Below are 72089 nucleotides of genomic sequence, written 5' to 3'. Positions count from 1 at the left end.
TCTAGCCGCTTTATCCTTCTACAGGGTCGCAGGCAAGCTGGAGCCTATCCCAGCTGACTACGGGCGAAAGGCGGGGTACACCCTGGACAAGTCGCCAGGTCATCACAGGGCTGACACATAGACACAGACAACCATTCACACTCACATTCACACCTACGGTCAATTTAGAGTCACCAGTTAACCTAACCTGCATGTCTTTGGACTGTGGGGGAAACCGGAGCACCCGGAGGAAACCCACGCGGACACGGGGAGAACATGCAAACTCCGCACAGAAAGGCCCTCGCCGGCCCCGGGGCTCGAACCCAGGACCTTCTTGCTGTGAGGCGACAGCGCTAACCACTACACCACCGTGCCGCCCTAGAACGGTTATGTCTAGCGCTATTAGTAAGTAGATCTGAGCGCTGAATATTGCGCACACGCTCTAAGCAATTGTCCAACAAGTGGCCCGCATATCCCCTGTCGCGGAATCTTTCGCACAGTTCCCCTGCTTGTTGCTCAAATACTGCCTCGTTGTTACAAATCCTGCGCACTCTCAACAGTTGACTATAAGGTAAACTACGTTTAAGAGAAGGTGGATGGTAACTCTGATAATGTAAAAAGGTGTTGCGATCAGTATCTTTACGATATATTTCAGTATGCAAGACATTGTCAACCTTTTTCACCAAAACATCCAAAAATGGCATGACATTTTGATCATAACTCAACGTAAACTTGATCGAGGAAAGTCGAGTATTCACATAGTCATTAAACGCCAAAAGTTCCTCTTTTGAACCTGTCCACAAAAAGAACAAATCATCTATAAATCTATAAAACACCTTCAGATGTTGTTTGAATGGATTATCATTATAGATGAAATCATGCTCAAATTTTCCCATGAATAAATTTGCATAATTGGGTGCCATGGGAGAACCCATTGCAGTGCCCTGAATTTGCAGAAAAAAACTATTTTGGAACATAAAATAATTCTTTTTAAGGACCTCGTTGGCTAAGGACAATAAAAAGTCTGCATAAGGCACCCGATTGATCTGTAAATAATACTCCAGAGCAGTCAACCCTGCATCATGTGGAATATTTGTGTATAAGCTCGTCACATCCATAGAACATAACAAATCAGTTGCATTCACTTCTCCTATACATGACAATTTCACAAGAAAGTCAGTTGTATCTTTAAGGAAGGATGGTAAGTTATGTACTAGGTCTTTTATGTGGTGGTCCACAAATTTAGATAAAGGCTCAGTAAGAGATTGATTTCCAGAAACTATAGGACGGCCAGGTGGATCATTTAATGGGGTGTGGTAATGGGTGTGGGTATTTAAAAGTGTTTTTGTGGTTACATTGTTGCACACTGAGGAAGGCACACGCCGAAACGCGTTTGTGCAATAAAAGGACGTTATATGCAAGGTGCGGCCTTTTTCTTTGGAAATTGAGTTGCACATTTGGGTCAGCACCCTTACATTAGGAATTATTTAAGAGTGAAGCCTGCTCCAAGTAGAAAAAATACTTTGATAATTAACTGAGCAGAGATCCTCCAAAGATGTCCTATGAAGAAGTTGAACGCCTGACAGATGCAAGGGCGAGTACCTTTGCCTACACCGCAGAGGACTCTGAACAAATTTTATTCCCTGCACTGACGATGGAAATGCACGTTGATAGCTGGGAAACACAGTATAATCAATTAGAAAGTCTACAAAAAAAAAAAAGAGACGAGAGCATTGCTTCACGGAAGCGTACTTTCCCAATATTGGAGAAACAAGCGTATACCTAGAGGACTACGCATCATGAAAGAACCCACTTTGGGCCGAGATGATTCTGAATTCTGTAAAAAATGGTGTGAGATTCTTAATAGGTGTTCCCTTGATTTGATGTTGTTGGTGATTGATAGCCAAAATAAGAAACTTGTCAGTGTCAAACAAGAGATTACCGACTTGGAGTCTGAGCTTAAGGCAAAATACTCTTCAGCACAATTTAAGGAACTTTTACAGAAATGTGATGAGCAGATCAATATATACAAGACGGAAATGCAACAAAAGAAGATGGAGAAATATCGACGAGACACAATGGACTATCGCAACGACAATGTCTATCCATGGCTACGGGAAAACCGTGGCTTTGGAGGGAGGTCGAGACAATCCAGACAAAGACAACGGAATACCGTAAGCAGTGCCTCGTCTGGAGACTGGAGCACTGACACCGAAAGGTCTACAGCCAGGCGTTTTTTACGCTCCACCATGCTCGTTCCAGGGTCCTCTCTGGCGGCTCCGGAAGACAACATAAGACGCGGAGGGGAAAGAAAAAGAGGCAGAGGAGCGCAGAAATAAAAGATAGCGTCATCAACGTTTCAAGTAAAAAGCTAAGTCAAGACCAACTTTTAGTTTTATCTAAAGGCCTGTCTTTTGTTCCTGTGAAGAAAAATGATCCCTTTGTGACTAAAGTTGAGATGTTCAAGTTTTTTAGATCTATCTGCCTTAGGGCGTTTTATGTGAAAGGAACTGCAATGCAGTATAACCAACAAATGCCTGTTACATCTGATCAACATACAGCCGTAATCAAAAAGACTACCTTCAAACCTAAAAGCACTTTTCTCCCTCCCATAAATAACTCTTCAGTTGAAACGTTCTGCCGGCTGGTAGAGCAAGATGTCTTCTCTTGTTTAAGGACTGGGGAATATTCCCTAAGACCCAATCTTACGAACTCGGAGAAAGATGCATTACACACATTAATGACTGATGAGGACATAGTGATTAAGCCCGCAGACAAGGGGGGCTCCATTGTTATACAGGATAAAAGTACTTATGTTAAAGAAATTGAGAGACAGCTTGGGGATGTTAACTTTTATATGCGTCTACACAGTGACCCTACAGTAAGGTTCAATGAAGATATAAAAAAGGTTCTTAAGAGGGCATTGTCTGATTCAATTATTGACGAGAATACATATAAGTATTTCGTCTCGTCTCGTCTCGACCAATAGTCGAACCTCGGATCCAGGAGGAACAATGCGGTTTTCGTCCTGGTCGCGGAACACTGGACCAGCTCTATACCCTTCATAGGGTGCTCGAGGGTTCATGGGAGTTTGCCCAACCAGTCCACATGTGCTTTGTGGATCTGGAGAAGGCATTCGACCGTGTCCCCCGTAGTATTCTGTGGGGGGTGCTTCGGGAGTATGGGGTTCGGGGCTCTTTGCTAAGGGCTGTCCGGTCCCTGTACGAACGGAGCAGGAGTCTGGTTCGCATTGCCGGCAGTAAGTCAGACCTGTTCCCAGTGCATGTTGGACTCCGGCAGGGCTGCCCTTTGTCACCGGTTCTGTTCATAATTTTTATGGACAGAATTTCTAGGCACAGCCAGGGGCCAGAAGGAATCCTGTTTGGGAACCACAGGATTTCATCTCTACTTTTTGCGGATGATGTTGTCCTGTTGGCTTCTTCAAACCAGGACCTTCAGCATGCACTGGGGCGGTTTGCAGTCGAGTGTGAAGCGGCTGGGATGAGAATCAGCACCTCCAAGTCCGAGGCCATGGTTCTCGACCGGAAAAGGGTGGCTTGCCCTCTCCAGGTTGGTGGAGAAGTTCTGCCTCAAGTGGAGGAGTTTAAGTATCTCGGGATCTTGTTCACGAGTGAGGGAAGGATGGAGCGTGAGATCGACAGGCGGATCGGTGCAGCCTCCGCAGTGATGCAGTCGCTTTACCGGTCCGTTGTGGTGAAGAAGGAGCTGAGCCAAAAGGCGAAGCTCTCAATTTACCGGTCGATCTACGTTCCGACTCTCACCTATGGTCATGAGCTTTGGGTAATGACCGAAAGGACAAGATCGCGGATACAAGCGGCCGAAATGAGTTTCCTTCGCAGGGTGGCTGGGCGCTCCCTTAGAGATAGGGTGAGAAGCACAGTCACTCGGGAGGAGCTCGGAGTAGAGCCGCTGCTGCTCCACATCGAGAGGAATCAACTGAGGTGGCTCGGGCATCTTTTTCGGATGCCTCCTGGACGCCTCCCTGGGGAGGTGTTCCAGGCATGTCCCCCCGGGAAGAGGCCCCGGGGAAGACCCAGGACACGCTGAAGGGACTATGTCTCTCGGCTGGCCTGGGAACGCCTCGGTGTTATTCCCGAGGAGCTGGCCGAGGTGTCTGGGGAAAGGGAAGTTTGGGCTTCCCTGCTTAGACTGCTGCCTCCGCGACCCGGTCCCGGATAAAGCGGAAGAAGACGAGATATAAGTATTTGTTACAGGCTAACCCCGTTAGGCCAGTTTTTTACACTCTACCAAAAATCCATAAAAGGTTAAATGATCCACCTGGCCGTCCTATAGTTTCTGGAAATCAATCTCTTACTGAGCCTTTATCTAAATTTGTGGACCACCACATAAAAGACCTAGTACATAACTTACCATCCTTCCTTAAAGATACAACTGACTTTCTTGTGAAATTGTCATGTATAGGAGAAGTGAATGCAACTGATTTGTTATGTTCTATGGATGTGACGAGCTTATACACAAATATTCCACATGATGCAGGGTTGACTGCTCTGGAGTATTATTTACAGATCAATCGGGTGCCTTATGCAGACTTTTTATTGTCCTTAGCCAACGAGGTCCTTAAAAAGAATTATTTTATGTTCCAAAATAGTTTTTTTCTGCAAATTCAGGGCACTGCAATGGGTTCTCCCATGGCACCCAATTATGCAAATTTATTCATGGGAAAATTTGAGCATGATTTCATCTATAATGATAATCCATTCAAACAACATCTGAAGGTGTTTTATAGATTTATAGATGATTTGTTCTTTTTGTGGACAGGTTCAAAAGAGGAACTTTTGGCGTTTAATGACTATGTGAATACTCGACTTTCCTCGATCAAGTTTACGTTGAGTTATGATCAAAATGTCATGCCATTTTTGGATGTTTTGGTGAAAAAGGTTGACAATGTCTTGCATACTGAAATATATCGTAAAGATACTGATCGCAACACCTTTTTACATTATCAGAGTTACCATCCACCTTCTCTTAAACGTAGTTTACCTTATAGTCAACTGTTGAGAGTGCGCAGGATTTGTAACAACGAGGCAGTATTTGAGCAACAAGCAGGGGAACTGTGCGAAAGATTCCGCGACAGGGGATATGCGGGCCACTTGTTGGACAATTGCTTAGAGCGTGTGCGCAATATTCAGCGCTCAGATCTACTTACTAATATCGCTAGACATAACCGTTCTAACATTATTCCTCCTGTCACTCTAGTATCCACATATGGTCACATCTCAAATGATTTGAAAACTATTGTACAACGGCATTGGCATATTCTGCAGAGTGACCCAAATATTGGTAATTCTTTTCAGGATCTACCACGCAGTTGTTACAAAAGAGCGCCAAGTCTGCGTGATAAACCAGTGCGGTCGCACTTCCCTGCATTCACTCAACCGTTTTTATCTTTTCCTCCACGTGTTTCACAAGGTAATTTCAAATGTTTTAACTGTGCAGCATGTAACTTTATGCTTACAGAAAAAGAATTCACGCACTCCAAAACAGGAAAAACGTACAAAGTCAAGGGAAGAATTACTTGTTTGTCTACCTTTGTCGTTTATCTTTTGACTTGTCCTTGTGGAATACTTTATGTGGGTAAAACGAAGAGACAGTTAAAAACGAGAATTTTTGAACATAAATGCTCAATAAGAAAAACGATGAAAAATCATCTGTGGCAAGGCATTTCCAGTCTGCTGGCCATGACGCTAGTATGTTGAAATTTATCGGACTAGAGATGGTTTACAGGTCTCCACGAGGGGGAAATGGAGAGAACCATCTCTTACAGCGAGAGGCGTGGTATATTTTTAATTTGAATACGTGTATACCGAATGGGATGAATGAAGAGCTATCCCTGACTTGTTTTTTATGAAGGTAATAATGTACTGATGGCTATACTGCATTGCATAATTGTAAATATGCACATAATGTCTGTAATGTTTTGTGAATGTATTTTTCCAATCGAAGGATTATTTTGACACATGGTCTAAATACTTCATTGTCATTGGTTTGTTGTAATGGGGTGTGGTAATGGGTGTGGGTATTTAAAAGTGTTTTTGTGGTTACATTGTTGCACACTGAGGAAGGCACATGCCGAAACGCGTTTGTGCAATAAAAGGACATTATATGCAAGGTGCGGCCTTTTTCTTTGGAAATTGAGTTGCACATTTGGGTCAGCACCCTTACATTAGGAATTATTTAAGAGTGAAGCCTGCTCCAAGTAGAAAAAATATAGAGATAGAGGCTTGGCAGTGGAGGTTTGAGTAGCTGTTTTCTGAGCTTAGTCAACAGGCCGGCTCTGCCTGTAGCCTCGCTTTTGCTTCTGCTCCCGGCGCCGCCTCCTTCGCTTTGTTTCCAATAACAATCCACGGAGACCCCGCTGGTCTCGCCATCTCGTCCGGAATATTTTTTTTTTTTCTCGTCCGGAATGTTGTGCATGCGATGGAAATCGCTACAAACCGTCATTTTCTGCTGGAAACCAATGTCCAGTAAGTCCATACGGTTGTAGTGGATATTGAAGTCCGGTACAGACGAACAACACGCAAAAATACACACAAAAAACATAAAAAACGTGCACAGGTAGGGAGAGCTTGTAGCCGCAGCCGTTGTAGTAGAATTGTATATAGTAGGGTTTTCCAGAAGAAAAGGTAGAAGTAAAAGCAGAAGTAGAACCAGAAGTAGAAGGCGGAATATGGCGTTTGACCGACACGATGGCGTCCGTGACAATCTGGATCGGCTGTGACGTCACATGCAAGTGCTCCATATACACACTCAAGCACTATACCAAGAGTTTCATATCTGACTCTTAAAAAAATTTAACCCCACCCACCAATCCCTTATTCTTCGTGCGTGTGTGTAGGTCACGGGCGCAGATAGAGGGTGGGACAGGTGGGATTCGTCCCACCAAGATTTAAATTCACCTCGTTCGGTCCCCCCCCACTTATAGGGAGGAAAAAACGTCTATGCTGTCTTTCTTTGCATAAGGCAAACCTCAGGGAAAAATCAAAAGACTAATTACCATTCGGTTTATTGAGGTGCACAGCAGTACATACATAGTTGCAACAACTCACATAAAACAAAACAAAGACTGATATTCGGTTGGTTGAGCTGCGCAGACTGCACAGGTTGCGAGCTCGAGCTTGGTTGCTATGGTTACCCACAACAAGTTTGACAGGCATATCGGGGACAGCTCCTAGTTCAGGACCCCAACACGGCATGATGAAGGGTGCCAAACTGAAAAGGCAGAAAACAATTGCATCGTTTTTTCAAAAAACAACGACGAGCCAAAAAACAAAGCCGGTGAGGATCTTTAATAAAAACTGATATTCACTTATGAGATACACAACAATATTTTGTATTCGATTCGTATTTAAACATATCGTCACATCACAGTTTACACAGATCAAAAACATTCAGAAGTCGTTTCTGACTTCTGCACTTCTCTTCCAGGAAACCATCAAGATGCTGTTCAAATGACAAGAACAAGAAAAGAAAGATGAATAAGAGGAAGAATTATTAAACACTCCACCCAATGTTGCAAATCTTATCAAATGCTCAGAGATTTGTCATTTTAAATAAAATTCAAATAGAAACTTCAGCGTAAACTGTCAATTTGTTCACTCGAGTGTTCAAACCTTAAGTATTAACTGAGAAGAACAGTAATAACGGATTGTGGTTTATCTGCATGAACGAGGGAACTTTAACGGAGCCACAGAGTGAAAACCTCATTCTGTTCAGGAGATTAAGTTGTAAATGTCCGAGTTCGATAAAGAACAAAGGTCCAGCTGTTCCAGGGGTTTTAACATGAACTGCTCTACTTCAGACAGACACAACCTCACCGACACTGTTTGACTCATTTACTGTTTGTGATTGATGAGGCTTCGGGAATATTCTTCAAATAATGCCTTGACAAATCTGAGAATAACTTCTCCAGTAGATCATGAGCACCCAAGTTTTCTCAGGAACCTGAAACGGTCATAAAAACTGAATCATCTTTAACCTTCAATCTTAGCATGACTGAGTTTGCTGGATAAATTAAATGAACAATTTGAAATGAAATAGCTCGTTATTGTTCAGCTGGTGGAGTATTTTTATAAATATCAAAAATATTCTCAAGTCACTGGTTTCCAAAGTCAGGCCCCAGATGTTGGACAGATGTTAACCAGCATGTAGCTTTTCTATTAGAACGTACAGTATAGAAGGCAGCCCACGGGTCAACATGCTGCAATTTTGACTTTCACCTGACGACAGCAGCAGACTGTGTTCACACATTTCTCTGAAATGCCAAGAGCCTTTTTTCCTGCAAATTAGTTCACTGAATGAGATTTAGTCATGGATACAGACAAAAAGAGTAAACAGTAAGAAGGGGCGTGAATTCTTTCTCGAAAACATCCCTGCTCTCCAGTGAGTGATCACCCTAATCACCAGAGACTAACATCTGTGGGACGTTCTGGAACATCGGGTACATGAGTATGTTCCTGTCCTGAGGAAAGAGTCTAGATTTTGTTGCACATTGGTGATTTGATTTACATGAATGATTTAGTTAAAGGGCGGCACGGTGGTGTAGTGGTTAGCGCTGTCGCCTCACAGCAAGAAGGTCCTGGGTTCGAGCCCAGTGGCCGGTGAGGGCCTTTCTGTGCGGAGTTTGCATGTTCTCCCCGTGTCCGCGTGGGTTTCCTCCGGGTGCTCCGGTTTCCCCCACAGTCCAAAGACATGCAGGTTAGGTTAACTGGTGACTCTAAAGTTGACCGTAGGTGTGAATGTGAGTGTGAATGGTTGTCTGTGTCTATGTGTCAGCCCTGTGATGACCTGGCGACTTGTCCAGGGTGTACCCCGCCTTTCGCCCATAGTCAGCTGGGATAGGCTCCAACTTGCCTGCGACCCTGTAGAAGGATAAAGCGGCTAGAGATAATGAGATGAGATGAGATTTAGTTAAAATGTTGAAACTAGTGTTGGAGTCAAGACCACCTAAACCAAGACCAAGACTTTGTGGGGTTGAGATCAAGTCAAGACCGAGACCAAGGCAGGACAAGACAAAGTCAAGATCAAAACCAGAACCGTGTGTGTGTGAGAGAGAAGGGGGTGGGGGAGGGGTGACAGCCATTAACAGGAATAATATTTTCAGATTAGCAAGGAGTCACATTATTGGTTGCATTTGAAGCAGGAAATTTTCCACCCAATCAAAGTAACAACGTTAACAAATAAAATCAGACAATGTACAGGCAATTTAGTGAAATCCCCACAGTTGTGGTCTTGAAATTAAATCCCCGAGTCCTCTCGGAGACTGAGACAAGACCGAGTAAAAATGCAGTCGATTCCAAGACCTTCAAAGAGTGGTTTGAGACCAGTCTCAAGTACCACAACACTATTTCAGTGAATTTCACCTTAATGTTCTGGTGACCTGTATATTAAATTAATTGGAATCTTTTGGGAATCTAAAGGGGACAATTTTTTGGGCAAGGTTGCCAGCAATAGGCAACCAGGTGAGACAGAGGGCAACAGACGATTGGCAACAACCAGTCAGATGAGAGCAAATCTATTGCCAGGGACACGGACACCGCAAAAGCTGGACACAAACATTTGCTTCGTCTTGGCTTCAGCCTTTATTTCGCTGAAGTAAGTATCACTTCTGGAATAAAACTGAATAGATACTCTGGTTAAAAGATAATTTTGCCATCATTTTAACATTTATAAGTCCGGTTTCCCCCACAGTCCAAAGACATGCAGGTTAGGTTAACTGGTGACTCTAAATTGACCGTAGGTGTGAATGTGAGTGTGAATGGTTGTCTGTGTCTATGTGTCAGCCCTGTGATGACCTGGCGACTTATCCAGGGTGTACCCCGCCTTTCGCCCGTAGTCAGCTGGGATAGGCTCCAGCTTGCCTGCGACCCTGTAGAAGGATAAAGCGGCTAGAGATAATGAGATGAGAAGTCAAAATAACCACATTGTTCTGTTCATAATAAACACTTTAAATCTCTTCAAAATGCTACTAGCCTCAATCACTTAAGCTATAACTAATAACTGACACATACATCATAAACATCATTTAATTCTCATCTCGGCAAAAAAGAAAGAAGAGCATGGAGCAGGAGATGGCTGCTGAGGAGGAAAAGGAGCGGACAGAGCTCCTGAAAGGCTTTCTCTCATCTTTACATCCCGAAGTTGGTACCGTTTCACCCTTGGGTTCCACAAGTAGTCATGCTCTGTACGTGAATTATGTCAGACAATCCCTACTACAACTCAGACACACACACAAATGATAATAATAATTTAAAAGAGACAGAGAGAGCTAACCATCACTTTTAACTTGACCCAAGAGAGCTAACGTTATCCCTACATAGCTAGCAATAACTTTCAGCTAACTATGCTCGCAAAAACCACCACTGGTTAGCTAAATCCCATTCAATCTCTATGGAGCGGTGGGTCGCTAATGGCAGTTTACACTCAGCTGAAAAAAAAAACCCTGATGCCCTAATTACAACCTGAGCACATAAAAAGATTTATTTTTTTCGCAGTGTGGTATCTATCAAATCCTGCGCTCTGACTGGCTGGTGAGCGGGTCTGTATCCTACGGTATGGACCCCAGTTACGGACCCCGGTTACGGACCTCTGGCGACTTGCTCATTCACAACAAACATCGTAGCAATTTTTTGTCAACATTTATCTTTTTTTTTTAAAATAAGATTTATTTATAAGATTATCAAAAATCTTATAAATTTTTGCTAGCATTTCTCAGGAGAATAGCATTAATTTTACAGCATGGATAACGACAGTCTTCACAGCGAAAGTGAGCTTTACTACCCTGAGGAAGAAGAAATAAAAGAAAACATTTCAGGAGAAAGCTAAAAACCTGTAACTTGCTAACGCCGAGCAAAAACATGGCTGAATCCTGAACGACTCCTATTTGTATAAATAGGGGACTACATAGGCAGCAAAATGTAGGGTTTTTTTCCTGCCATGGAAGTGCACTTGTATACCGAGGAGGAAGCAATTTGCATTACAGCCGTGAATGAGGATTCAAAATGGCGGCTCGGCTCGGTTTTCCCTTTCGGGCGCTCTCGTTTTCTGTTAGAATTTGGTAAAGAAAAAAATAAATATATTATTTACCAGCTTAAGGTCGGTCCGTATGGTGAAATACCGTCACCTCGGCCTTGAATACCAACCTCGGCCCAGAGGGCCCCGGTCAGTACTTTCAAGACCTCGGTCACGGTATTTCACCCTACGGACCTCCCAGCTGGTAAATAACATGTATGTATTTGACGAGAAAAATGTTTTTTCATACGATATATATGTTATTTATCAGCTGGGAGGTCTGTATGGTGAAATACTGTGACCTTGGCCTTGAATACCGACCTCGGCCCAGAGGGCCTCGGTCAGTACTTTCAAGACCTCGGTCACGGTATTTCACCATACAGACCTCCCAGCTGGTAAATAACATACATATCTGTTGGTTTTCTAAGCATTTAATGAGATAAATTCACCACTTTGGGTTTACACATAACTTACCAGCATAAAAAAGGTACAAGTTATCTCTCTTTTTCTTCGCACCACTGCCGGAGACGCCACCATCTTGGTTGAAAATTTCAGAAGCTCTCAGGTGGTCATGTGACTTTCTGCTAGCACTCTGATTGGATGATCTTAAAAAGTTGCCCAAAATGATCAAAATCATTCAGATAGAAATGATGTTGCTCAATTTCAATGAGAAAGTGTCGAAGCCCAATTGCCCAGCAACATTGCCCAAACAGTTGCCCCGTGCATCATCACCTTTACAGTGAGACGGAATAGTTTGTAGAAAATAGAACATTATGAAAAGGTGTTCCTGAAAAGTTCTGGGAACTTTAAAACACAACATTATCTAATGATTATCTGACAACTTACAATGAACTTTGATCAAAGTAAATCATTTATTTTCTAAAACTGCAAACTAACCTTCCAGGAATGTTTCTGTAATGTTCTTTCATGGTCTCAAAGCAGGAAGTTAGCCTCAGGTATAGACCATTTGCACATGATGTTACATGTCCCATGACCCTCTCTGATTTAGCTGTGTCCACCATCTTTAAGGAATAACACACGCGTACTGTAGCAACAAGTACCTTAACACGAAATGCCACAAATTTGCGCAGTTATTGGCTGCTCAAACAATTCTGCTCAGACTGGAGTCAGATTGTTTAGTTTACCCACTGTTAAAATGCGAGAAGGACCCCAAATGGAAGATCTAACCCATAGATAACAGAGACAGCGACTTGCAAATCCGAACAAATCGGACACAAAAGAGACCAGCTACAAATATGTGCAGATCATTTCATAAAGGGTAAGTTTATATTTCTACCGTTTATGTGAACCATAGACAAAATATATATAAAGGTGCGACATACTGTAAGTGATATACATGGAAGCGCTACTCCAATTTACAGTGATGCTTGAAAGTTTGTGAACCCTTTAGAATTTTCTATATTTCTGCATAAATATGACCAAAAACATCATCAGATTTTCACACAAGTCCTAAAAGTAGATAAAGAGAACTCAGTTAAACAAATGAGACAAAAATATTATACTTGGTCATTTATTTATTGAGGAAAATGATCCAAAATTACATATCTGTGAGTGGCAAAAGTATGTGAACCTTTTGAACTTGGCCATTTCAAAACATTAACTTTATTCTTCTTTAACCATTCTTTGGTAGAATGACTTGTGTGCTTAGGGTTGTTGTCTTGCTGCATGACCCACCTTCTCTTGAGATTCAGTTCATGGACAGATGTCCTGACATTGTCCTTTAGAATTCACTGGTATAATTCAGAATTCATTGTTCCATCAATGATGGCAAGCTGTCCTGGCCCAGGTGCAGCAAAACAGGCCCAAACCATGATACTGCCACCACCATGTTTCACAGATGGGATAAGGTTCTTATGCTGGAATGCAGTGTTTTCCTTTCTCCAAACATAACACTTCTCATTTAAACCAAAAAGTTCTATTTTGGTCTCATCCATCCACAAAACATTTTTCCAATAGCCTTCTGGCTTGTCCACGTGATCTTTAGCAAACTGCAGACGAGCAGCAATATTCTTTTTGGAGAGCAGTGGCTTTCTCCTTGCAACCCTGCCATGCACACCATTGTTGTTCAGTGTTCTCCTGATGGTGGACTCATGAACATTAACATTAGCCAATGTGAGAGAGGCCTTCAGTTGCTTGGAAGTTACCCTGGGATCCTTTGTGACCTCGCTGACTATTACACGCTTTGCTCTTGGAGTGATCTTTGTTGGTTGACCACTCCTGGGGAGGGTAACAATGGCCTTGAATTTCCTCCATTTGTACACAATCTGTCTGTCTGTGGATTGGTGGAGTCCAAACTCTTTAGAGATGGTTTTGTAACCTTTTCCAGCCTGATGAGCATCAACAGCGTTTTTTTCTGAGGTCCTCAGAAATCTCCTTTGTTCGTACCATGATACACTTCCACAAATGTGTTGTGAAGATCAGACTTTGATAGATCCCTGTTCTTTAAATCAAACAGGGTGCCCATTCACACCTGATTGTCATCCCATTGATTGAAAACACCTGACTCTAATTTCACCTTCAAATTAACTGCTAATCCTAGAGGTTCACATACTTTTGCCACTCACAGATATGGAATATTGGATCATTTTCCTCAATAAATAAATGACCAAGTATAATATTTTTGTCTCATTTGTTTAACTGGGTTCTCTTTATCTACTTTTAGGACTTGTATGAAAATCTGATGATGTCTTAGGCCATATTTATGCAGAAATATAGAAAATTCTAAAGGGTTCACAAACTTTCAAGCACCACTGGATATTGCTGTTACAAATACAGAGCACAAAGCCCCAGTAAAATGTAGGTAGTTGAGCTCGGGGAAATGTTGCCTTAGAAGACGTCAATAATTAGGCGGGGTTTTTTTGTTTATGTTTTGTGTAACATTTGCCCACATCAGGAACTTACTAGATCCTTACAGTAAACTTGCACTAAACTTTTGTATGCTTTCATCTGCTTCCCAGTGACGAAGCCAGTAGTGAACACCAGGTAATTCACGATGTCTGTGTAATTCACACACGACCACATCCGTACATCGTCTTCATACTCTACAACATTGCTGTACGGATCCACCCCGAACATTCTTTTATCTTTTCCCTGTACCTGACCTTGTCACTATTACTCAATTTGTGATATATTTGCGAAAAATTACAGTTCACCAATGTACTTTCCTCAGTCACCGTGGATGCTATCCCGCAAAGATGGCGGACACAACAAAATCAGAGAGCATTATGGGAGATTCGTGATGTAAGTGCAAACGGTTTATTACAACCCAGATTCCAAAAAAGTTGGGACAAAGTACAAATTGTAAATAAAAATGAAATGCAGTGATGTGGAAGTTTCAAAATTCCATATTTTATTCAGAATAGAACATAGATGACATATCAAATCTTTAAACTGAGAAAATGTATCATTTAAAGAGAAAAATTAGGTGATTTTTAAATTTCATGACAACAACACATCTCAAAAAAGTTGGGACAAGGCCATGTTTACCACTGTGAGACATCCCCTTTTCTCTTTACAACAGTCTGTAAACATCTGGGGACTGAGGAGACAAGTTGCTCAAGTTTAGGGATAGGAATGTTAACCCATTCTTGTCTAATGTAGGATTCTAGTTGCTCAACTGTCTTTGGTCTTTTTTGGCGTATCTTCCGTTTTATGATGTGCCAAATGTTTTCTATGGGTGAAAGTTCTGGACTGCAGGCTGGCCAGTTCAGTACCCGGACCCTTCTTCTACGCAGCCATGATGCTGTAATTGATGCAGTATGTGGTTTGGCATTGTCATGTTGGAAAATGCAAGGTCTTCCCTGAAAGAGATGCACGCTTCTGAACTGAACGCTGAGAACAACTTGGGTCGTCCTTCTCCTCTTTAGTCCGAATGACACGGCGTCCCTGATTTCCATAAAGAACTTCAAATTTTGATTCGTCTGACCACAGAACAGGTTTCCACTTTGCCACAGTCCATTTTAAATGAGCCTTGGCCCAGAGAAGACGTCTGCGCTTCTGGATCGTGTTTAGATACGGCTTCTTCTTTGAACTATAGAGTTTTAGCTGGCAACGGCGGATGGCACGGTGAATTGTGTTCACAGATAATGTTCTCTGGAAATATTCCTGAGCCCATTTTGTGATTTCCAATACAGAAGCATGCCTGTATGTGATGCAGTGCCGTCTAAGGGCCCGAAGATCACGGGCACCCAGTATGGTTTTCCAGCCTTGACCCTTACGCACAGAGATTCTTCCAGATTCTCTGAATCTTTTGATGATATTATGCACTGTAGATGATATGTTCAAACTCTTTGCGATTTTACACTGTCGAACTCCTTTCTGATATTGCTCCACTATTTGTCGGCACAGAATTAGGGGGATTGGTGATCCTCTTCCCATCTTTACTTCTGAGAGCCGCTGCCACTCCAAGATGCTCTTTTTATACCCAGTCATGTTAATGACCTATTGCCAATTGACCTAATGAGTTGCAATTTGGTCCTCCAGCTGTTCCTTTTTTGTACCTTTAACTTTTCCAGCCTCTTATTGCCCCTGTCCCAGCTTTTTTGAGATGTGTTGCTGTCATGAAATTTCAAATGAACCAATATTTGTCATGAAATTTCAAAATGTCTCACTTTCGAAATTTGATATGTTGTCTATGTTCTATTGTGAATACAATATCAGTTTTTGAGATTTGTAAATTATTGCATTCCGTTTTTATTTACAATTTGTACTTTGTCCCAACTTTTTTGGAATCGGGGTTGTATTTTGGTAATGACAAACTCACAGGAATATCCTTTTAATGTTTATTTTTAATTAATATAATGTTATTGAAGTTCACCAAAGGTTGTTTTTACTTTTTATTTTACGCTATAGAACATTAAATCAGCAATTAGATGAATCAGAATCCAGAAACCAAGGGTGTTCATCAATGGGTTAATTAAAGTTAATAAAATGTTAACCTGGATAAGAACCTGGAAAAAGCAAAATTGTTGATTCAGAGGTATATTTATTCACTGTCAGCTGAGATCAGCTGTTGTACATATGTTGGTACATCACTTCAAGTCTTGTGTTCTACAGTCCAGCTCATTAACATGGACTACTGTCAGGAATATTACAGTGTACTTCTTCTCATGCACAGTAAATATGTTAACAGTGGAAAAGTAGTCGTTTTTATGAGGCGAGCTTTAACGAGGTTTCAGATCATGTGGCAAATTTCAGATACTGTAGTACACTCCATAGAAACAAAGCCAAGTACACTTAGATTGTCTGATCCCAAAAAAAAAACAACTGCATTTTTAAGACACTTCTAAACCTAATCTTTATTTACTGCATATGTTGTGTATGTGTACAAAATAACCAAAGTAAAAAAACAACTGAGAAAAGAGCAAAAAAATCATTTATAACAAAAGGTCTCAGGACATTATTCTTTTTGTTCAAAATGGGTATTTTTGTAGATTTTCTTCGATTCCTAAAATGTTGAATTCAGTTTTTTTTTTTCAGAAAAAAAATTGTCGCTGTTAAAACTCTTTAGTTATTAATCATTTACTAAACTTGTGTAAAAGTTTATAGGACAAAAATCGGTCAGAAGTTCCAGTAATGCTGGTTTACCCACACACTCCGTCACCTGTAAATGACCATTCACAGAGCTGATTTAGATTTAGCGACGCCCACAATGCTCCATAAAAGGCAAAAAGCAAAGAGCTGAAAACAGCAAAACGACAACTAAACTGTAAAATTATATAAATTTCTAAGACAGAACTGGAAGCTATTTTGATTCATGTACACAGAAAAAAAAAAACACACGGATCAGTAGAGACTACAGCTTGACCACTACAGCATGTAAGCTACTATAAGCTCTATAAAACAACCAAGATGGTGGCGCGCAAGGTTCACATCGCAAGGCTCGGCGTCTTACCATTCCATTTCGCTGGCTTTGTACCTGTACTCTGCACAATGACAACGTTGAATCTAATTTTATCTAATCTAATAAGATTTGTTGTGGATCGCGTCCTTTCAAGTCATTTATTACGGAGTTTCACAAAACGTTCATTACATTCGTAGGTGTAACTGAAATAAATAAGTGATTTAAATTTGAGTTAAACTTGCAGTAACTCCGTGCAAATTTAATAAATTACATATAAATTCAGCAGCTCTCATCAGATTGAAACTGGATATTTATAAATAAATTCATGCATATCCAGCTTCGGCACGGTGGTGTAGTGGTTAGCGTTGTCACCTCACAGCAAGAAGGTTCTGGGTTCGAGCCCAGTGGCCGACAGGAGCCTTTCTGTGTAGAGTTTGCATGTTCTCCCCATGTCTGTGTGGGTTTCCCCGACAGTCCAAAGACATGCAGGTTAGGTTAACTGGTGGCTCTAAATTGACCGTAGGTGTGAATGCGAGTGTGAATGGTTGTCTGTGTCTATGTGTCGGCCCTGTGATGACCTGGCAACTTGTCCAGGGTGTACCTGCCTCTCGCCCATTGTCAGCTGGGATAGGCTCCAGCTTGCCCGCAACCCTGCAGAACAGGATAAGCGGCTACAGATAATGAGATGAGATGAATATTCAGCTTGATAAAACAAGGCCTATAGTCTGTTTCAGGCTAAACACAGGGATACCAGAGAACTTTTAGGAAAGTGGAAGTAACCAGGTGGTAGAGGGGTTTTTTTTCGTTCCCCCCCAGCACTTTTGGAAAGATGTATGAAAACTAGTGCTGTCAAGCGATTAAAATATTTAATCGCGATTAATGTCACGACTGTCATAGTTAACTCGCGATTAATCGCAATTTAATCGCACATTTTTTTTCACATGAAAAACCATTGTAATTCTCTTATCAGCATAAAAAAGTGAATGGGCTTGCTTTGTACCAATTTTTTTTTATTGCAAAGCATAACACGTCTTGACACAGCCACTGCGAAGTGAAACCTAAGCCGAGCACCGGGGCTAGCAAAAGAACTATGAGTGAAGTGATCTACTGCTAGAGTTAGTCTACAACTCTAATCAGAGAGACAGGTTACACAGTGACGGTAGGCTTGACATGCTTGATTATAATATAAAGTACACTATTATATTAACTAAGTTGTTCGTTGATAAATATTGCATTGAATCTGATCTTTACCGTTTCAGCTCACTTAACACATTTTGTACTTTTACACTTTTTGCCTGTTGATGCGTCGCGCTGTCCAATCAGAGGCGGCCAAATTTGCATATTACAGGAAGGATTTCTGGGATAGCATTGAGTTTACAGTTCAGAGGGATCTGGCTTCTTTAGACGCTGTCTTCTTAAAACTGAATTAATATTTTAAAAGAGCCAAATGAGCCAGTCTTTTGAACGGCTCTTTTCAAAGAACGGATCACAAAGATGCGGATCCCATCAAAGAGCCATAAATCCCATCTCTACTAGCGCGCCCTGCCCGCGCTGTGCGGGGCGTGGCATTACAGTCTAGCTGCTATCGGTTTTTCTAAGCAAAGTCTCTGTTCCAAGTTCCTGGCAGTTTCAAAAGCTTATGAAAAACCTACATCATGTCACAGAGCGTTAATCTCGCGATAAAAAAAATTATCGCCGTTAAAATTGAGTCAAGTTAACGCGTTAATAACGCGACATTTTTGACAGCACTAATGAAAACATCATTGTTTCAAAGCTTTTCATTTTTCTCCTCAGACTTTTAGTATGTAAGAAAGTAACATTTATTTATATAGCGCTTTTCACAGACAAGTGTCACAAAGTGCTGAACAGGGAATAAATAAGAGGAAACCTATCATGTTTCCTGGTTTAAATTTGGATCTCTAATATAGTTGTGTGTTTTACTTTTGTTTTTCAATGAAAAATTGCCCTTAGACTTTCATTCTAAGTGAAGTTTTCTGTTCTTTTTTTCCCCAGTATGGGGAAACACTGAAACATATCCTTGGTAATCAAATCACACAAACACTACATATGCAGTTAATGCACACTCATCAGCCACTTTATTAGGAACACCCATCCACGTGCTGTTTTATGCCGTTCTCTAAATCAGCAGCACGATGCATAAAATCATGCAGATACTGTACAAATCAAGAGCTTCAGGTTATTAATGCTCACTTCATTCAAACATCAGAACGGGAAAAATTGTGATCTCAAAGAAAGTGCGACTTTCTTTCACTGTGGCATGGGTGTTGGTTTGGGCCAGACGGACTGCTGGTTTGAGCATTTCAGAAATTGCTGATCTCCTGGGGTTTTCACACACAACAGACAGAATGGTGCGGAAAAAAAAAAAACAGTGTGTGAGTGAACAACAGTTTTGTGGGTGGAAACAAACACCTTGTTGATAAGAGAGGTCAAATTGATTCGAGCTGCCAGGAAGGATATACACTAAGTAACTTTAAAAACGCACATTGATAAAACTTGCTGAATTCATGCGGAGTTTATCTCAAGAAGAAAATAAATATATCACAATGGAAAAATAACTTCGTTCCGCCCGGATAAGTTCCAAGTCTGTGCTCAAATCAGAATTTAAGGGAGTTGTACTCAATAATGTACAATATGACTCGGGTAGTCAATGACATGGACAGGCTTTAATTTTCAAACAAATTTTGCATTACACTGTACACACACAATCTTGTCTATAAATACCCGGGGGAAATGATGGGAAAATTGTCATTATTGAAGATGCCACGCCTAAGCCAAAATCAACGTGAACAGGCCATCGGGATGTTGCGTGCCGGAAGTACACAGACAGAGGTCGCCCGGCACTTCGGTGTTCATCATTCGACCATTTCCCGTTTGAGTCAGCGTTACAGACAGACAGGGAGCACCAGGGATCGTCCACGCCCTGGTCAGCCTCGAGTCACGACGCCAGTTCAGGATCAGCACATCAGGCTAGCTCACCTCCGTGACAGATTCCTGACACCCTCAGTCACTGCTGCTGAGACCCCGGGACGACACAGACCCAGAATCTCCAGCATGACGGTCCGAACATGGACCAACTGTCACTTTGAATTTTTTTATTGTGAATTAATTCTTGAGTTTGACAATAAATGTCCTTTATCGATGTTTCAAGATGTGTGTGCATTACATACAATATCATAAATTTCAAATATATGCATGGATCTAAAGTGATATCGTGTTGAATTCCATTGTGCGTTTTTAAAGTTACTTAGTATAGTAACTCATACCAACTCTCTACAACCACAGTGAGCAGAAAATTCTCAGCACACAACAGCAGAAGACCACACTGGGTTCCACTCGCGCAGCCAAGAACAGGAATCTTAGCGTCAAGAACAAGTTCCTATTAAAGTGGCCGGTGAGTGTACAGTAGATTTGGTTAAAGGTGTCCTTTAAATACTGATCAATGAAAATATACTAAAAAAAAAAAAAAAAACGCTCAAATATTTACACTGTAACAACATTTAGAGTAATCTATAAACAAACAGTGTGCTAGCAAAGAACTGAAGACTATTCTTCATACATTATTTAAGAAATACACAATGTCATGTCTGGATTTACTCATTGCAATTATTTTAAATAGGAACTGGATTAGTATCGCTCGAGTCAGCTCTCTAAGATAACTGCATGCTTAAATGTTGCCTGAAAGGTGCTGAGAGTATATCAAGCCTCGAAAGGTTATGATAGGCACGTTAATGACGATCGAATACGTATGATCGGATAAAACGAAATGGGAAGATTGCGTCTGACTGATTTTATTTGTGCTTTTGGTTTGCTCCAAGTTTTTAAATGAATAATTATTGTGGCATGTTCGTTATATTGTGGTTAAGTAGGATTATTTCAGTCTCGGTTATAGACTAAATTATATGAAGAAAAAACTACCAAACTACATACGAGTCATCTTACTATGGTATAATGAAATGCAAGGCTCGTGCTTTTGCTTAATATATGTGTTTTAATCTTTAAAGAAACCAAAACATGGATTGTACAACCCCATTTCTAGAAAAGTTGGGATATTTTCCAAAATGCAATAAAAACAAAAATCTGATTTGTTAATTCGCGTGAACTGACAAAAGTACAAAGAAAAGATTTTCAATAGTTTTACTGACCAGCTTAATTGTATTTTGTAAATATAAATGAAAGTAGAATTTGACGCCTGAAACACACTCAAGGAAAAAAAAAAAGTTGGGACAGAGGCAAAATAAGACTGAAAAATTTACAGGATATTCAAGTAACACCATTCTGGAAGATTCTACAATAAGCAGGTTAATTAGGAACAGGTTAGGGGATCATGATTGGGTATAAAAGGAGCAGCGCCAAAAGTTCGGTCTTTGCAAGCAAGGATGGGTTGTGGCTCACACCTTTGTGCCAAAATTCACGAGAGAATTATTAGTCAATTCAGAAAGAAGATTTCTCAACGCAAGTTTTTAGGTCTTTCAAAATCTACAGTACATAATATTGTGAAAAGATTCAGGAAATTCGGAGACATCTCAGTATATAAAGAGCAAGATCAGAAACCACTGCTGAATGTGCGTGACCTTCAAGCCTTCAGGCTGCACTGCCGGAGAAACTGTCATACTAATGTGACAAATATAGCCACATGGGCTCGGGAGGACTTCAGAAAACTGTCGTCACTGAGCACAGTCCTCTGCTGCATCCAGAAAAGCAACATGAAACTGTATTACACAAGGAGGAAGCTGTTCATCAAATCACATATGCAGAAACAACACCGATTTCTCTGGGCCTGAACTCCTCTCAGATGGACTGAAAGGCACTGGAAACGTGTGCTGTGGTCAGATGAGTCCATACTGCAGCTTGTTTTCAGGAAAACTGGACGTCGTGTTCTCCATGCCAAAAGTGAACATGACCATCCAGTTTATCATCAGAGACAAGGCAAGGCAAGTTTATTTATATAGCACATTTCATACACAATGGCAGTTCAATGTGCTTTACAGAAGCAAAAACAAAAACAGTAAACAATAGAGAAATAAAATTACATAAAATAATTTTATTTTTATTCTAAAACAATTAATTAAAAGAATTTAAAAAATTAAAAGAAAATAAGAATTAAACAATAATAGAAATAAAATAAAATGCCAAAAAGAAAAAAGGAGAAAAAGAAACCAGCGGAATAAAATAGAATAAAATTAAAGTACATTTAAAACATGCAGAGAAAGTAAAGATTATAAAAAATGTAAAAATATTAATTATTTAACAGAAAGCATCTGAAAACAGCTTGGTCTTTAACCTAGATTTGAAGCTGCCAACAGCAGGAGCATTTTTAATGTCCTCTGGCAGTTGGTTCCATAGCTGTACTGCATAGTAGCTAAAAGCTGCTTCACCACACTTTGTTTTAACAACTGGTTTTAATAGTAAATTTTTCTGTTGCGATCTGGTAGATCTGATTGGGTTAGGCCGCTGCAACAGATCAGAGAGGTAATTGGGCCCTGTACCATTTAGAGATTTGTACACCAGCAGCAATACTTTAAAGTCAATTCTGTAGCTTACTGGAAGCCAGTGAAGGGACCTTAGAATTGGAGTAATGTGCTCTGTTCTTTTTGTTCGTGTAAGAACCCTAGCCGCTGCATTTTGAACCAGCTGAAGTCGTTTGATGGTCTTTTTTGGCAAGCCTGTGAAAAGGCCATTGCAGTAATCAACCCTACTAGAGATGAAGGCATGTATTAGTTTTTCCAGATCATTTGGAGACAGATGCAAAAGCCAACATCTGTGATGGTATGGGGGCAGCAGTGCCCACAGCATGGGTGAGTTGGATGTGTGTGAAGGTACCATTGATATATTGGGGCATATACTGGGATTTTAAAGAGACATGCTGTATATGTTGCCATCAAGACGATGTCTCTTCTTGGAAAGTCCATCAGGGTTCCCACAGTTTTTCAGGCTTCTTTTTTAATGACTTTTAAGGACCAATTTTCATTTTTTTAAGGTGACCAGTGACCAAAACTGAATATCACTGGTGTGAAATTGCCCATTGTAACAATCACTTGCTTATTTTCCCACATTTCGTCTGCTTGTTTTCTTTATGACTCTTAAAGGACTTTTCTTGACCAAATCTTGCAACAAGTGCAGCAATTCCTGATATGTCTGATATTTAAAACGATTTTAAGAAAACCTCAACGGTGGGTGAGGAAATGGTTAGTGGCTAAAAATAAAAAAATATAAAGAACATTCCATTTAGAGTAAAATTTATTTCACAAGATTTTCATTTTGTTCAGGAACAACTGAAACTAAAAGTATTAAATTGACACAGGGTGGCCCAGAACCCATGTATCCCATGTATTAATCCGTGTTTCCATTAATACGCATCAATGGCGGGCGACCGAGCTGATACGAAGTAGTCACGTGACCCTGTTCGGGACTGATTCCGAACAGCGCCACGTGGTTCCGGACTATTCTCAAAAGCAGACACCAGGGGTCGCCACTATACACTTTGTTCAGCCCCTGACCGCTAGTGCAGTTCGCCTGTGAAACAGGGTCGTTTGCGCGAATCGGGGCAGCGGGAACAGCGTTTTCGGAAATTAAAAATGTGTTATTAGAAGGGAGACGAAAAAAACCCCCCTGATTTTTAAGGACTTTTATTGACTTTAACAGATTTTCATCAATTTTATGGATAATTAAGTACTTAATTTTACAAATTCATTTTTTTTTAGGACTTTTATGGACTTTAAGGACCTGTACGAACACTGTCCATGCTCATTTCAGCAGGACAATTCCAGGCCTCATTCTACACGGGCTACAACAGCGTGGCTTCGTAGACACAGAGTGCCTGTGCTTGACTGGCCTGCTGCCAGTCCAGATCTGTCTACTATTGAGAATGTATAGTGCATCATGAAGAGGAGAAATCAGACAACAGCAACCACGGAATGTTGAGCAGCTGAAGTCTTGTATCAAGCAAGAAAGGACAAAAACTCTAATTGCAAAATTGCAACAATTAATATTCTCAGATCCCATACGATTAAAAAGTGTTATTAAAAGGAACGGTGATGGAATACAATGGTAATAATCCTTCTGTCCCAACTTTTTTTGAGTGTATTGCAGGCATCAAATTCTAACTTTATTTATCTTTACAAAATACAATTAAGTTTGTCAGTAAACCTATTGAAAACCTTTTCTTTGTACTTTTGTCAGTTAAATAAAGGTTCACATGAATTAACGAATCACAGATTTTTGTTTTTATTGCATTTTAGAAAATATCCCAACTTTTCTGGAAATGGGGTTGCATTTTATTCAATTACCTGCTTTAGCAAACTGATGACAAAAAAGTAAGTTGTGCGCTTGAACAATTTCATCAGCTTTGCACTTGTTCTGGAAAAATCCAGTATTCTGTCAAATGGCCAATAATCCAGTCCAATCCAATCCAATCAATTCCATTAATCAAAGTATGAAGAACAGAACCTTAGAGCCTAAATCCTATACTTTTTGGAAGAATGCTCTTTAATGGTGGACAATGATTATTATTAGTTGAACTGCTCAGTTCCTCTGCTACAGTTTTTGGTGCGTTAGTTAGTCAGGCTTCCTTTCTTGCCAGTCCATAGTTCTCTCAGCTCCACCTGACAGCCCAGGTCTCTGAGAGCGGCTCTCGCCACGTCACCACAGTCCCTGTGCGAGGCCAGGGCCTGCCCGATCAGTGCCTCGGCCCCCATCTCCAAAATGGGCTGGTTGAAATCGCGTGTTCGTGACACCAGGTTTCTGAGCAGCATGCATGACTGTTTCTGCAACAGAGTACAGACTCTTTCGCTTATTCACCTGGCAAACACTCAAAGGTGCCAAATTACCCACAGTTTACACTTTTTGACCCTTTGGATCATAATTTCTGAAAACTATGCTTCTATTAAGAACGTGTCATGTCATGGCGTTGTGTTTTTACCTGCACGTTAACTTCTGCTGGATGTGTCTTCATGGCCTGCAGCGCAGCCAGAGCTCCTCCATTCTCCATGATGACTTTGCAGTTGTTGGGTTTGCGCAGAGCGAGCACGCAGAGAGCAGCACAGCCCTGTTCACACACCTGAGACAGCAGAGACGTTATGTACAGAAGAAGTGATCCCAACACCACCATTGAAACCATGGAAAACCATTATCTGATCTGATTTGAACCATATTACAATAACCAAAGCCCTCTGACTAACCAGGGCTCGACATTTGGTTGTCCCGGACAGTCGGGCCACTGTTAATGTTTGGTCCGGACAAGTCAAATCCACATCTGCCGGTCACGTTGGATATTTGTTGAAAATCACCATTTTTATAGTAATTATTCAAGAGTTACATCAATAAGTTCCAACAAAACTAATTAAATCCCTTCAGTGATCTAGCTGTGTTATTGTTGATGAAATTCCGGGGAAGCCGAGTACAGCGGGTGTGTGTGTGTGTAAAAGTAACCATGTCACAATATCTAATTATAGATTATTAGACTCATCGAAATTGGAGAGTTGGCGACCAAATACAGTACCTCAATAAGATAAACATCTGTGGTGAATCTTCATTTCATTTGGGCATTCATTGTATTTTTCTTTTGTATGGTTCACATTAACCATCACAGATGTTGTAAAATATTTACCATGAATTTTCTGACAGTGTCGAATTCGCTTATGGTTTGTTTTCATTCACAGTGTGATTCTGTCACCCTTATCATGTCCAACCGGTTTTCTTTTGGTTTCATTTAATCAAAAGAAAGTGAAAAAGACGACAATCCCAACTCTTGAAACTGCAGATCAGGTAACGGATTATAACAACTCATGCACTGTAATGGGACACTGGATAGTTTTTGTTTAACCTCCTAAGGCCCAAGCTGTTTTTTTACATGCATTTTTTATTTCTCTTTGCTATTTGGGCTTATTAGAACCTGATTAGAATAAAAACTAAGCATCATCTTTTGATAAGATGTACTTTTAGAGAAAAAGTATGCCCACATATGTGGATTCTTGTTCCGAATTTCTAAAAAGTGCTGTCCACGCATGTGACCGCTAAGCCCTAGGAGGTTAATGTTCCAGTTAAAGTTTGTTTTATTGAAAAATTATAAATCATAAAAGCATAATTATCATAACTACACCTGCTTTTTGATAAACTTTGTGAAATCACTTTCCTTTCACTGAACTAGTAAATACATAGTAATAATAAAAAAGGTTATGGTCAGGACATGTGAAAACTCTTGCTGCTTATCCGACTGGATGAGTGAATTAAAAAGTTCATTTTGAGCCCTGCCAACAAGCAGTGAGATTTATTTATAATCTCCCACACACCACAGCTTTCATTTTAACTCCAAACAGGACAGCATTTTTCACTTGCAATTCAGGGCGGTCACCTGCGCATTACTCATGTGCCGGTTTACCGCCATGACAATAAGCTCCGTCCCTCCTGCATTCACAATGGCGTCTTTGACATCATCGTTGCCGGCAATCGCCCGCAACGCGCTCAACACCTGCTTCACAAGGTCCTGGAAGCAAACAAAACAGTCAATAGAATCAGAACAAATATTGACAGTAAAATAATTAATAATAAAAAGTGGCTCCCGATGACAATTTTGCAGTCCCAAAAATTCCTAAACAGGAATTACTGATTGCAGCTTTAATCGCATCTGATTAAAACAAATTCCTAGATATGATCTCGTAGCTGAAGACATTCCAGACACACTCTCACCTGACAGTCCAAGCTGTCTGCGAGCAGCGTCATCATAAACTTCAGTCCTCCCAAATCTACAATGTCTTGGCAGAACTCATTTCTCACGGCGAGGCGGGACAGAGTCGCACACAGCTCGCTGAGGACCGGCATGTTCTCGGGATGGGCTGCGGTAACACCGTGAATATTTAAATTTCATTATTAAGTAAAGATGGATCATGATATTGTAGGAAAATATATATAGCTACATTGGTGTTTGTCCTGTTTTGTCGCATTACAAGCTGGAATTAAAATGGATTTTTGGAGGGTTAGCACCATTTGATTTACACAACGTGCCTACCACTATAAACGTGCAAATTGTTTTTTTATTGTGACAATAATTAAAGATGAAAAAACAGAAATCTGGAGTGTGCATAGGTATTCACACCCTTTCGTATGAAACCCCTAAATAAGAGCTGGCCCAATCAAGTTACTTCATAAGTCACATAATTAGTTGATTAAGATCCACCTGTGTGCAATCAAAGTGTCACATGATGCCTGTATAAATCAACCTGTTCTGGAAGGACCCTGACTCTGCAACACTACTAAGCAAGCAACATGAAAACCAAGCAGCCTCCAAACAGGTCAGAGACAAAGTACAGATCAGGGTTGGGTTATATATATAATAATAATAAATAATAATAATAATATCCCAAACTGGGCAGCACGGTGGTGTAGTGGTTAGCGCTGTCGCCTCACAGCAAGAAGGTCCGGGTTCGAGCCCCGGGGCCGGCGAGGGCCTTTCTGTGCGGAGTTTGCATGTTCTCCCCGTGTCCGCGTGGGTTTCCTCCGGGTGCTCCGGTTTCCCCCACAGTCCAAAGACATGCAGGTTAGGTTAACTGGTGACTCTAAATTGACCGTAGGTGTGAATGTGAGTGTGAATGGTTGTCTGTGTCTATGTGTCAGCCCTGTGATGACCTGGCGACTTGTCCAGGGTGTACCCCGCCTTTCGCCCGTAGTCAGCTGGGATAGGCTCCAGCTTGCCTGCGACCCTGTAGAAGGATAAAGCGGCTAGAGATAATGAGATGAGATGAGATATCCCAAACTTTGAATATCCCAGGGAGCACCATTAAATCCATTACAGCAAAATGGAAAGAATATGGGACCACTACAAACCTGACAAGAGAAGGCCGCCCACCAAAACTCACAGACTGAGCAAGGAGGGCATTAATCAGAGATACAACAAAGACACCAAAGATAACACTGAAGGAGCTGCAAAGATCCACAGCGGAGATGGGAGTATCTGTCCATAGGACCACTTTAAGCCGTACACTCCACAGAGCGGAGCTTTATGGAAGACTGGCCAGAAAAAAAAAAAAAAAAAAAGTCATTGCTTAAGAAAACATGTTTGGAGTTTGCCCAACAGCATGTGGCAGACTCCTCAAACACATGGAAGAAGATTCTCCGGTCAAATGAGACTAAAATTGAACTTAGTGGCCATCATGGGAAACACCATGTGCGGCGCAAACCCAATACCCTGAGAATACCATTCCTACAGTGAAGCATGGTGGTGGCAGCATCATGCTGTGGGGATGTTTTTCATCTGCAGGGACAGGAAAGCTGGTCAGGACTGAAGGAAAAATGGATGGCACTAAATACAGGGCAATTCTGGAGGAAAACCTGTTTGAGTCGGCCAGAGGTTTGAGACTGGGATGAAGGTTCGCGTTCCAGCAAGACAATGACCCTAAACATACTGCTAAAGCTACACTGGAGTGGTTTAAAGGGAAACATTTAAATGTCTTGGAATGGCCTCGTCAAAGCCCAGACCTCAATCCAATTGAGAATCTTGAAGATTGCTGCACACCAACGCTAGATGTGCTAAGCTAATAGAGACATACCCCAAGAGACTTGCAGCTGTAATTACAGCAAAAGGTGGCTCTACAAGTATTAAGATTTCTGTTTTTTTCATCTTAATTATTGTTTGTCACAATAAAAAAAACAATTTGCACCTTTAAAGTTGTCGGCTTGTTGTGTAAATCAAATGGTGCCACCTCCCCAACAATCCATTTTAATTCCAGCTTGTAATGCAACAAAACACCAAGGGGGATGAATACTTTTGTCAGACACTGTATATCTCCTTACAGAAGGCTTCACCATATCAACTACCGTGTTCCCTTTGTTAAATAAAAACACAATTTTAAATTTGTCTATTATTAGGTTTAGGTTATATGAACCATCCACCATACAAGTCCCTGTGAATGATTTGTTACTATAGAAACACTTATAGAATCTATAGAAATACAAAAATCATCACCGCCTTCTGACCAATCAGATTCGAGAATTAAACAGTGCTGTGGTCATCAATAAACACCTCCTGTCCTACATGGACACTCATTAAACGTATTAATTCTAATTTCTCCCCATTAGAATCATATTCATCAAATCAGATGCAGATCCAAGAAACAAATCTCACCTTTGGCAGCTTCTACAATGACCTTCAGTCCATTGTGCTCCAACACGATCATTTTGGCGTGCTCGTGCGCGTGGCCGAAAGGAACTCGCACGTCATCGTCAAAGGTCATGACTCTAAGAGCGAAGCAGGCTTCTTTAACCACGTCAGGCTGCTCAACATGCCGTGTTATGGCACTGGTGAGTAAGTTAAGCACCCCGGCCTTCACCAGGTCCTGCCTGTTCTGCTCGTGCTTCAGACAGCAGTGACGCATCGTCCGGATTCCCAGACAGGTAAGCGCAGGGTCCTCCTGCTGGCTGCGTAAGGTGTCTATCAAAAAGTCTTGACCCTCAGCGTCCAGAAGATCAGGCTGGCCATCAGTGAGTGCATAAAGAGCAGCCAGAGTAGCAGACAGCACTTCACGGTCTTCACCAGCAGACTGGCAGCAGGACAGGAGTGTAGGATAGGCATCTTTCTGGGCCGCCAGGTATCGCTGAGCAAAGCTGAAGGAGCACTGCTCTGTGAAGAGCTTTAAGCTCTCGGACACGGATGTGGACGAGGACTCTAACGCGCTTCTGAGAGACTGCAGAGCCTGAGGGAAAATCATATACACAGGACATTAGAGCAGTAATCGATTTATTTTTACTGACACTGGCATTTCGTTTGTCCTCTCATCTCATTATTTCTAGCCACTTTATCCTTCTACAGGGTCGCAGGCAAGCTGGAGCCTATCCCAGCTGACTACGGGCGAAAGGCGGGGTACACCCTGGACAAGTCGCCAGGTCATCACAGGGCTGACACATAGACACAGACAACCATTCACACTCACATTCACACCTACGGTCAATTTAGAGTCACCAGTTAACCTAACCTGCATGTCTTTGGACTGTGGGGGAAACCGGAGCACCCGGAGGAAACCCACGCGGACACGGGGAGAACATGCAAACTCCACACAGAAAGGCCCTCGCCAGCCCCGGGGCTCGAACCCAGGACCTTCTTGCTGTGAGGCGACAGCGCTAACCACTACACCACCGTGCCGCCCCTTCGTTTGTCCTTTTAATGGTAATTTAAATTTAACTGTTGATCACAGCTCCAGGGTTTAACACTGAGCTTGGGTTACTGTCTGCATACGTTGTGTGTGTCTGTCTGGGTTTCCTCACGTGATCCAAAGACATGCTTGTATGTGGTATGGCTACAGTGAATTGTGCCACAGGTTTAAAAACAGGTTTCATTGTACTGTCTCGAGTGCATATGACAATAAATTTGAGTGTGTATACATGGTCTGTGATAGACTGGCATCACCTCCAGGGTGTATTCCTGCATAGTACCCAGTGTTCCTGGGATAGACTCCGGATGCGCTATGATCCTGACCAGGATAAAGTATGGACTTAAGATGAATGAATGAATGAATGAATGAATGAAGAAATGCTGATAGTCGTGGCTGCTTTGACTCACTTTCTGTCACTGCCTAACAGCAGCCAATTAGAGCAAAGAGTTAATTAAACATGGTAAACCATGAGAACAAAGGGGCAGAGCTTAAAGGAACAGTCCACTGTACTTCCATAATGAAATATGCTCTTATCTGAATTGAGACGAGCTGCTCCGTACCTCTCCGAGCTTTGCGCGACCTCCCAGTCAGTCAGACGCGCTGTCACTCCTGTTAGCAATGTAGCTAGGCTCAGCATGGCCAATGGTATTTTTGGGGCTGTAGTTAGATGCGACCAAACTCTTCCGCGTTTTTCCTGTTTACATAGGTTTATATGACCAGTGATATGAAACAAGTTCAGTTACACCAATTGAAACGTAGCGATTTTCTATGCTATGGAAAGTCCGCACTATAATGACAGGCGTACTAACACCTTCTGCGCGCTTCGGCAGCGCATTGATATCTGAGCTCCGTATCAATGCGCTGCCGAAGTGCGCAGAAGGTGTTAGTACGCCTGTCATTATAGTGCGGACTTTCCATAGCATAGAAAATCGCTACGTTTCAATTTGTGTAACTGAACTTGTTTCATATCGCTGGTCATATAAACCTATGTAAACAGGAAAAACGCGGAAGAGTTTGGTCGCATCTAACTACAGCCCCAAAAAATACCATTGGCCATGCTGAGCCTAGCTACATTGCTAACAGGAGTGACAACGCGTCTGACTGCGTCTGACTGACTGGGAGGTCGCGCAAAGCTCGGAGAGGTACGGAGCAGCTCGTCTCAATTCAGATAAGAGCATATTTCATTATGGAAGTACGGTGGACTGTTCCTTTAAAGGGGAACTGAAGGCAAATTTATCATCAAAATTCCATTTCTCATTTTATTAAATATAGGAATGCGTTTCTGACAGCTATTTTGTCACTGCTAGAGCAAGTTATGAGTGTTTGAAATATGCTACGTAATATATCAGTCCATATGTCAAAGCAACCGCTGTAAACGAGATTCGTTGAGACCTGTGCGAGACATCGTAGGATGGAAGTAAAACGTACAGCGGAAATCAAAGTGATCAACGTTGTCAAAAGACGCACGCGCCCTCCTTCGAATGTTGTCGTAATCAAGCCGGAAGTTTTCCCTGTGTCCCAAATCACTATATAGCGGGGACGCCATTTTGTAGTGCTGTCCGAAACCTTAGTAAGGATTAGGTAGGAAATGCACTCACTATAATATTTACCACAAAAATACATGCATGTATTTATTATTTTGAAAACCCACCAGCCGCCTGATCTGGCATGTTTTAATTGTGCAACAGTAATGACGTAAATACCAGCGTGACGGACTCGTCCTTATCCTGTCATCTTTCCAACTCTACTCCATGTTGGTTCAAAGTCGTATGGAATAATCTCAATCACTGATGAAGCTGGCAAATCTCGAAATTAATCTAAATTGGAATGATATGGCGATCTGGACACTGTAAACAGTTTTCAAAATGGTGGCGCCGACACTTCACGTTTGAAGTCTCGCACAAGTCTCGTGAAGATCGTGCAGATAAGCGGCGCCTGCCGTGGACCAAACGAACTACATTCAACACGGCTAAAAACCGAAAAGCGTAATATAATATGCCAATACGAGTCATGATATAAAGGTTAATAAAACCGAAAACGTAACTGAATAAGACGTTAATTAAGAAATAAAGCAAGTTTAAAAAGGACTTCAGTTCCCCTTTAATGCACCTTTATCAGAATCAGAATCAGATTTATTGCCAAGTACATTCTCACATACGAGGAGTTTGTTTTGGTGATTGGTGCTTGAACAATTAAGATAGAAAGATTTAGCAGAGACAAAAGTCTCTGCATGAGATGGTATGTGCATGAGTTGTTCAAGTTCAAGCTGTCCAGTATGTCCCGGAATTTGCAAAAATAGGTTACATGATGAAGATGGAGAAGAGTCATGATGTGTGTGAATATGTGCAGTGGGTTAAATAAACAGCCAAAGAACATGCAAGGCGGCACGGTGGTGTAGTGGTTAGCGCTGTCGCCTCACAGCAAGAAGGTCCGGGTTCGAGCCCCGTGGCCGACAAGGGCCTTTCTGTGCGGAGTTTGCATGTTCTCCCCGTGTCCGCGTGGGTTTCCTCCGGGTGCTCCGGTTTCCCCCACAGTCCAAAGACATGCAGGTTAGGTTAACTGGTGACTCTAAATTGACCGTAGGTGTGAGTGTGAATGGTTGTCTGTGTCTATGTGTCAGCCCTGTGATGACCTGGCGACTTGTCCAGGGTGTACCCCGCCTTTCGCCCGTAGTCAGCTGGGATAGGCTCCAGCTTGCCTGTGACCCTGTAGAACAGGATAAAGCGGCTAGAGATAATGAGATGAGATGAGAACGTGCAATAAAAGGTCACAGAATGAAGATGTGTGATGTGACCTTGAAACGTGCAAAAATAGCAGTTGAGAGACGAAGTGCGAGGTTTGAGTCAGTGGGGGTCTCTGATCTTAGTGATGAGGCCAACTGCAGTGGGGAAAAAGCTGGCCTTATGGCGTGAGGTTTTTATTAAATCACAGGTTCCCAACCCTGATCCTGGAGTACTCTCTGTTGAACATCAGGGAGGGCTGTTAATTAGCTGATGAGCTGAATAAGATGTGTTACAGCAGGAAAAACAAGAACATGCAAGCTAAATAGCACCAGGACAAACTTCTTGGGATAACAATAAGCCATGGCCTAATGGTTAGAGAAGGAGATCTGGGACTGAAAGGTCACCGGTTTGATTTCCTGGACCAGTAGGAATAGCTGAAGTGCTCTTGAGCAAGCCACCGAACTCCCAACTGCTCGTTGTACATCATTCTGGATAAGAGCATCTGCTAAATGCCTGTAACGTAATAAACTAATTGTTCCTACTGATCATTACTCAATCCCTATAGAAGTGTTTTTATGAAACATCTTGTCCCATGTGGTGCAGTCATTAGCACTGTTGGACACAGAAATAAGGTTTTGAGTTCAAGCCCAGTGTGTGGAGTTTGGAGGTTGTCCAGCAAAAATAAGCTTGGCTAAATAAGCAAAGCGGCTGGCTGTGCTTACTTAGCCAAGAAACCCTCGGAACCCAGAACGCACTTGTCGGATGAAGAAGATCATGCAGTTCTGTAAACAAAGACCAAGTGCAACAGAAAGAAAGAGATGAATAATCTTCATCATCATCACTGTACCTGGAGGACTTCATGAGTTTGATCATCTGTGGTCTCTTGAGAAGATGCTTTTGGTACTGCCTTCACAATATTACTCAGGTCCACACCTGTACATAAAGAGGCGTTACAAAAAAACATCATCCATCATTCAGGGAGGTTTGAAACACAAGGCTGTAAAATTACCCTGAGACTCAAACTGCTCGATTGCTTCTTTCAGAGCTTCACTCTCCTCCATGTCGAACTCCTCAATGTTCTCCCTCACCGCCGAGTCAAACGTCTCCTGCGTTATTCTGCGTTTCGCCATGTTTCCAGAGTAATGAATAACTAAACAAGGAAATTATTATTATTATTTAATATAATACAAATATTATTCCTGCGTTATTTTTGCATCCCCTTATGGACCTCAACGTTGCTATTAGTTACAGCTCATCAGAAACACAACAATGAATGGACAGGTCTGACACTTCCGGTTAAATTGAACCAAAAAATACAACGTTTTAATTCCTGGATGATTTTATTTATTCTGAGAACAATCCCTCATTCAAACTACTCAATTTCAAAAGCTGAAATGGCGGTTAATACAAACACAGCACTGATAACAATCGGGCTACTCACCGCACCACAACGACAAAGTCCCACCCAGCCTGGAAGAACAGCGCGCTACGTTATAAGCGTAAAGACAGCTACGTTAAACTCACTGTCAATATTTACACATACGGTTGTGAATCCCAAACCTTGCGTAAAGTCCGTTTGTTAATAAGACTCGGGTTAAACATGCAAAAATATTCAGTTCCGATCTGCAATTTATTTTCTAAAAAGATTTTTGCCAATAAACTAATCAACAACATTGTGATTTGAATAGAATAACATTATAATGCTATCTAGCAGTAAATATAACTGTTCATAAATTATACTTTTGTGTAATTTTTTTTTAAAGAAACGACACTAATCGACATGTCAAATACAGCGCCATCTAGCGGATATTTATTTTAGAGTTTAGAAAATAGAATGTAGAAGTTTGCAAAAGTGATTTTAAAAGTTTTTTTTTAATTCTCATATTCTGGATGCAAATAAATTTAAGCGATAGTTATTCATTTTTGAGAGATATTTATTTATATATAGACACATTTTCTACGTTGCCTAAGTGGCACATCGGGCTACTACACTGTGTTAGAATTAAAACACACGACACTACATGGGTTCGAATCCCGTGTTTGTGTTTCTTAATAATGTTGGCAGGTCCATGAGGAGAAATCATGCACCACTCTGATGAGCTGATGTATAACCCTACCACAGTCTCTGAGACCAACAAAGCCAAAATATTTTAATATTCAAGCAGGGGAAGATATTATTTGTTTGTAGTTCTCTCATCTCATTATCTCTAGCTGCTTTATGTTGTTCTGCAGGCAAGCTGGAGCCTATCCCAGCTGTCGCCAGGTCATCGCAGGGCTGACACAGACAACCATTCACACTCACATCTACGGTCAATTTAGAGTCACCAGTTAACCTAACCTGCATGTCTTTGGACTGTGGGGGAAACCGGAGCACCCGGAGGAAACCCACGCGGACACGGGGAGAACATGCAAACTCCGCACAGAAATGCCCTCATCGGCCACAGGGCTCGAACCCAGACCTTCTTGCTGTGAGGCAACAGCGCTAACCACTACACCACCGTGCCACCCTGTTTGTATTTATTGAAACAGATTTTCCAAATGCACTAGCTGGGCACTAAACATGTAGTTAGGCTATTTGGGAACCATTTCATGACATTCTGGAAAGGAGCTGGAGGTAGAGGAGAAGGATGAGGTAAAGGGGAAGAACGAGAGGGAGGAAATATATACAGTATATTAAAAAAAATCTCCAGATAATTGCAGAGATCTCATCTCATCTCATTATCTCTAGCCGCTTTATCCTTCTACAGGGTCGCAGGCAAGCTGGAGCCTATACCAGCTGACTACGGGCGAAAGGCGGGGTACACCCTGGACAAGTCGCCAGGTCATCACAGGGCCGACACATAGACACAGACAACCATTCACACTCACATTCACACCTACGCTCAATTTAGAGTCACCAGTTAACCTAACCTGCATGTCTTTGGACTGTGGGGGAAACCGGAGCACCCGGAGGAAACCCATGCGGACACGGGGAGAACATGCAAACTCTGCACAGAAAGGCCCTCGTCAGCCACAGGGCTCAAACCCAGAACCTCCTTGCTGCGAGGCGACAGCGCTAACCACTACACCACCGTGCCACCCTGTTTGTATTTATTGAAACAGATTTTCCAAATGCACTAGCTGGGCACTAAATACGTAGTTAGGCTATTTGGGAACCATTTCATAACATTCTGGAAAGGAGCTGGAGGTAGAGGAGAAGGATGAGGTAAAGGGGAAGAATGAGAGGGAGGAAATATATACAGTATATTAAAAAAAAAAATCTCCAGATAATTGCAGAGATGTCATTGCCAAATTATAAAGCAATTATTCCATACTACATCTGCTTTCTTTTAATATTGTCTTTACATGGTTAAATCTTAAAACTATGAAACATATCAATAAGCTATAAAACAAAAAAGAAAGAAGAAACATCCCCTGCTTTGTTCATTTTTAGAGAATACGAGTTCATCTGGCCAACACTACAGTCATGAGTTACGCAGGAACATGCAAACATCTCTCACTTATTTTTAAATACAGACCAGCTTTATTTATGATGCTGCTTTCAGTCCAGCTTCCAAACTAAATATTCATCTTCACCCAGGAAATTAAACAAACATCACAAAAAAAAAAAAAAAAGAAAGCTTTTCTGTGCAGTTCAGGTTCACTGTGTCCCTTCTGTCACGTGCAGGTCATCATGAACACGTTCGATGTCCGAGAAAATGAACAACACTTGCATTTAACAACCTTTTGATTTAATAGAATTGTACACACACAGACATGAGGTGATGTCAGTACTTTACAGTTTAATGCTGGTTATATAGAAAAGAAAACCCTGACTTAATCTCACCAAACAAGGCAAAAGAACAAGGTAACAGTTCTAAACATGAACCTGTCGAGCTACATTAATGATTAGTGCTGAAACAGTCCCTTACACGCAATCTGTGCTGCGCGGTGTTCAGGTACCCGTCAGTTTTGTTTTTAATATAAACACATGGGCGATTTAATAGACATAATATCTTACAGATATGTTGTTAAAGATGACCAAGGAGTGATTTGGTCTAGTCGGTGACACTGGGTGGGTGGTGAACTAGAATCCAGTTAAACAGCACTTGGTCATTCTATATTTGCGTAAAGAAACATAATCCGGCCTGAATTTTGAAACAATAATTAAAGAAATCATACGCGTTTTATTTTTTAAATTCTGTTACCTTCAGGAATAAAGAATGACCAAAAAGTATATGGATCCAGTATGAATATAGTCTGCTGTTGAGCCATAGAACATGTCCTAGGTGTCAACTGCAACACAAGTAGACAGTTTAAGAGCTGATGATGATGTTTTTGCCATGGCCTATGAGAACACACTGTATTGCATGATAAGCGAGTGACCACTGAGATGAGAATTTAATACATTAGGTCTGATAAAAGCAGAGGGCTGATGTTCCACCATTGAAGCACCGCTGTGTGTGCTAATTTACACAACAGCCTACGGTGATGTACAGAGATGTACGCTTGGCTTAAAAGACGATTGAGTTTTCCAGCTGAAGATCGCTGAGCACTAGTTAACTGGCTGTGAAGGAGGTATTCTAAGCACAATGTTTTGGCACAGAATATAAGGGAGCCTGAGCATGCAGGATTCCCCTGCATCCTAGAAATGCTTCAGAGCATGGCCTCCCGTCCCCTGCTGGCATAAACGGAGTTGCGATTAAATCCAGTTCTCAGAAAGAACAGCTTTTCCCTCAGTTTTGTCCCTACATAAGAGATGCTGAACGAGCTGTTAAAGACAGGAAACGCAATAACAGTTCTTCGATCCAGTTCAACAGCGTCAGGGTCAGTCTGCTGGTGAGTAGTTCACAGCCTATGGGTTCGATTATAATCAAGATCGACGAAATAAGCTCCTTCTCGATCAGTAAGTACGCAGATTAACTCTGTGCAGCTTTTCCGAAAGTGCAGGTGAAGGTGTAGGACTCTAATCATCTCCGCCGTCCATTACATTACTCACCAAGTTCAGCTCTTCCAGTTACAGACTACTTAAATACTGGAAGTACATCAGTGAGCCGTTTGTAACACGGCCCAAAACTCCCGCAATGTGGAAGAGCTCGATGGTCATTATGTGTAGAAGATGACCTCGGGGATCTGTCCGTCCTCGACGGAAGTGCCGTTGTTGTTGCCGGCGGCGTAGCAGAAGGTGAAGCAGGTTTTGGTGCCGGATCCTGGGGACTCGTGAGTAGCCTTCCGCATGCCTTTGGTGCCGTAGTGGGAGTCTGGACCCTGGAAGGGCCAAGAAAAACACACATACTCAATCCTTATCCACTATAACGACATGATTTAAGTGATAACGGAGTAGAAACGTGACAGATTTGAATTCTTGATCTTTTCATCTACAGTTTCCATATCAGTAACCCCATCAAGACAGCGCGTTACTGGCGGAAATTATAATGCAACATCCATCTGTGCAAAGACTGGCCAACACCAACACACCTTATTTACACATTTACTGTACATGTATTGATTTAGCAGATGTCTTTACCCAAATCATCCAAGACAGTGATTCTCAAACTGGGGTACGCGTACCACTAGTGGTACGCGGGCTCCATTCTAGTGGTACGCCAAAGAATTACTTAATTAAATATAAATAAAAAAATAAATAAATAAAACGTGAAATACTATCCATCAAGGGTCGACCGATACATCGGCCGGCCGATGTATCGGGCCGATATTTGCGTTTTTTAAGTGTATCGGCATTGGCCGATTCGCATGTGGTTTGGCCGATCCGCGCACCCCCCCCCCCGCGCACGTCATTTACAGACCGGCATCCAAGCCTTGGATTCCAAGGCCAGCTCTGTGTTGCCAGAAGACCCGCGATGCACGCTGTCGCGTCACCCCTCCCCCTCTGATAGTGAAGTGCACAGCCCCGAAAGCTACAGCCATGGTAAGTTTTAAACTTTCAGAGCCTCTAATGCTTTTAAAATATTGTTTGAAACCACCAAATTTTATGTTCTCTTTATTACATGTGCCTGGAAGTTTATTAAGTTATTGAGTGGGTCGGAAAAAAACGGAAATCTGACGTGCGCATTTAATGCTCTACCCGCCAAAGTTGCCGAATTGTGTCAGCTCGTGGTATTGAAAAAAGTAAGCCATCACGTTGAATAGAGTGAAAAATCTTGCTTAAACCCCTTTCCACTGGGTGGCAGACACGTTGAACTTCAGGCCTTTCTTAGAATTAGGACACCTCTTTGTACTTATTCGTCGACTATTCCCCTCCCAGGGCCGCAGAGATGGCTCTGTTCCCTCCTTTAAGACTACACGCGGAAGTGGTGTCGCCCCGTCATTATTGGAACATAGAGCAGAACCGATGTATTGAGATTGTGCAAACAATTACACAGAATAAACACCCAAATACACTCCATAAGTAACTTGCCATGTTAGTTTATGTGTAATAACGGTATACTGTTCCCTCAAGGTGCGTAAGAATTTGTAATATCCCCCCGTCGTGTGTAGGGATTTATAAATAATATCCCTCGTCGTTTTGACAGTTTAATATGTATTAATTTTTAAGTGAATATAATACTGTATTAAGCAGACACTTGAACAATTAGTTGCTCAATGTGCTTCAGACATAATGGTTATTTTCCTATTATTCATGTTATGGTGTGATGAAAGGGTATAGTACAAGTATAATATATAATTTTTTAAAATATTTTTTTATAGTATATAATTAAAAAAAATGTTTTAAAACATTTTTTACCCATATTGGTCCAAAATATCGGCTTAAGAAAATCGGCAGTCCATATCGGCCATCGGCCAATGGTGATGAGAAAAAAATCGGTATCGGCATCAGCCATTAAAAAAACCAGTATCGGTCGACCCTTGCTATCCATAATATCCGAATGGATGAAAATATCTTATCAACCGATGACAAGAAAATGAAAGGAGATACAAATTAAGTTAATAATTTTAAAAAGTTTGCAAGTGCTTCTGGGTAGCCATACGTAGCGTATGTACGCATTCCCGCCAGTTCCGCTGACAAGACGGTTATCCGCCATTGGTAGACCAGGCTGTGATGGGAAAAGGTGGAGGTGGCTTTGCTAATTATGACGAGTAGGACAAAATTACTGTCGTGGCTTAAATCCGCGAATGGGAGCGTGGATCAGGGGAGAGGGAGAACTGAAGAGGACGTGTGTGAGCCGAGCGCAGATGCTAACGACAGTGGCAAAACCAGCCCCAGAACTGCTAGCAAACGGCAGAAACCAGTGAGGAGGAAGCATGACGAAAAATACAAAGAAACGGCAAGAACTGCAGCTATGCATAGCCTGTTTTGATTTTTTTCAAGTACATCAAGTACAGTACTTGTTTTTTACTTAACATTTAAAGTACAGTACAGTTATTGAACTTTTAAGTACATTTTCATTTAATCTTTAAGAACTCTTAATATTTATTTTAGTACAATGTTTATTTCACTTTTATGTGCAATTAATTTTATTTGATTCATTACTTAAGTACAGTGTTTTATTTTCCTATATTTAAATACAGTGTTACTGTTCAAAGTACTGTGTGTAATGTTACAGTGGCCAACAATATTAAATATACTTGTTAAATAAAACCTCCGCCTTGTTTTTAATGAATACTAAAGGCCAATTATAGCGTCTGCGTAGCCCCCCCCACCTTCGCAGACGCTCTGCGCGCACCTCCCAAAAATTGTGACCACCGCAGAAGCCTCGCAGACAGCGTCGCAGATAAGAGGGCTCTGATTGGTCCACTCTACATTCGCTGTACACGCACTTCCGCTTCCCTACTTTCCCGGTTTGGTTTGTTTTCACGACCGGCATTTTTAAAAACACGAGCGAAGACGGAGCAGCACGAAGAGCGGTTGATCGAGGAAGTGAGGAAGTACGTACATCTATACGACTCCAGTTCTAGTCATTATAAGTAACCGGAGGCAGGGATGAGAATGAAAAATATTTTAAAAGTCTGAAAAAACCGGGGCGGGGGGGGCATGGGTCTAATTATTTTTGGCTTTTTTTTTTTAACCCCAAAACCATTAATTTTAATCAGCAAAAATTTGCAATTTATTTGGAAATAAATTCCCCTTCTTGGTGGACTCCCAGGTGAAAATGATTAATATGGTACAAGAGACTTGTTTTTAATCAATTCACATTTGATGATTTCAAAAAAATCAATGCACCTTTTAATATAAACGAGCTCGACAGCATTATATTTCTGCATTTTTGTGATTCATCTTTGAATACTCCAATCCTTTAAAATGAAGTGCAAACCAGAAAAAAGTTCTATCATATAATTCTCTTAAGCTTTCTTCTGATGTTATCGTGGTAGCAGGAGGTCTTGCATATTAAGCAGGCAACATTCAACATTACTCATCACTTCCCTTTCAACTGCAGTGTGAACTAACGAGGTTTTATCTGGACAGGATGTTGTGTAATGTAATACATATACCATATGGTCAATCTGAAGATCGAGATGGTGATTTTGAATTAAAGAACAGGCATGTACAATGGGCATTACATATTGGAAATTTTTTTTAAATCAAAAACTATAAGTTCATCTTGGCCTAAAAAATTTGGGCAGACGCTCCCGCGCGGCACATGCCAGCAATTCCGTCCCCCTATGAAATGAGCAATAAGTAGGAGAGTTATACATGCCATCATACCTAAAATTTTATCAGAAATATAGATATGATACTATGATTCTCCCCAACATGCTACATTAGATAAGCTAACCCCATTTATAAAAAGATACACACTTATATATGACGTGTAATTGATATATATTTTTTGGGGCGCGCGCGCTCTCTCTCTGCCATGCCGATCCTGTAGGCTGCACTGACTCAAACTCCGGTCCTCGAGAAAAGAGATAAAAGCCCGCCCACACTGGAAGCTGACTGGCTTATTTTGCTGAGTAACCCAATCAAGATGCTCTTTGTCTGGCATGCGCTACATAAACAGGCACACAGGCAGTGTTGCCAGATTGGGTGCTTTTAAGTGCATTTTGCCGGAGTTTTGAACATATTTTGGGCTGGAAAACGTCAGCAGTATCTGGCAACACTGCACACAGTCTCCCTCGCGCACCCCCTCGCGCACGCACATTGTAAGATGCGTGATGCAGACCTTAATGTTGCGCACGCACGCTCTTGCTCGCGTCTATCAATATGCAGAAGACTCCCGGAACTTCCGGGAGACTTGGGATGTCTGCGTTATAAGGTGACCACAGATCGTTAATCATTACCCCCCCCAAAAAAAAAAAATTTCTCAACAGATTTACATCGATCTCAAAAACGATCACTTTGGTCTGAAAAAGTCGGAAATCCGCCAATCGGCGGAAAATTCTCATCCCTGCGGAGGATAAACACTCCACTAACCACACCCACCAACTACTCCTAGCTATTTCGCGACTTCGCGCCCCCTTGCATTGTGGCAGTGAATAACATCGCGCACGCCTATTTACTCCCTGCTCAACGATAAATTACAACTGTCTGCGAAAAGCTATCTGCGAAAGCCTTGTCGCAAGAGCATGCAGAGGCCTTTAGGCCTACTACACTACTGTATTTTAATGTTGATCATTATGGTGGTACTTGGAGAGCCAAGTATTTTCTGAGGTGGTACTTGGTGAAAAAAGTTTGAGAACCACTGATCCAAGAACTAGATTCTTAAATCAGACCTGCCAACTCTGAAGAAGAACAAGGAATAATTCAGTCAGTCACTCTTTTTCGAACCAAAATGTCAGTGCATTTCTAATAAATATAGTTAACTGATGTTAAAGTGCATATCACGGGTAAATTCAGGAGCAAGATCAATGTCTCATCTCATCTCATTATCTCTAGCCGCTTTATCCTTCTACAGGGTCGCAGGCAAGCTGGAGCCTATCCCAACTGACTATGGGCGAAAGGCGGGGTACACCCTGGACAAGTCGCCAGGTCATCACAGGGCTGACACATAGACACAGACAACCATTCACACTCACATTCACACCTACGGTCAATTTAGAGTCACCAGTTAACCTCAAGATCAATGTAATTCTCCTATTTTATATTAAACTTTGGTCAAATATCTGTCACATTTTGCATTTTGTGCAATGTTTTTACCTTGCGCAATACCAGAAAAATTCAGTTGAAATCAAGCCATTTGAGGCGAATTGGTCCGCCTCTGAAAAAACTTGGCATTTGGATTTCCCGGCAAACATTGATTTTCATGGCGTCGCGTGCGGGACGCCTCCTTTTGAATCCTACGTCAGCGCTGGTTTGTTTATGAGAAAACGACCTGGTGATTTTCTGCAAATTTCTTCAACGTTATCACGTAATTATTAAAATGGTTAACAGATGTATCGTAGGAGGGTGTAGCAACACCAATCTTGATGGGATTAGTACTCATCGTTTCCCACACTGCGCTCAGGTGACAATTCCATATATTTCAATGCAAAATCGCTAGCTGCTAAACTTGGTCTACACAGGCTGTGCACTGAAACTGTGGCAGCCTGCTGGCGCTTCTGCAGGTAACGTCACGAATCTGGCTCCAGACTCCCTTGGGATTTTTCCAGACGAGTTTTGTTATTTTATTTTTTTCTGCTGTAGACAGATGGCCTTGTGCAAAATTACCCTTCTGGATGAGTGTGTAAAGGGACATACTTTCATATTAAAAAAACCCAAAAAACAAACATGAATTTGGTCCAGGATATGCACTTTAAGTTAACTATATACACATCTATAATGCTATCTAAATGTGAAAATACACTGTGGCCATGCAAAATGGAGGATCGGCGTTACAGTCAGCTCTGTGTTTTAGTATAGCGGAAATGGCGATGAGACCGATAGACTTCCTGCTGTGACGTCACGGATCTCAACGTCATTCACTCGGACCGCTACCTATATGAATCACTTTAATCATAAAAATGACTATATTAGATTTATTGTTAACGCTTAAAACTATTCTTGTGTGTTCCATTCTTGAGGTCTCAAGGCATTTATAAACAAAAAGTGAGGCCATGGTTCTGCATATGTGCCCGAATCCAGAATCCAGGGACACATGCCAGCCCGGGGGCATTTTGAGTTATTGACAGATTCAGAAAGTACAGTTTCTAAGCTTTCCAATGACGCCTTCCATGTGGAGATCTGACAATATTTGAAGAATGTGTGGCCTTTTGAAAGTGTATACTTCTTAAAACAGGAAAGGGAGAAAATCGCCCTCAAAGTTTTCCATCTCAGTTACTCTGGCTGCAGGGCGGGCACATAATGGTGCTCATTTGCAGGACATTAAGGAAAGCCCTACCCCCTACGAGCTAGCACGATACTACTTTCATGTAAACAAAGATCACCACGTCAATTTTCCTTCCATGCAAAGTATGCCCAAAATAATTATGAAGTACAAAAATAAGTCCTAAAGTATACCTTAACGTTTTGTGGTTGAAAAATTACTCACACCGTTAGAAAGATAGCACGATGATAACACAACACTAGTTTCATGTAAAGCCTCGGTCACAACCGGCCGTACGTGCTCCTACGGCCGGTCTACATGCAAAAAACGCACGAGAGCGCGCGTGTGAAACACACGAGAGCGCCCGTGTGATGTGCTGATTTTTGAGCTGCAGACCGGCCGCAGAGGTTCTTTGTCATGTCAAACAAACTCTATGGGCGCTTACGTTTTTTTCAGGTTGCAAGACAAACTTACGGCCAACGCGCGTCTTTCTCCATGAAAAAAAAAAAAAAAAAAACGCAGCGATTTGGGAAACGCCAAAAATCACACGGCCAAAAAATCGTACGTCCAGTTGTGACCTAGGCTTAACCAAACCACAACACACTCTGTTACATGCAAAAATAACCACACAGCCTTAGATTAATAAACTTTCCCCATCAGAAAGAGAAACGGCGCCTTGCACACACCAATGCCTCCGATGGAATGTAATCCTAGCTTCCTTTTGGTTGCGTTTTTTTTGCTAGAAATGGTTAATCTCCGATGTAAAAACCGTGTGTCTGTTTGCTTCGCGGTGTTTCAGCTCCTCTGCGCTCTGTTTAGCTTGCTCATTCCATAGTGAAATTATACGCCTGTATGCAGTTTAAGTAGCCACGAGCTCAGCTCGTATCATACAGCTGATTCGCGAAAAAAAAAAAAAAAAGACTTAAATCATCATGTGAATGGCCCATATGGTAATTTACCCACACCCCCCAGCAGGCTACAGTCCTGACAAAAACGAGACAATTTGCAACAAAAAAACGTATGCTTTTCCAACAAAACAATCTATTATCTGAAATACTGATTGCATTCTTCAAGATCTCAACTTGCACATGATGGAAAAAAACAAAAATCACAAATTTCGAAAAAAAAATGCTTCTTTTGCGATTATCTCAGATTCGTTTCGGCCAACATGCGTCCCTGGATCCGGTGAGGGGTCACATATATGCTTTAACAGTGAAGTTTTCAGGTTTTTATTTTCAATGTTAATCAAGTTAATATCATCAACAAAGGTTTGCTTTTCTTTTATTTCTATGCAAAACCAAAGAAAATTATAAAATTATGTAAAACCGTAACAAATTCATGAAAATAGCTGGCAGGTATGTGGCACGGGTGTAAAAATTAGGGCTCAAATAGTGAAAGAGTGGTTCAGGAAGCATAAGGAATCGTTTCTCCACACAGGAACTGGCCACCAGAGTCCTGACCTTAACCCCATTGAAAGTCTGTGGGATGTTTGTCTTTTTTGTTTGTTTGTTTGTTTGTTCTTCAGGAGGTGGGGTTTTGTTTTTTTTTTGGTATTGGTTAATCAGCCAAAATTCCTTTTGCAGTTGGGCACTATTCCTGAACACCTGAATAACTGCGAATCACTCCAGACTCCTCTGCTTTTTATCGGTGGCAAAAAAGACGACTGCTCTTTTTGTACATTTTTGAGTAAATAACTCGTACTAGCATACTCCGTTGAGAAAATATGGAACTCCTATGTAAATGCGTGAGAGTTGGCAAGTCTGCTTTATGAATGTGGAGAGGTCGGAGTACTGTGCATGGCGAGTCATACCTTAAGAGTGGCGCAGGCTGTGTAGTTTACATTGGGCAAAACCTCCACCGGCTCTTTGAACATGACCCTGAAGGTGCTCGATGAACCGTCACAACTGAAACCCGTGTCGTTCTGTCCAAGGACTGTATTACTGTCTGTGTGAATGATCTGACAACAAGAGCGACCAAAACAAATAAAACACATCTCTTATTTACACTCTCATTTAAAAAAAAAAAAATTACACTTCTCAATGAGTAAAAGATGAAATGAGCCCTACCTGTATGTTGACCTGATAATCTGTGGGTCCGTGTATAGACCCGTACAGTCCGAATCCCACAACAAATATCCTACGGTTTACACAGAACCTGCCACAGGAGAGAAAGAAAAAAATGGAAATTAAGCAATTTGGAAAAAATTTAATTGACAGATATTGTATGGCGTTTAAGCAGCATGCCTGCACAGGTCTCAGATGATGTGGTAGGGTTGTCCATCAACTCATCAGAGTGGTGCATGATCTCTCATCACAGACCAGACAATGCTGCAGTATATACAGTATGTAAAAACTTCTCATTATCAAATTAGTGTAAATCCAGTTCACTAGATTTGTGGTTTGATGTCATTAGTTTTGAGGCCACTGACTGGTTAGAAAAAACGAGTACCCTGTTTCGTGTTTAGTTTTGTACAAAGCTGTAGTGTTCTCTCTTACCCATAGGCCATTATTAAAAAATGTTCCGTTTCCAGTCCACCGGCCGGGTGAGTGCCGTTTGTGCGGTTGAATTTTTTTTTTAAACGCCGTTTTTTCGACATTTTTTTTTCGGGTTCGTAAATCTAAAATCGAACTTGACAGTTACGCATTCCCAGGGCTTTCCACTAAGGCCCCTACTAGCCGGCCATGACAAATAAGTAGCCAGCTGGGGGGGGGGTTTAAACCACAAAAACTCCTGTGCATGCAGTTCCCAGGATTAAATGTATTTTCCACAGACCATTTATTTATTCACTTTACTCAAATACAAAGTAAAATGGCAGTAAATCTTCTTTCTTTTCTTGCGTATTGCATCATGAGGCGTTCCTGGCTTGTAAATCTTTTATTTTCAGTGCATGACACATTCACCCAACTGAGCATGCTATGAATTAACAACGACAACGGTCTGCAGTGGCGGCTACACAATTAAACACTCAGCGAACATTTCTCCATTTGTGTATGAAAATACACGCCAACCAGTCAGTCTGGTTTCATTTACAACCAACGGTGTCTTTTGATGCCAGCACGTAATTGAACGAGAGAAGACTGGTTTACCGGAGACAAAATAAGCGTCATCTCTGCTTCTGTTACCTCCGACAACCCCGACACACTACTGCTTCCGCTGAGTGCGCGCGCACACACACACCGCATGTCGGGGCCGCGGATGAGTTACTCTCCCTTGATCAACGAAGTCGGCGGGGAATTTGTGGTTATTATCGGTACAAACAGCGCGAATCACAACTTAAATGAGTGCGGTTCAGTTTGACGTTATTGTCAGTCCGTTAGATAAACATTTAATTTTATTAAAATCGAAAATTAATATTTAGAGCCTGTGGGCTACAAAAATAAGTCATTAAAGTAGCCGGCTGGACTTAATTGTGTAGTCGGCTGTATGGCCGGCAGCCGGCACTTGTGGAAAGCCCTGCATTCCGCGCAGAATATAGAACTGAATCAGCTCTGCGCATGCGCCGTGCGGCACAAAAAAATGTCAGCCACCATGAAGGAAGGAGATCCGGAGTTTTCAAACATTTGCGTAAGTGTGAAATCGCAAAATGGTATTCGAGCGAACAACAAAATAGTAAAGATTCAGAAAAACAAATCATTCATTGATCATTTTAATAGTGTAATTTCATCCGAACTAGGCCTCACGGTCGATTTAGAACTACAAAAAGTCCGTGTGTCGGACATTTTAAGTACCTTTGTAAAAGTTTTGCAAACGTTGCAGTCAGCATTTAAAATGCTAACTTAAAGTTTTTGTACAAGTTTCAGTTGATTTAACTGTCATATTTTATTAAATGTGTCTGCTTTTGTAATAAAGTACTGAAAGAAAAAGCAAACACAGCACTGCGATTTCTTATCCATCCATATATTAAAAATAAATAAATAAAATAATAATCCCTCCCTCCTGACTGAAAATTTTTTTGCTCACCCGGTGGACAGGAAACGGATTTTTTTTTTAAGGATGGCCTTAGTGCCTGAAAAAAAATCATGTTATGATGAGTACTGTCTAACGTCATTAGATTAGATTTAGTCCCTTGGAATTTGTTATCTGAGTGAGTGAGTGAGTGAGTGGGTGAGTGGGTGGGTTTGTTCTGACCGGATACGGTCGCTGGTCCCACTGTATCCCCAGCGGCTCTCGACCTGGGCGAAGCGCGTGATGCTGCACTCTTTCCCACGGAGGCAGCAGCGGGGCCGATCGATGAACTCCACTCGCGGCTTGGGGTTTACTGTGAAGTGGAGGAACAGACTGACCACCTCCCTGTCTGTCAGAATGCCTGACTGAGCAGGACCTGCACACAGTGACATTAACATACACCACTGCAGGACAACACCTGAAGGGAGATTCCCTTAGGTCCTAAAGCAGAGTGTTTAATTCAAGCCTATTCATTCTTTAATCCCTTTCAGGACAAGTGCAGGGAAAGCTGGCTGTAATACTGAGAGCGTATACTGTGACATACCTGCTGCAAATTCCTCTATGGTCATTAGAGGGAAGCGGATGAGAGTGAGGGCTTTCCCCAGAACACGCCTCTTGTTCTCAGGTGTGGGCTGCAGCTGCTGCCGGTGAGCTTCTGCCTCGGCCCAACGCACCGCTGCGCCAAACAACCGAACCTCCCGCACCCCGAGCGTGTCCCGCTCCAGCACAGCTACGAGCGTGTCTGAGAAACAACAGCAACATGACAAACTGAAAAATCAAACATGTAGGTTTTTTTTTTATTTGAATTGTACACGAATGTTGATTGAACCATTGTAGAGACCGAAATATTTAATATTTCCCTGAGACACCTGAAAAGCGCCTGCACATCATCGTCATTATATCTTAGGCAAGCCATAATCTTGACAATCTTAACTGCTCATATGCTACTCATGTTGTTTATAATACTTTTATTTAATATCTACATAAAACAGAACAGGGCGGCACGGTGGTGTAGTGGTTAGCACTGTCGCCTCACAGCAAGAAGGTCCGGGTTCGAGCCCCGTGGCCGGCGAGGGCCTTTCTGTGCGGAGTTTGCATGTTCTCCCCGTGTCCGCGTGGGTTTCCTCCGGGTGCTCCGGTTTCCCCCACAGTCCAAAGACATGCAGGTTAGGTTAACTGGTGACTCTAAATTGAGCGTAGGTGTGAATGTGAATGGTTGTCTGTGTCTATGTGTCAGCCCTGTGATGACTTGGCGACTTGTCCAGGGTGTACCCCGCCTTTCGCCCGTAGTCAGCTGGGATAGGCTCCAGCTTGCCTGCGACCCTGTAGAACAGGATAAAGCGGCTACAGATAATGAGATGAGAGACGCTGAGTCAATGTGTCAAGTTGTGCATAAACTCAATCATAAATTATGCGACCTCTTTCCAATCTGTCTACCTCTGCACACCTACAACACTAGAAACAAACATCTCATCACAGGAAAAAGGCGAAAGCTAAAATGCACCAGTTTCAGCGTTGTGTGTAGAGGACCACAGATTTGGAATGAGTGTCATTTTAGATGACTCTAAAAATGTCACGCTGTATTTCAATCTTTAAGAAAAACTTAAAGAAACAACTATTGTCAATGTATGTTTGATTGACCAGTCATGTATATATGGTGTACCAGTGGTGTGTTTCCTCTCATCAATGTTGCCCTGAAAATTGTTGGCAATGCTGCCCTTCACAGTCGTATCCTGCCCCTAAACTGTTCTGTCCGGACTTGTTTTCTTTCCCTCACACACAAAGTTGCATTTGAATGCTGGGAATAATAATAATAATAATAATAATAATAATAATAATAATATGTTCAATTTATATAGCGGCTTTCTCAAAACCCAAGGTCGCTTTACAATAATAAGCAGAAGGAAAAAAAAAAAAAAAAAGGCCACCAAATAGAGGTCAGGATATCATTCCAGTGGTGTAGCAGCCACAGTCCCACCAAAAGGCGCACGAAAACAAGTCCCACATCTCCAGCACAGCTGCCACGACGCCACCGAGCAACATCGCTCAGAACATCACGCCAAGCATTAAAGCACAGAGCGCTGGACAACCCCGATGTTAAAATGAGCAACGAGCTCACTGCAGGCCATAGCTGGGAGCACAGGCATCACCCACAGCGAACCAAGGCCTGGAGGGAACCGACGCCCAAAACTGGGTCCGGAGCTAGACCACAACCGGCGGACAAAAACACTCAAACAAAAACGCAGAAAAATTTAAACAAAAAAAAGGAGAGAAAACAAAATAAAAAAGCTCCGGTGAGAAGCGGCAGCCAGAATGCGCACGACGTACTCTCAACTTAGTCTGGCTAACGCAACTTCAAAGCTCTGCGAGCATTTGGTCTGGCAAAGATATTAAGCCCAACCGTTTCCCAAAGCGCGTGGTTGACCCGCCTCCCTGAAATGCCTCAGTTTGCTACTGGTCGAAGCCAGAAAAGGCTGTGACGAAGCTTAAACCAATCACATCACTCTGACGCATGTGATGCGACGGAAACTGCTTGAGTAACAGGAAGAAGGAGGAGGAGAATAAATACCTCCAGGGCTGCTCTTTGCTCCGTTTTCAATGAGAACTTCCCATTGAATGCTTTCAATACAGCATCTACCGCTGTGTCAAAGGCTTGCCGCTGCTCCATGTTCGTAATGTTTCTAGTGAATGAAGCGCTTCCGGCATAGATTCTGTAAACAATCTATGGCTTCCTGTCGCAGTTCTACTACGTCACTGCCTTGAACACGCCTCTACCCAGGGCCGTTGGAGATGCTCAAAGTTGATTGGCTCCCGATTTTTCGGGAGCTTGGAAGAGCTGGAGATAGCTTGCCTTGCCAGACTAAGTTCGCAACAGCCCCCCGTGTTGCGTCACACTTAGGATGGGCGGGCCCAGGCTACTCTCAACTGGAAATGTATGCGTTTGTGTGTCTGTCTTATAGTGTGGTGTTGTATTTAATGTCTGTTGTGTTAGTGTGATTATGAGAAATTGGACCCGCTACTATGAGCTTTAAGTAGCTTCCTTGGGGTGCCCCCTTTTTTCAAACACCGAATCACTGTAGTAATGTTAATATGTTTGTAAGCTTTCTTTTGATGTGTGCATGTGTGAAAAATCAATCAATCAATCAATCAATCAAAAAATAAATAAACACACAAGTTGAACTCGAAGGGCACCAGCATCGATGGAGATGCCTCCACCACCACCAAGCCTAGTCCTTCTTACAGTGTTGTAGTCGAGTCACTAAACCTCGAGTATGAGTCCAGTCTTGAGTCCCCAGTGTTCAAATCCAAGTCATTAAAAAAAAAAATTTTCAAGTCAGGTCCACTATTGATCCGAGTCGAGTCCGAGAACAAAATTCCAACTGCACCATTTGAAGGTGGCCGTTTTAGCGCCATTACGCCACACCAATTCAATTAGTTGGTTCTCGGAATCACCGCTTGAAGAAAATGGAAAAAAAAAAATCGAAATCAAACTCCCGCCAACAGAAAAGGTCACGTGACGTGAGATCACGTGACATCGAAAACCAATCAAATCGCCCCTTTCACTTTCGTTAAAGACTTGTGAAGTAGCCTACTCCTGGTCAAATCTTTTTTTTTCTGTGCATTGTAGATGTTCAATTGACTGCAATTCAATTGTTTATTTAGCCTATCCGTTTACTGGTTTGCCTGTATTGTTTGGTCTATTTCCACCGCTAATTTTACCATCAGAGCATTTTTTTTTTATTTCGCTCGCTCGCTTCATATTTTTCCTGAAAAAATCCGAGAACCAACTAATTAAATTGGCGTGGCCTTAACATGAGTTTGTTTCGAACATGCCGTATGAACAGGTGAATGTGCTTCTCTTTATCAGGCAGTGTGAAGTATTCTGTCAGAGATGGTTGGGAGACGGATGCAAGTGCAGAAGGTGTGTTTATTAATACAAGCAAAGACAAACAATCCAGAACGGCAGACAAAATCGTAAAACAGGCAATACGGTAGGTCGAGCGAGGCACAAACAGGCTATCGTAGACTCGGCAGAATCAAAGACGAGAAACAGGAAATCAGGGATCAGGAAACCAAACAAGGAAATAAGGCTCGGTAATGTGTCAGCAACGTAACTCAATACTTCGCAAAGTAAGTGTGTTTTCACAGTTTTAATATAGGCATGCTGATTGTGTCTTAATCCTGTGCAGGTGTGAGTCATTTACGGCGCGCGCGAGAGTCCATTTGGCACGCGCACTGTCCGGAGCGTGCGCCAGAAAGTCTATCTGATGCACATGCCAAGGCGCACAGGTGTGACACTCTTGCACAAAATTAGTACAAAATGAATGTAGATATAAATATTTTATGCCAAATTATTATGGCACGTTACAAAAAAAAAAAACCCAGAGTCCTCGTCTCCAATTTATGAGTCCAAGTCAAGTCACAAGTCCTTAAAATTAGGGCACGAGACTTTAGGTGTATTCAGACCAGGATAGTTCGATAGTTCACTTGCTTTGGTCCGAACCAAATGTTTTTTTTTATTTTTTCATTTTGGTGCGGTTTGCTTTCACACTGTACCATTTTAGTAAGCGGACCAAAATCTGTCAACAAAGCCGCGCGCCCTGAGGTCGTTCAGCTATTGGTCAGAGACGACACGCGCACAAAGCGTTAAGTTCAAAAGTAGTCATGGAGGCTTTCTGTGCTGTTAAGGCCAATTTATGCTGACAACCCAGTCCTCGCAGACGGCGCCGCAGATAGCGTCTGCGTAGCCCCCCCACCTTCGCAGACGCTCTGCGCGCACCTCCCAAAAATTGTGACCACCGCAGAAGCCTCGCAGACAGCGTCGCAGACAAGAGGGCTCTGATTGGTCCACTCTACATCCGCTGTACACGCACTTCCGCTTCCCTACTTTCCCGGTTTGGTTTGTTTTCACGACCGCCATTTTTAAAAACACGAGCGAAGATGCAGCAGCACGAAGAGCGGTTGATCGAGGAAGTGAGGAAGTACGTACATTTATACGACTCCAGTTCTAGTCATTATAAGTAACCGGAGGATAAACACTCCACTAACCACACCCACCAACTACTCCTAGCGACTTCGCGCCCCCTTGCGTTGTGGCGGTGAATAACATCGCGCACGCCTATTACTCCCCGCTCAACGATAAATTACAACTGTCTGCGAAAAGCTATCTGCGAAAGCCTTGTCGCAAGAGCATGCAGAGGCCTTTATTCTTTTTAATGTCATCAAAGCTATATGTTTTTTCCAGTTTTTACTGTTTTCACAATTGTGCGATTACTATGCTGTTGTACAAGTAATTTATCAACGACGATGACAAAGGGCAAGGCGGCTACGGAGGATAGCGCTGATGAGCGCACATCATGTTGTGACAGTTCTGGCTCTTCACGCAAGTCGCTAGTACCGCCACTTTTTGAAAGAATGTCCCTGATTTTAATGTAGGTCTGACGGAGTTTCTTCACTTTTAGCCGACATTGTTCTGGGGAGCGCGTGAACCCCTTCTCCTTCATTTTCTCACTGAATACAGCAAACACGTCGGCATTTTTGTGTGTTCTCTCCAAAAGCTCAGATATGTGGACATCTGTCCATATATCCACAAGGGTACGCGTTTCTTCCTCGGCCCACGCTTGCCCCCTACTCATTTTTTGTACTCTGTAGTCTAGCCTACCACTGGTCTGAATGACTGAACGACTGTTGTAAGGTTCCCTTGACAACCGAAACAGTGTTTGCACTTTGCGGTGGAGTGTCAAGACTCTGTTTCCCATAATGCTCGACAAATGACGGAAGCTCCCGAGGTACAAAAAAGCAAAACTGTCGGATTAGGTCCGGTCTGCTTTCACACCTCCAAAAGATCCGCACCAGGGTTCCTTTGGTCCGGACCGAGTCCGACCTTGCAGCTCGGTCTCGGTCCGCTTGTTTGGTCCGGACCAAACAACGTAGGTGTGAATACGCCCTTTGAGTCACCATCTGGAGCCCTGTAAGTACCAGGTGCCAGTTCTCACATACATACCCAGATCGATATCTGTGAAGCCTTCTGCAGCCAGGGCATCACCTGTGTTCTTGTCAATGTTCTCGAGGCACAGACTGGCCAGCTGAGGTTCATCAAAAAGCCTGGCCTAGAGAAATAAAACAATATCAAACAAGATTGACACAAAAATGCTATTTACAATATCCAATTATCTGTGAAATTATTTATTCTGCCCCGCCCCACTTTCCATAAAAGGCAACAAACAGCTTTTGAGGTTCGTTTAAAAAAAAAAAAAAAAAACTAGCAGCATTAGCTCTAAAAAATGATAAACTGCTCCTTAAAATCATCGGAGCGTATATAGAGATTTCTGTAAGAGTTTGCAGGGCCGTGCCTGTGTGAGGAGCATGAAGGCGTTGTCTGCCCGCAGGTTCTTCTTCAGGAACTCCACACAGTGAGCCTCCAGCGCCGGGACTGCGTATTTCTTTGCTGTATACAGAGTGGTCATCACAGTCTCGGGTCCGATTTGAACCTCATCAGAGTACAGGAATCTGGGTTATTTAAAAAAAAATAAATAAAAAAAAAAAAAATCACACATGCTCGGGCATGATGAAATGGTGGAAATGTCAGTAGTTACTGTGCAATCCTAATGTAAATGCACAACTACAAAGCGCAAATATTTCTAATAGTATAAAAACTGTACTTGAGCAAAGCCAGGAAAGCAGCAGGCTCTACGTCTGGCAGCTCGATCTCTGTGGAGGTGGTGGCCATGCCGCCGTTGAACATGGCGTCAAATACAGCACTGCCAACTGCCAAAACAAACCTGCAAAAATAACAACAGACTGACTATATGACTCGGCACAAGAATTTTATATAATAATTACAGGGCTTTGAACCGGTTCAAGGAACGAAAACGAAAACCGGGAACTTTTTCTATTTCACATGGAACAGAAACGAAACCAGAAACTTTATTATTTTTTATGCTCCGGAACAGAAACGCTTATTAAAAATAATGGTAACCGGTTAATACCGGTTTTTATTTCGTTCCTCAAAGTTTCCGTAGCCTACAAATAAAAAAGTCATTCTTCTCCTGCGCAAGTTTCTATGACCCGCTGGGGTTCACTTCCTGTGTGACGTTCGCTGACTGAATGGAGAGAGCGGGAGGGTGGACTACTATCACGTCTCCACATCTTAAATAAGAGGTAAATATTGCAGTCTATCGTTATTCAAAAACGTCAATTTCAAACACGATATCAATATATTTGTCCACGTTAATGGACAAATATATTGATAACACACTAAACGAATTATCTTTCATTTTTGGCACTTTTTCTGTTTGTGTAGATGGGAAGACATACTGAGAATCCAAATCGCCAACATTTGAAATAATTGTTTTGAATTATTTCTTGTCTTATTTAATGAAGGTTGTAATAGAATTAGCCTACATTTGGCTTAAGCTGGATGAGACAGAGACATAATTTTATAGCCATTTGTTAAACAGCTGACAGGGAACATAATTAACCGTTCCGGGAACGAAATTTTTTTGTTCTAACCAGTTCGGGAACGTCTATTTAATGGTGGAACCCAAAACCGGAAACGTTAAAATTCTGTTTCTGTTCGGAACGAACCAATAGGAAAAAAATTCTGGTTCAAAGCCCTGATTGTGTATAATCATCTAACTAGTCCTGGGTGTGTTGTTGGCATAACGCACAAGAGAATGACACTACAAACAAACCTGACTTCTTAGGCATAAGGCGTGTCCAGAGTCAGTTAGACAATACGTCATATTATTATACATATGCGCCACTTTTTCCATGGAATAAAAACATGTATTCTATTCCCTTCGAGTGGGTTTATTCATGGCATGCATTAGTTATAATACTGCACGTTGTCAAAACACAACACGACTTCACACGTCAGAGCTCATGCGAAGATCCAGTGACAAAACTTTGCTGCTGCGCAGAATCATTTCTTTGTCGGCCGGGAGAGAGAGAAGACGGGGTTAATTCAGTGCTTGGTTTAAGCACTAAATAAATAAATTGAAAACTGAAACTAAAGATGCGCTGAACGCCTGAAAGGCTACAAAAACTTCATTATATATTCTTCATGCATATTTGCAAGAGAAAAACATACCAACGGACAGTGAAAAACTGGAAAAGATACACGCCAGAGATGTAAAACTTCCACACTAGCGAGTGACTGACAGTTTGTACACAAACATGGCCGCGAGGCTTGCTTCATTAAAAGCAGAAGATTTAAAGATAAAGACGCGCTGGACACCTGAAAGGCTTTTAAAACTTCACTGGATATTCTTCACGCGTATTTGCAAGAGAAAAACATACCAATGGACATTAAAAAAAAAAAACTGGAAAAGAGAGCAATAGCAGAAATTTTGTCAACGTTCTACTTGGATTTGAGGAAAAGTGACAGAGACTTTTACAAGACGACTTCACTCAGCAAAGCCCTTTTGTTTTGAACAACTGCAATGTCAGGGTTTTTTCTAGAAAAATTTAGTATGAGGGCGCTCACCATGGCGAGGGAGCAAAGCGGCGGGGGGTGGGGGTGGGTGCCGGTTGTCCGTCCCCCCCCTCCGCCGTGCGAACCCTTTGAAAAATTGAGGCTCCAATGGGACATTCTGAGGCTATCCGAGAGGGAAATTGTAACAAATTGCCTGTCAACATTGAAAAAGAAAGAAGTAATCTTCTTCTGCCCCGGACAGTCTTTGGCTTTCTTCCGTTTCGTGCCGCGGGATGACATCTTTAAATGCCCAAGTGTCAACAAAAACAACTTGCGAACTACTTCTGTCAAAAGCTCCCGCGCCGGTGGATGAAAGGTCATTCAGTCTCGAGAAATCTCGCTCTACAAGTCAGCTGACCTTGTATGTAACCCATGTCAAATCTCGCGAGAACAGCCGCGACAAGTAAACAACTAAACAACATGGCGCTGCAGTCTGGAAAACGCCAATTCGGATTGTTTTTGCACCGTCTGGTGGTGCATCTACTATGATTGGAATATTTTTGGAGTAATTATAACATATTTGATGATCAGACACAGTGTCACGTGGTGTTGCTGGGATGTTTTCATGGAGAAAAGATCGTTTTGAGAAAAATTGCATGTTGTGCAGTAGCATACAAGTGCATGGCCTAAGTGTGACTTGGGGTTCAATCGGCATTTCGGTAAGGGGGCGCACGCCAAGAGTAAGAGGGCGCAGCACCCCTGTTTCCCGGTTTAGACGAAAGCCTGAATGTAACAATGAACTACGACCAAAAGTAACTTTGAACTTGAACTGTCAACCTGTACATAGCTTGTATACAAGTTGGGTTGTTGTTCAGGCTTTTTGGACTTGTACCATTTTTATTGTTCCGACTTTGTACATGTACATTGGATTGACAGAACATTGAATTACATTCGATCAAAATCAGCATTCAATAACGACAAGTTACACCCCTGTTCTTAACTTTTTGTAAAATCTATAATTGTTCCATCAAATGTGTATGTATAATAATAATGGCTGGTTTTTTCATGGTATATCAGATTATATTCCATTCAGCTACTCGTCTTCAACTCGTTCAATATCATGCTAGCTGAATGGAATCTCTCTGATATACCACTCAAAGTCAGCCGATATTATTTAAATATACAACGCAATACCTGGGTTTCATTTGTTATACTGATTTTTTTTGGGCGGGAAGCAATACTACAATTCTAGTCTACAGTCTATAGTTTATTATTATATCCACATTCACTGGATATGAGCGATCACACGCTCTGATTGGCTACTCTACCAATATTCAGTGCTGTAAAAATTCACTTCCAAAACCCATATTAAGAGCATTTAGAGCCACAATACAAACAAACGCATCATGTCTCTGCCATCTCGTCGTACATGGCTTATAGCCAACTCAGCACTACGTGCCTCGTCGGCTATCAGCTCCTGTACGACTTGATTTTGTAGAATAACTGTTAATAATTATACTGCAGTGTTGAATTCTCGATTCTGATTGGCCAGAAAGTCTTGATTAATTTTCTATAACAGCAGCTCTGACAATAGTGCCAGCTGTAGTTCAGGTCATGGGTTTATTTTAACGTGCTTATTCAAAGGGTAGTATCTCACTGAGCTGCGACAGCCTGTGACACAACAGTTGCGATAAAATATGTAAATTAGCGACAATTTTCACTTGGAATCACACTGAATTGATTTTCGCATATTTTATCGCAATTGTTGTGTCTCCGACTAGTCGCAGGCTGTCGCAGCCCAGCGAGATACACTCGCACTTCCTGTCTCACGGAAACTCACTTGAGAAGGGTTCGTGACGGCTTTGCGACACCAGCGATGCACTTGCGGCTATTTTGAGAGAAATTGTGTCACACGAATTTTTTGAACACGTTCAAAATTTCAGCGAGAAAGGAGCGACACTTTGCGACTCATGCAAGGAAATTGAGAAGCCCCGCGAAAGTTTCAAGACACTTTTGAAACGCTCTCGCAAATGATGGTCACAAGCTGTCGCAGCCCAGTGAGATACTGGCTTAAAGTGCATATCACGGGTAAATTCAGGAGCAAGATCAATGTAATTCTCCTATTTTATATTAAACTTTGGTCAAATATCTGTCACATTTTGCGCAAATTTTTTTATCTTGCGCAATACCAGAAAAATTCAGTTGAAATCAAGCCATTTGAGGCGAATTGGTCCACCTCTGAAAAAACTTGGCATTTGGATTTCCTGGGAAACACTGATTTTCGTGACGTCGCGTGCGGGACGCCTCCTTCTGAATCCTACGTCAGCGCTGGTTTGTTTATGAGAAAATGACCTGGTGGTTTTCTGCAAATTTCTTCAACGTTATCACGTAATTATTAAAATGGTTAACAGATGTATCGTAGGAGGGTGTAGCAACACCAATCTTGATGGGGTTAGTACTCATCGTTTCCCACATTGCGCTCAGGTGACAATTCCATATTTCAATGCAAAATTGCTAGCTGCTAAACTTGGTCTACACAGGCTGTGCACTGAAACTGCGCAAGCTCGCGCAGCCTGCTGGCGCTTCCGCAGGTGACGTCACGAATCTGGCTCCAGACTCCCTTGGGATTTTTCCAGACGCGTTTTGTTATTTTATTTTTTTCTGCTGTAGACAGATGGCCTTGTGCAAAATTACCCTTCTGGATGAGTGTGTAAAGGGACATTCTTTCATATTAAAAAAATAAAATAAAATTTGGTCCAGGATATGCACTTTAATGTTATCATTTCTATAGTAACAATGTCCACCAGGACCTGTATGACAGGTGTCCCACCAAAACTGATTTCATTTAAAAAAACAAAAAATTCGCTCATAAAATGTCTTATATTTTTGAACTTTCATAAGGTGGAGGGCAGCAATGGTGGCTCAACGCTCTGGGCTACTGATCTGAAACTTATTGGTTCAAGTCCCAACACTGACAAGCTGCCACTGTTGGGCCCTTGAGCAAGGCCCTTAAAGTGCATATCCAGGGATGAGAATGAGAAATTGTATTTTCAGCTGAAAATTTAATCGGGGGTCTGGGGGCCATCGGCCCCCAGCCAGGTCCAGGGTGGAGCCTGGTCGGGGGTCCAGGGGGCCGAAGGCCCCCGGAAGCTAATGAGTTTTATATATTTTAGACCACTAGAAATGGTCTCAGATTGCTCAGTTGAATAATATTTTCAGTCCAAAGAAGCTTGAGTTTTGGACACTAATAAACAAAAATAGTCTCAATAATGCTCAGCTAAAAAGAATTTTTAACTTCATGCTAGAATGGGTACGGAGCCGTAGAGGGGACATGGTGAATAAAAAAAATAATAAAGCGTGGGAACGACTTATAAGGCGTGTGCACGAGATATTAATGCGCGCGCACGAGTTATAACCCGTGCGCACGCTTTGCGTTAAGGCGTGCGCTCGGGTAGTTAAAAGTGAGGGGACGAGTTACAAATCGTTCCCTCGCTTTCATTAAGGCGTGCGCTCAAGTTATAAAGGCGTGCGCACGGGTTATTAAAAAGTGAGGGAACGTCTTAAAACGCGTTCCCTCGGTTTATATCCAAGGCGTAGGAATGATATCCTATGTCGTTACCTCAAGAGAGTTCTGAGAGAGAATGGGCTTCGCCGTCGTAGTTTTTCTGACCTAAACTCTCTTGAGGTGTCTCAGAATTATAATAAAGCCATGTTGGGATGCAAGTGCATCGAGGATTTCTGTGTATCTGAGTCCAATACTAAAATATAATGAAATAGCGTCTAGTATTTCCGGAGCTACCATGGTGACCTACAGCCTGTGTGTACGTGTGTGTGTGTGTGTGTGTGTGTGTGTGTGTGTAGGCAACGAGATAAACGAAAACAAGGATATTGTGGGAATATTTTAATAAGTCGAGGGAACGACATAGGATATCATTCCTACGCCTTGGATATAAACCGAGAGAACGCGTTTTAAGATGTTCCCTCACTTTTTAATAACCTGTGCGCACGCCTTTATAACTTGAGCGCACGCCTTAATGAAAGCGAGGGAACGATTTGTAACTCGTCCCCTCACTTTTAACTACCCGAGCGCACGCCTTAACGCAAAGCGTGCGCACGGGTTATAACTCGTGCGCGCGCATTAATATCTCGTGCACACACCTTATAAGTCGTTCCCACGCTTTATTATTTTTTTATTCACCATGTCCCCTCTATTCGCTGTTACATCCTCAATCTCCGGCCTCGTGGAGCGCCATGTTGAATGAGTAAGAAAGCGAAATGCAAAGAACCAATCAGAACGAAGCTTACATGTGACATTTTGGCCTTTCCTATCTATGCTCGTTTACCATTGGTCAAATTGCGATATTTCTCTCTCAACGGCCAATCAAATACAGTGTACGTCCTGAACTGCCGATGTAAACAGAGCCTTGTTCCCGATGGTTGACTGGGTCAACACATACCTAACCCCCCCTAAATATTTTCTCCTCGGATTTAGACGATTCACAAAAATGACCCCTGGGTTGATAAAATCCGCGGAATTCCGCGGAAAATTCCCATCCCTGCATATCCTCGACCAATTTCGGGTTTTTTTTTTATATATGAAAGTATGTCCCTTTACACACTCATCCAGAAGGGTAATTTTGCACAAGGCCATCTGTCTACAGCAGAAAAAATAAAATAACAAATTGTGTCTGGAAAAATCCCAAGGGAGTCTGGAGCCAGATTCGTGACATAACCTGCGGAAGCGCCAGCAGGCTGCGCGAGCTTTGCGCAGTCTCGGTGCACAGCCTGTGTAGACCAAGCGCTCCCATTTCTCTCTCATTGTCCGGTCTTTTGGGAAACGATGAGTACTAATCCCATCAAGATTGGTGTTGCTACACCCTCCTACGATACATCTGTTAACCATTTTAATAATTACGCAATAACGTTGAAGAAATTTGCAGAAAACCACCAGGTCGTTTTCTCATAAACAAACCAGCGCTGACGTAGGATTCAGAAGGAGGCGTCCCGCACGCAACGTCACGAAAATCAATGTTTCCCGGGAAATCCAAATGCCAAGTTTTTTCAGAGGCGGACCAATTCGCCTCAAATGGCTTGATTTCAACTGAATTTTTCTGGTATTGCGCAAGGTAAAAAAATTGCACAAAATGCAAAATGTGACAGATATTTGACCAAAGTTTAATATAAAATAGGAGAATCACATTGATCTTGCTCCTGAATTTACCCAAGATGTGCCCTTTAACCCTCTCTGATCCAAGAGCACTGCATCATGTACCCGTTTGTTGTATGTCGCTCTGGATAATACTAGGGCTGTAACGATACACCCAACTCACGATTCGATTCGTATCGCGATTTTTGACCCACGATTCGATACGCCCACGATTTTTTTTTAAATGTTTTTTTTAAAGTAGTAAATTTGACTTATTAACATTTACTTACTTACATTAACTATTTAATAACAAATAATTCAGACCACTGCAGAGAATGAGTAATATGTATGCAAAAATGAACAAATGTATATCCAAAGATTGTTTTATTTCTCAAAATAATACTGTTGAGCCGGAAGCTCTGTTTTTTTCGGTTCTGAAAAAGTCATTTTTCCAAATCGTGTAAATCCGTTAAGATTTTTTTTTGGGGGGGTGGCTCTCTCACTGTCTCACTCTCATAGGGCCAATGATTTTCTGTGATCGCGGAAAACAGATGGAAATTACGGAATTTTTATGGTGAAACATTGCTCGCGTGTCAAAATGTAACTGCTGCAGAAGGCTTCTGCCCAAGCAGACATGCCTTTCCGGTCAAGTGATTGTGATTGGCTTGTGGCACACCTAGCCAGCCAATGAGCTGCTTGTTTACAGATTCGCTCCCCGTGTCGCAACCAGAATGGCGACCGCTTAAAAGAAATGAATGCTCTGCCAGTGGCGAGTGTGGACGTTGCGTGACTCGCAGAAGATTGTCGCAGGTCGGCGAAAAAACGACTTACTAATAGATATAAAAAAATAAAAGTAATTTAAGTAAGTTTAAAATGTAATTTAAATAAAAAGCAAAGTATTCATAAATTGAAGTTTGGAAGCGCCTCTGTTTTTGGGCTGAGGAGAAGTTTGAAAGGGTGTACCGCGATTCTGCCTTCTTGTATCGCGATACGGATCGTGGCTCTGCGTATCGCGATTTCGATACGCATATCGTTACAGCCCTAGATAATACCATCTGCTCAGTGCCTGTAATGTAACGTCTCCAGTCTTAGTGTTTTGGAACAAATCAGCGTTAAAGCTGCTGGGGTTTTTTTTTCCCCCACCATGGGAGTGTACTCAGTCAGGACAGAGGACTTTTGCTTTGTGGTATCTCTGTAATATAATGAGCAACAGTTTTGTCTTATGAACTCTGACATATAAACAAAAGAGAGGCTAGTCAGGAAATGATTGTTTATACCTGCTATAACATTAGTGATAATAATAATAATAATAATAATAATAATAATAATAATAAACAGACAAAGTGTCATTCTATACAGGAAATTACTGAGGAATGAAACAGTTTTATTAAAAAATATATATAAAATCACACCATGGAAGAGACATGATGCATTTGTTTGTATTGTGGATATTGGCTGGTTATCAGGATCATACAAATAAATAGATTATTCTTAGTCAGAAATACTGAAATTTGCAGATCTGGTGGAGTATCAAACGGCACAAATATTATCCAAAGCAAACAATAATCAACTACCACATGATATTCAAAAACCGTTCACTGAAAGAGAACGGAGTTATAATTGAAGGGGTTTATTTAAATGTAAAATTATAGGGTGCGCACAACCAAGAAAAGTTTTTGTATTTCTGTTTGTGGGATGAAGCGCTGGAACAGTTTAAATGAGGAGCTCAGGGATGTCCAGACATGAAGCGGTTTAAAAAGATGTACAAAAATTTGATTTTTCACAAGGTATAAAGATGAAGGGGATTAATCATAACTGGCTGTTTACTGTGTATCTTTTTATTTTGTTCTTTTTTGAGTCACTGTCCATTTGTTTTGTTTTGATCTTGTTCTTCTCCATTGTGATTATATTAGCATTTTTGCACAAGAATTGCACAGTATTTCTACCTCTATGTTTGCACATTGTTTGTTTGCCTCTCCTTTTTTTTTTTTAAATGTTATCTTCATTTTTCACTCTACCTTTATATTTTGCATTCCATATGCACTTTATTTTATATATATTTATTTATTTATTTTTATATTGGTAAGCATAGTTTGGTCGGGCAGTTGCAAAATAAGAATTTCATTACCCAATAATAAACCGCTGTGTCTGTTATTGTGTATATGACAAATAGAAATCTTGAAATCTTGTGAGCGTGGTATTAGTAGTAAACTTATGTGTAGACATATGGATATACATATATAATTAATTATATGATATAGTCATAGAGAATTGATATCTGAATAGCTGTTGCCTCACAGCAAGAAGGTCCGGGGTCGAGCCCCGTGGCCGGCGATGGCCTTTCTGTGTGGAGTTTGCATGTTCTCCCTGTGTCCGTGTGGGTTTCCTCTGGGTGCTCCGGTTTCCCCCACAGTCCAAAGACATGCAGGTTAGGTTAACTGGTGACTCTAAATTGACCGTAGGTGTGAATGTGAATGGTTGTCTGTGTCTAATGCCGCTTTTCCACTACCAACGCGGCTGAGTTGGGCTGAGTCGAGCTGAGTGGGGCTGTTGGAGTTGCATTTCGACTACAACCGCGCTGAACCGTGCTGGCTGGAAGTGGGTGGACACATTGGGTGGAGTTAGCGAAAGTGGGTGGACGTCACGTGATGTCGTTAGGCGGCGCAAACAGTGACATCAGTGATCTTTTAAGCGGTAGTCTCACGACCCGGATAGTAAACAATAAACATGGAGGACATGGAGTCGTTAGTGTTGCTGGTCTTGGTGCTGTGGCTTGTTGTCACCGACAACGCCAACTGATACTGGCAAGAGCGTATAGATGAGGCGAGGCGCATAAGGCTTCAGAAATTCTCGTAATTCGTAATTCTTCTTCTTCCGGGTTTACAGATCCCAGCATGCTCGCGGGGCATGTGTGGGCATGTGAGGACACTCCTCCTCACCAATCAGTGCACAGGGGAGTGTCTCCTCACGCCCCTAGCCCCACTCGGTTCGGTTTGGCTCGCTTCAGCCCTACTCCAAAACCGTGCGAGTTTTGGGTGCTAAGCAGGGCTGAAGCGAGCCGAGTCGTGCTGCTCTAAGGTAGTCGAAACGCGAGCCGTGTCGGGCTGAAGTGAGCTGAAGCGAGCTGAAAAAGGGTAGTGGAAAAGGGCCATATGTGTCAGCCCTATGATGACCTGGCGACTTGTCCAGGGTGTACCCCGCCTCTCACCCGTAGTCAGCTGGGATAGGCTCCAGCTTGCCTGCGACCCTGTAGAACAGGATAAAGCAGCTAGAGATAATGAGATGAGATTAGACTTTCTAATTTAGTGGCTTTTTACATGTTTTTGTTGCAAATGCTTGTTTTGGCTTTCTTGTTTTCTGCTTATTTATTCATTGTTTGTTTACATGTTCGAAATAAACTATCATCATCATCATCATCATCATCAAATATGGGGTTTGGAAGTGAATTTTTACAGCACTGAGCGTTTTGTTTTTATTTAAATTGCCCTCAACAATAATGCTGAATACCGCGATATATTGCACAACCAATTACCGGAACATACCTACAGTAGCTGCTATGAAAGGTTTAGTGAACAAATGCAGGTGACTTTTAGATAATTTCACAGTAAACACAGTGTTATAGAGTAGTAGTTACCTGTGAGCAGGTATGCGCTGTACTCCCATCCCTTTACCCACCAGAAAGTGAACGTCGCTTAGCACCTCGTTATTGAAGAGAAACGCAAACCTTTCCTTCACAGTACTTTTTGTCGCTTGCCAGTTATACACGGGTTCTCGGTAAACCAGAACCGCTGCTGCAGCCGGAGGGGCAGAAAGTGAGGAGTGGGTCGCAGGGGCCGGCCCTGAATTTGATGCTGGTCCGGTCATGTTCGACGCCACAGCGGCCGCCATTGACCCCCCGACCGCCCCCGCTATCACCGAGCCCTGAGCCACGGCCTGCGGGAGAGAGTTGCGCATATTCGGCGGAAGCCCAGAGGCGACACCGCTGCTTTCGGAGCCGTTAGGCCCCGGCTGAGGATTCGAGCGTCTCGTCGCGCTCTGTGAGTTTCCGGTCGCCCCGATGGATCCTCCGTTGCTCGCTGCTAAAGTGTACGTACTGTTGCTCGGTTGACTGTTACCTAGCGGACCAGGAGAAGGGAAATTTAAACATGGGGCCCGACCGCTGTTGTCTCCAGCAGCCATCTTGAACTACTTCAACTTCTCCCTTCGAGGTCTGTTAAGGTAAACAAGATGTTTTCACACCACCCGTATTCTAACAAGCAGACGATTGGCTAATATTCTTAGTGGCAAGCGGGTCATCGAATGCACAGGTTACTGGTAAATTATCAGCCAATCATAAAGCAGGAGGCGGGATGGCATGAGCCAATCCTAGCGCAGGATTCTGGACTTGCCGGAATACAGTTGGGGAAAATATACAGGGAAGGTCACACAAAGCGTCCTTTATTAATGGGGTTAAAAGTGAAATACAACATGATGTTGGTCAGTTTTTAAATTTGATGTATGAATGAAATGATTGTGATGATAATGTAATTTATTTATAATAAGGCCTACAATATCTGAGCAACAAAATAATAATAATAATAATAATAATAATAATAATAATAATAATAATAATAGGAAGAATAATAAGAAGAAGGGGTGAAAGAAGAAGAAGAAATGACTACCATCACTATCATCATCATCATCAGAATGCATCGGTAGATCTGTGGAACAAAATCAGTCTAAAAGGAGCATGATACCAAATTTCATATCCCCATCCCAAACCACCTTTAATTCCAACATCTCAAATATAAGTATTAGATAAGACATAAGTACTTTAGTCAGTTATTTACAAAGTAATATCATGCAATACTTTTTGTTCAATCAACAAACTGACTGTTGTGACTATATTGTGCAACTAGTGTTCTAAATATACCTGGGCCAACTTCACCTCTCCACACCTGGTACATTTTATTGGCACTGTTTTACGCAAGGATGTCTCATTCTCATCTCATCTCATTATCTCTAGCCGCTTTATCCTGTTCTACAGGGTCGCAGGCAAGCTGGAGCCTATCCCAGCTGACTACGGGCGAAAGGCGGGGTACACCCTGGACAAGTCGCCAGGTCATCACAGGGCTGGCACATAGACACAGACAACCATTCACACTCACATTCACACCTACGGTCAATTTAGAGTCACCAGTTAACCTAACCTGCATGTCTTTGGACTGTGGGGGAAACCGGAGCACCCAGAGGAAACCCACGCGGACACGGGGAGGACATGCAAACTCCGCACAGAAAGGCCCTCGCCGGCCACGGGACTCAAACCCGGACCTTCCTGCTGTGAGGCGACAGCGCTAACCACTACACCACCATGCTGCCCAGCAGCAAAATATAAAAAGGAAAAAAAGATAAGGCAGTGAAGGAGTAGTGCAAAAAGTACTAAGTATATATATAAAAAAGTATATACAGTATAAAATAGATAAACTACAAATTTAAAGATAAAATTAACAAATTTGCATAAATTAACAGGTTTGCAGATATACAATTAACATAAGTGTATTACGCAGGTGGTATTACACATGCAAGTATTGTACAGGTAATATTACCAGTATTACACAAGTAATATTTGCTATTTACTTGATTGTTGATTATTCACTGTAGTTGTTACAATATGTTTATTTCTATTGATATACACGCTATTTAGGGTGGCACGGTGGTGTAGTGGTTAGCACTGTCGCCTCACAGCAAGAAGGTCCTGGGTTCGAGGCCGGCAAGAGCCTTTCTGTGTAGAGTTTGCATGTTGTCTGTGTGGGTTTCCTCCGGGTGCTCCAGTTTCCCCTACAGTCCGAAGCAGGTTAGGTTAATTGGTGGCTCTAAATTGACCATAGGTGTGAGTGTGAATGGTTGTTTGTCTCTGGCAAACACCCTGCAATGACCTGGCGACTTGTCCAGGGTGTACCCCGCCTCTCACCCATCCATAGTCAGCTGGGATAGGCTCCAGCTTGCCTGCGACCCTGTAGAACAGGATAAGCAGCTGCAGATATTGGATGGATACCCGTTATTTAATTATAATTTAACCCTGAGCCTGTGGAGCCCCTAAAGTCCCATGAGGTTTTTAGGGAGTGTTTATTCTCACCTGGGTTCAACTGGGCAGCTATTCGGCTATTTACAGACAATTAGGGTTAGGATGTAAATAGCATTGTTGACCACGGACACCTGGGTGTTTTCCTTGTTTTGTTTTTTTAAGCAACAAAGTTCAACAAATCTCAAACCAGTTCGCAGGGTTTCCGCCGGACCTGGCAACACTGCACCCTGGCCCAGGTGGTTTTTCTGATGATAGTTTTACTGCCGCCTTCAGGAGTAAAAGGAAACATCCGGACTGCATCACTTACTGCAGCAGCTGCTCTTTGTTCAGTACAGTGGCAGTCGGAAAGACTCTCTGATAATGTTTTCTTACATTTTTTTTTTAAATTTGTAAATATTTGTATACTGGGTAAAATCTAAGGTCCCCCCCTCCCCCCATTACACCCAATGACTTTATCCAGACTAGTAGCATATAGTGCTGCTATTAATTGTCTTGTCTGGGTTTCTACAGCGTTTTAGCCTAATTGTGTAGCGTTTATAATTGATTTATAATTATGATGTATGTATTTAGGCGGCACGGTGGTGTAGTGGTTAGCGCTGTTGCCTCACAGCAAGAAGGTCCTGGGTTCGAGCCCCGTGGCCGGTGAGGGCCTTTCTGTGCGGAGTTTGCATGTTCTCCCCGTGTCCGCGTGGGTTTCCTCCGGGTGCTCCGGTTTCCCCCACAGTCCAAAGACATGCAGGTTAGGTTAACTGGTGACTCTAAATTGACCGTAGGTGTGAATGTGAGTGTGAATGGTTGTCTGTGTCTATGTATCAGCCCTGTGATGACCTGGCGACTTGTCCAGGGTGTACCCCGCTTTTCGCCCGTATAGCTGGGATAGGCTCCAGCTTGCCTGCGACCCTGTAGAACAGGATAAAGCGGCTAGAGATAATGAGATGTATGTATTTATATACAGGCCTGTATATAGGCTATTTCACAATCTCAAAATATGAATGAATGAATGAATGAATGAAAGACAGTTTATGACATGAAGAGTGTAATATAGGCCTAATAATGTAATAAATTTGTTGTGGGGTTGTTGTTTCCCCCCTTCTTAAACGTAATAAGTTCTCACTTGTAGTCTCCCATTGTGATTCAGCTCATGCGGGTTTCCGGAAGCCCCCGGCTGATGTGGGCGGGAGACAGTGAGCGCGAGAAAACTCCGCTGCCCGCCCGCGCGCCCCTCCGCTGCGTGTCGTCTCGGGCCGTGACGTCACAGCGGTATAAGCTGAGCTGTCCCCGCCGCGCCGGTGCTGAAAACAAGATGGCTGTGCGCGTGCGGGCGGAGGACTGATGACGGCACGAGCTTTTCCGAGACGTCCCGAACAGAGCAACGGAGAAAACCGCACGCGCAGCTGAGAGGAGAAACTAAACGCAGAAGCTTTTGGAGCCGAAAATCCTCAAACACAAAAGGAGTCGGGGGCAGGAGCGCGTGCGTGCTTGTGTGTGTGTGTGTGTGTGTGTGTGTGAGTGCGTGCTGATCGTGGGGCGTGTGTATAACCGGACATCACCGAATCACAGCACGTCCAGGCTGTCCCGTTCTCGACCGGTGATCTGGTAGAGGACAGCAGAGGACAGCAAAAATAATAATAAAAATAAAAATAAAATAAAAAAAACCCCACACCGACTCTAAGAAGCGATGTCACTTCTGTGTGTTGGGGGTGAGTTCGAAAATAGTTCTAATTCAATTCAGTTTCTGCATGTGAGTGTGTGTCATAAAATATGTATTCCAGTGTCCTGCTCAAGTTTGTTAGTCCACTATTTATTTATTTACATTCCTATTGCACAATTCTTCCCCCCCTTCTATAGCTCTTTTGTATGCCTTTATATACAAGTTGCCTTCATAAATAATTACTGCTAGTTTAGAGTGCGCTCTGGGCTAATTAAGACTTGAGTCATGATCTCAATGGATTGAAAAAGCTACTTTTGTTGTTGTTGTTGTTTCATCTGAATTCCTTCGATTTTGTTGTTGATTGTTTTTCCTGTGGTGGTGGGTTTTTTTTAGTCCCAGTCATTAAGGTTAATTTATTAACCTTAATGACTCACATCTGTGAATCAGCCTCTTATACTCAAATGGAGCTCGTGATAGTTTGCCGCAGCGTTCATTCATTCATTCGTTCGTTCGTTCGTTCGTTCGTACCATCGATATTCCTGTGGCTCTGGGAATATTGAGTCAGAAAAGGAGAGGTGCGGCAGCACTGTTGTAGGTGAAACCCGTCTCTCTCTCTCTCTCTCTCTCTCTCTCTCTCTCTCTCTCCGCGGCCGCGAGGGAATCCCGTGGGCGGCTGGTCTGTGCGCGCGCTTCCAGATCGCCATTCACGTATTTAAAAAAAAAAAACCTTCACGCACTTTTCCCTGCTTCATTCACGAAATCACACTGCAGCGGTGTTTAAGCAGAAGCTGCTGGTTTGGGATCAAATTAAACTTTTACACTATGCCCTGAGGATGGAGTGAGGGTCTGTGAAGGTTTGAAGTCATTCAGGTCATTCATTAGTGCATTATTTCTGGCAGGTTTTGTTTTGTTTGTTTTTGTTTGTTTATTTGTTTGTTTGTTTTTGTTTGTTTTTCTCCAAAAGAAAACCCCATCCATGTTGGGTCTGAAATCAGCCCTAAATATAGTGCAGCAAATTCAGACTACTGCAGTAGTTTTGTGTTTAAAAGCAGCCTAGCAGGTATTTAAAAAAAGCCCATTTTGCTGAAGGAAATGGTAGAATGAGTAGAGCTCGTGTCTCTTTCAGACACGTTTTGAATGTGTAGTAGTTCCGCTTGTCACTCAGCTAATTTTGATTTTGGTCCTGATATAAAACACGTTATTCGATCCACGTTCGCTGGATATGAGCAATCGTGCGCTCTGATTGGCTACTCTACTACTAGGATATCAGCTCATATACCGTGAGTAGAGAAAAACAAAACGGCGGAGCGTGTTGCTGAACCAACTGACGGCGAAATAAAAACTACTCGAAAACAAAACCCTCCAAAAATACAAAAAAAGCAACAAAATATGTAAAAGTATTTGATGGTAAGAATGTATCTCTGTATTTTTCCATCCATCCATCCATCCATCCATTATCTGTCGCCACTTTATACTGTCCTACAGGGTCGCAGGCAAGCTGGAGCCTATCCCAGCTGACTACGGGCGAAAGGCGGGGTACACCCTGGACAAGTCACCAGGTCATCACAGGGCTGACACATAGACACAGACAACCATTCACACACACATTTACACTTACGGTCAATTTAGAGTCACCAGTTAACCTAACCTGCATGTCTTTGGACTGTGGGGGAAACCGGAGCACCCGGAGGAAACCCACGCGGACACGGGGAGAGCATGCAAACTCCACACAGAAAGGCCCTCGCCGGCCCCGGGGCTCGAACCCAGGACCTTCTTGCTGTGAGGTGACAGCGCTAACCACTACACCACCGTGCCGCCCTGACCTATTATTATTATTATTATTATTATTATTATTATAGCATTTTTCACAAATTGCTCCTGTCATTTCGCCAGTTTGTTTACATTCTAAGTGGAAATGATTTTGTTGGACGTTTTGTTTCGAGATTTTATTTATCGAATTTGCAAAAAATAAAAATAAAACTGCTCTGTTTCTGAAAATCCAGTGAATGTGGATAGAATAAAGCAGTTATTCCACTCAATCTCGTTGTGCATGGCTTATAGCCAACTCCGCGCTATGCACCTCGTCAGCTATCAGCTCATGTACGACTTGATTTTGTGGAATAAACTGTTAAGTATCACAATACCTGTCAGCAAAACAATACCATCAGCTATAAATAGCTTTTGTGCTTTACAAGGGGCACATACTGTATGTATAATTTATTCTGTAGGCAGCACTGCCTATTTATTTTATCCTAGCACCCTGTAGGCCACTTGGCCTGTCAGTTTCCAGCCTCTTACGACAGTGTCTCATACGACTTCGTCAACAGCCAGCTTGCTAGGCCAGTTGCAGCTTCCCCATTCACACCTATGGGCAATTTAGCGTAGCCAGTTAACCTAACTGCATGTCTTTGGAAACAGGGAGAACATGCAAACTCCACATGGAAAGGCCCCAGTCAGCTGCCGGGCTCAAACCCAGAACGTCCTTGCTGTGAGGCGACAGTGCTGCACCACTATGCCACCAGCACTTCCTATACAATGCCAAAATAGCACGTGCAGTTTGAGTCGTGAGTAGGCAGCGCCACTGCCTCATGACTCCAGAGCCGCCGGTTCGATCCTGTGCTCAGGTTACTGTCTGTATGGAGTTTTAAGTGTTCCTCCAGAGTCTGTGTGGGTTTCGTCCAAGTGCTCCGGTTTCCTCCCACCTCCCCAAAAACATGACAAGTGTGAATGTGTGCTTGAGATGTACTAACGGCTTCCCATCCAGGGTCCATTTGTGCCTCACTTCCAGCGTTCACAGAACCATCACAATTATCCATGACTAAGATAAAGTTGAGTCATCTATAGCTATAATGCAATATTATTGTGATGTTTCAGTACATTAAAGGAGAACTGAAGGCAAATTTTTTATCATCA

At 42.3% G+C, this 72089-nt stretch overlaps 2 protein-coding genes across 5 annotated transcripts; both read right to left on the bottom strand.

Annotated features, from left to right (window-relative positions):
• Positions 1 to 24371: 24371 nt before the first annotated feature.
• Positions 24372 to 34320, bottom strand: armc6 (armadillo repeat containing 6). Of its 3 annotated transcripts, none has more exons than XM_060906294.1 (8): positions 34216 to 34320; positions 33784 to 33924; positions 33622 to 33707; positions 29028 to 29595; positions 26597 to 26742; positions 26262 to 26393; positions 24831 to 24968; positions 24372 to 24675 (listed from the first exon to the last, which is right to left on the bottom strand). In XM_060906294.1, exons 2-8 carry the CDS (start codon positions 33902 to 33904, stop codon positions 24463 to 24465), a joined length of 1404 nt encoding a protein of 467 aa, XP_060762277.1. In that variant the 5' UTR covers positions 33905 to 33924; positions 34216 to 34320; the 3' UTR covers positions 24372 to 24462. The 3 variants fall into 3 exon arrangements, with proteins under 3 accessions (XP_060762277.1, XP_060762279.1, XP_060762276.1); XM_060906296.1 differs by lacking the exon at positions 34216 to 34320 and adding an exon at positions 34003 to 34209; XM_060906293.1 differs by lacking the exon at positions 34216 to 34320 and having other exon boundaries at positions 33784 to 34209.
• A 1954-nt stretch (positions 34321 to 36274) lies between these two features.
• Positions 36275 to 65663, bottom strand: LOC132871786 (BTB/POZ domain-containing protein 2). 2 transcript variants are annotated; one of them, XM_060906291.1, is made up of 9 exons: positions 65096 to 65663; positions 54562 to 54681; positions 54253 to 54409; positions 53904 to 54009; positions 48444 to 48641; positions 48083 to 48275; positions 46021 to 46108; positions 45765 to 45911; positions 36275 to 38021 (listed from the first exon to the last, which is right to left on the bottom strand). In XM_060906291.1, the coding sequence occupies exons 1-9, from the start codon at positions 65638 to 65640 to the stop codon at positions 37860 to 37862; spliced, it is 1716 nt and encodes a 571-aa protein (XP_060762274.1). In that variant the 5' UTR covers positions 65641 to 65663; the 3' UTR covers positions 36275 to 37859. The 2 variants fall into 2 exon arrangements, with proteins under 2 accessions (XP_060762274.1, XP_060762275.1); XM_060906292.1 differs by having other exon boundaries at positions 48083 to 48212.
• Between the last annotated feature and the right edge of the window lie 6426 nt (positions 65664 to 72089).

The sequence above is a fragment of the Neoarius graeffei genome, chromosome 23 (assembly GCF_027579695.1).
Source record: "Neoarius graeffei isolate fNeoGra1 chromosome 23, fNeoGra1.pri, whole genome shotgun sequence".
Lineage (NCBI taxonomy): Eukaryota > Metazoa > Chordata > Actinopteri > Siluriformes > Ariidae > Neoarius > Neoarius graeffei.
This window is presented reverse-complemented; position numbering and strand designations above follow the sequence as displayed.

Bases quoted from the DNA above. Each gene is read 5' to 3' on its own strand.
- armc6 (XM_060906294.1), bottom strand. From the start codon at position 33,904: ATGGCGAAACGCAGAATAACGCAGGAGACGTTTGACTCGGCGGTGAGG. The intron at 26,394-26,596 runs GTGAGAGTGTGT...GTTTGCTTCCAG, and splicing joins CAGACAGCTTGGACTGTCAG to GACCTTGTGAAGCAGGTGTT. The intron at 24,969-26,261 runs GTGACCGCCCTG...CTGCTGTCTCAG, and splicing joins GGCACATGAGTAATGCGCAG to GTGTGTGAACAGGGCTGTGC.
- LOC132871786 (XM_060906291.1), bottom strand. From the start codon at position 65,640: ATGGCTGCTGGAGACAACAGCGGTCGGGCCCCATGTTTAAATTTCCCT. The intron at 54,682-65,095 runs GTAACTACTACT...TTATTTTTGCAG, and splicing joins CAGCGCATACCTGCTCACAG to GTTTGTTTTGGCAGTTGGCA. The intron at 54,010-54,252 runs GCACGGCCCTGC...TTATTTCTCTAG, and splicing joins CCTTCATGCTCCTCACACAG to GCCAGGCTTTTTGATGAACC.